Here is a 70357-nt window from a genome sequence, read left to right on the forward strand (position 1 = left end):
ATTGTTTTGCTTTCATAAAGCAGCAAGTTCTGTGTGCCAAAGAAACAAGCAAGAGGTTAAAGAAAAAAAAAAGCAGGAGGTGTTTTGTGGGGATGAAGGAGACTTGGTATAATAATACTTTACTTATGACACTCAGAGGAGCATGGAGTTTGAAATATTTGATGAACATCAGATTAATAGAGCTCTCACGACTCTATCACTGGTGTCTTTTGTGAGTTTAGAAATAATTTGAGCCTGACATCTTTTTTCTAGAAGTTTCCTTTTTGAGTAATTATTATTGCACCAAATAAAGACTCACCTAAAGACTAAGTGGTTTCTCTGATGGAAAAAATTGTGTTTAAACCGACACATTTTTCTATACACAAGTAAAAGTTGATGAACCCCAAAGTTTGCATGGGAACATTGTTCTGCACACATCAAGCAAACTTCTGTGTATGTGCATGGTTGATAAATAAATGAGGCTTGTTGTCACATACCTTTGCAAGCAGTTTAACACCGTTTCCCGCTAGCCTGGAGCACTTTACCTCGAGGTTCACCAAGTGCTTGTCCTGTAGGTTGCTTTTTGATTCGAGAGCATCTATCTTCTGTCCTCAGTGTTTACATTGTCCAGTTTGCTTTACAGAACATTTTGAAGTCTGCAGAGAGGGTCATCCAGCAGCATTATAGCAAGTAGTTTCCAGTGTCTTTAGCTGAGAATGCACATTTTGCAGTTTGTTCTCCCATTTTCTTGTTGTACCTGCTTTGTAAGGATTTGTTGAGATCCAATATCAGTGACACACCTTAAATGGAGGCCAATGGGAATCATGCATAGACTCTACCAACACACATTTCAGTCAGGTGTGTTGGTAGAGTCTATGCATGATTCCCATTGGAGCATGGAGACAACAAAAACCTGCAGGACGATGGCCCTCAAGGACTGGAGTTTGACACCTGTGGGCTGTGTGATAGTCTAAAGCAGGGGTCACCAACTCCAGTCCTCGAGGGCTACCATCCTGCAGGTTTTAGTGTTTTCCAGGTACAACACACCTCGAGGACTGGAGTTGGTGACCCCTGGTCTAAAGCAAGGGTGGACAATGGTCGCAATGACAGCGGGCCGGCTGCAACACACCTGACTCATATCAGATAGATAATTAGCAGACTTGTGCAGAGTTTAATGTCAAGCTTTGCACAAGTCTGCTAATTAAGTCTGATGTGTGTCAGGTATGTTGCAGCCGGAGTTGCCCACCCCTGGTCTAAAGACACAACAGGAAAAAGAAGTTGCGGGAGCCTGACTCAGTGTATGCTTATTCCAACTCTGAAAGGAAAATAATGATTGTAATTTTCATTTCAATAATTTTTTTCATCCATCTGTTCTTCTATATTATGAAGACACACTGTCAGGCCTTGTTGATGTTAGTGTGGTTTCATGGATATTTAAGAAGCACATTGGTATGAATGAATATTTAATTTACTTTGTGATCATCCATATTTGATAAGACATAATTTGGGACAGTTGAAATAAATAAGTGATCAGTAGGTTTTTGTCATTCATTCGTTAAACCTCTCAGCATACCAGATCACAGTGATGAGCTGTTTGCTCATTCCACAAAGATAAAAGACACAGTGGAAGCCGACTGAAAATCTATTAAGACTTTAATTTTTCTTGTGGCTTTTTAGATACATTTTGGACAAAAGTTGTGTTTTTTGCACAAATAAGTTACATAATAAATAAAAGTAAAAGCAAACATTTCATTTATGTCTCACAATGAGGCATTGATAGCAGCAAGTGGGCAGCTGAATCACAGTTACCGACAACGCTCCAGATACTACAGGTGATGTTTAACACTGATTTTCAAACCAGGTATTAGACCAGTTTAACTGTCTCTGGGGTGCAGCAGGAAACTGCTTCAGAGTTTGGAAATTAAAAAAGAAACAAGGAAAACACAAATGTTAACACCAAAAGCAGTAAAAGTCACAGGAGGTAGCATGTTACTCTCCTGTATAATAATTTGTGTTGTTTTTTTGTTTTTTGTCTTTTTTTTCTTGCAGAAGGCTGCATTGATTGATTGCTATGATTATCATAGCCATCCATAAATATTTACTTGTTTGTTTGTTTGTTTGTTTGTTTGTTTGTTTGTTTGTTTGTTTTTATTTGTTTGTTTATTTTGGTTTGGTTTGTTTTTTTGGAGGGGAAGTCTGTGTAAAAGCTTTACACTTTGTAAATTTGTTGAGCTGAACTGAAGATCTGGCAATACACAACAAATCTGATTCTGATAATTCACTGTCTTTTGTTAGTTTATCATCAGAGAAGGCAACATTAAAGGCAAAAACATGGTAACGTCTGGACAGGACCATGACATAAACACATCGAGGATTTTGTTAGATTCTGCAGTTATGTGTCCTTGACAGAAATTGTATTACAAGCAACACTTTACTTTGACTAATTAGGTGCCAAACAGGTTTTTGAGTGGTAGCACAGATGGGTTTTCCAGGTAGTTTTAAATGCTAAAAATCATACAAATGTTCAAAATATTAATGGATCAATAAAAGCTCTCCAAAATGATTGATGGTATAAGTAGCCGATTAAGGTCAGAGTATAATTTTCTGTAGATACAATCTTCTATCTGAATTACATTTATATGACACAGCAAAGGTTAATGGCAGCTAACCTCTGTCAGATTTTGATTCATTAATATCATTTAGTTCAGTGGGACTGAGAATAGACATAAGTCAGGGAAAGTGTATTATGCAAACAATAATGTATAAATATCTGCATGGCCGATAAATCATGTAGAGCATAAAAGCAATATTAGTGTCACCATTTTAATAAAAAAAATGCTGGTGCTATATCAGCTCTGACTGAAAGGCACCTGGTCACAAGTTTCATTCATTCCTATTATCCTCTGCTAATCCTACAATGTTTTTTACACTAGACAAAGTTGGTCTTTTTGTGTCATAAAATGTACACCAGCAATTTAATATGTCCAGTGACATATTTGTGGAATTAATTGACACCACAGGAACAGGTGTGGCCTTGGTGTTGAGTTATAAATTGTGCTAAACTGACTTTGGTTGTAAAAGGTTAAGCACCCAGCATGGGCTAGACACTGCTGGGGATGTTAATCAGGGAACAAAATGACCACCTGTTTATGCAAAGTGGAGAGGAAACTCTCACTCTGCTGATTGGTCTATTCATGTAGGAACTATTTTTGGTTGTGGCTGCCTGATTGCTCTCCTGGACAATAGTGACAAAGTAATGTGGTTGTTTTGATTACTACACTTGGTAACTGCCCCAGAGTTGCTGCCTGTTGGCAGTGAAACAACAGTTAAATGTCCACTACAAAATCTGGACACAGAAACTCAGTTGCTTTTTTATCTGTTTTCTCTCATGTGAAGATCAGCCATACCACTCACAAACAGGCACCCTTAACTGTCAGCAAACAAATAACTGCACGTTCATTTGGCTTAATGCTGACACATGCACATGGAAGCATTTGTATGTTGACATACAGATAAAAGCAGACTTGTGTGTACATTCACACATCAGATAGGCTGAATACACACATGCTTATAACACATACATGCGCACATTCACACTAACACGCAGACAATTCTTGTTTGTGGCTTCTGCCAGCTTTTTCCCTCTGCATGCCGACTGTGTGTCTGGCACGGAGGTTAAGGTTTGGAGCCACACACAAGCTGTGTGCTCTGTCTGGCTTTTACACACTCTGAATGGGCTTTATGAATGGCTTGGACTCAATGACTGAGTCAACACCAGGGGCCACACTCAATCCAATCCTACAACAGGTTTTGGAGATAAGTCAGAAACAACATTATCCCAGCACAGCCAGGAAACATGTTTAACTTCATACGCCACCAGGTTTTCTTTTGTTTTGCACTGCAAACATTGTGCTGTTGAGTGTGTCAGTTCAAAGATATGATGCTTGTTTACTGTTACTGCTGAGACCAGATGCCTTTAAAAAGCAGTCTGCAGTGTCTGTGTATACACAGGCTTCATTGCTTTTTTGTGTGTATTTGTACTCACATTGTCCCATATGTATGATAAGATGACTGCAGTGTATCAAGCTCTCCACATTGTGTGGGGCCAATGACCGACAGCCTGGACAATCGAGGCCACCTATCACAACTTTGTGCCCTCAGAAGAATGTCCACAACCTAACCCATTCATGGCCCACAGAAATACAGTGCACAGCTTATGTACATTCAAAATGGCTACAGACACAAAATGCACGCTTCCCCCAAGTCCTCACCATTTCTCTATCAACAGATCCAGCACTCGATTCACATTCAGATCTGAATCCAGGCTTAAATCGGGCTCAACAAAGGGAGCTTTTGGTGGGGTAAGAGGGTGGAGGCCACACGTCAGGGTTTCAAGCCAGTCTGCAGCATCAAATGGTGTCGGAGCCCGCCGTTTCCGTGACTTCCCAGTGTATGGCAGAGGGGAGGTGCAGATTGGGGGAGGTAGAGGAGCTGGGACAACCTGGTTTGGGTTTATTACAGCAGGAGATGGGGGAAGCTCCAGCAAAAGAGAGGAGCAAAGAGGTGAGGGCAGAAAGGTGTCATCCTTGTTGTGGTGCTGGTAAGGCTGGGACAGCTCAGTTTGAGTGAAAGGGTCAGGGGTTGATTGGGTGGGGGATTTGTGATCAGAGTCATTGATGGAGCCTAGAAGAACAGCAACAAAAAGGATGAGATGTGAAGAAATACAAGTCATATAAATATTTTAAGTAATTGTAGGATATGCACCATTAACAGTAATAGACTCATCCAGAATGTCATCGATGGACAGTCGAGGGTCCATCTGTTGCCAAGAGAGAAAAAGGGTGTTCAGTTTTACTGAACTAAAAAACCTCTTTGTGATCTCCTTTTATCTCCAAACGCTACCTGCGCTCTCTGTATGGCCTCCTGTAGTTCTTCCTCCAAGCTGCGAACGCCAGGTACGGTTTGAGCAGGACTTGCTGTAATCTGCACTGGCAGCTCAAAGTCATGGCCAATCACATCACACGGCTGGCAACAATACACCTGATTAGAGGCGGGGGGTAAAATTGTTGGCAGGTGGCAATTAAAGCATGCTCACATATTTGTAACAGAAGGCATGTTCGTGGGGCTCTGAAAAGAATGATTTATATCCATTTAAAGATGTGTGTAGATTGTTTACCTGAGAAAACAGCACCTCTGTTTGTGTGTTTGCTTCTGGCTTTCCTCTAGAGCATCCCGGATCCTGTTGCAGGAACGGATGAAGGGATCCCTCACAGGACTGGTTGATAAGAGGTTGGTAGAAGCTCATTAATGAAGGTAAATCTTTATAGGATTAAGGATTTTCCAGACCTTCACAGTCAAGTCTGCCTGTCCTCACCTCGTTGCTGGTGGGAATGGAGCGGTCCCTGGGCCTACTCCTTATTCTCTCCCTCATCTCCAGCTCCACACTCAGCTCTCGCTGCTGTTGCTGCTGCTGCTCGCTCTCAGTTCTCCAGGGAGTCCCACACTGCAGGGGTGAGGATGACGACATGGGTAGACTGGGACTTGGAGTTCCTGAGGCGGTGCCGGCAGGAGCCAAGAAGACCGGGCTGGTGAGACCACACTGTTCACCTGCCAAGCTGATTGAAGCAGCATTTGTAAATGCATTTGGGACAGCACTCAGAGTTCCAGTTGGAACTCTGTTTGGAGTGTCACTGAGAATCCCATTAGGAATTCCCTCATCTTGGATGTACAGCTGTTGGTTCGGGCTGTTGCCGGGGGAATCTAGTCCAGAGCTGGGGCTCGAGCCAGGGCTCTGGCTGGGTGGCAGTTGGGGGGGAGTGAGGGGCTCCAGGCTGGTACCCAGCTGAGAGACAGGAGAAGGGGAAAGGGAAGCATGAGGAAGCTGGAAGGGACGAAGACGTTGCAACAACGTGGGCTTGGTGCCAGAGACAGGGAGGCCCCGCTTACGCAGCTGATGCCGCAGTTCCGACACCTGAGGCAGGAAAAGCAGTGGAGGCACAAAGAGCGTTGTGAGTTGGATTTTTTTGTTGGTATCTTTGAGGGTTTTTTTTGTTGTTGTTGCTGTTTTTGGTGGTTGTTTTTAAGCAAATCATTACTTAAACAGACACTTCCAGCTTTACATAGTAGCTATTGATAAGCAGCTTTTTCTTACTGTTAAATCAACCAGGTTTGCAGGTAGAAGCTCAGGTTTTGATGCAGAGCTTGTGTCAGTGGGAGTGTGGTTTGATGTAGCAGGAACTGGTTGGAGATTCAATGGCATTGCTCCAGAAGGCTTTACAAGATCATTATGATCCCTACTGAAAGAAGGACAGAGTCAATCATTTTGCAAAAATATTAAATCTTTTAATTTTGATATTTATAAAGCAAAGTTCTGCATAGTTGGATCGCAGTGACTTAGCTGGCAGTAGGTCAGCGCAGCTCTTCTTGCATACCTGGGTACAACAGTAAGCTGTTTTTGTGGTTGTAATCCTTGTTTTTGCTGCTGCTGTTGCTGTTGTTGCTGCTGTTGTTGGTGGTGGTGGTTCTGCAGGATTTGAAGTTGGAGGAAGACCTGCTGCTGTTTAAGAAGCTGGGAATAGGCAGGGTCCACAGACTGTGTAGGGCTTTTCTGTTTGCCACCCCCCACTGGAAAAAAAAAAAAAAAAAAAAACTTAAGTGAAAGCCTGTACCATGAGGACAAATAAAAGCATTTTTCTTCAATAAATAGTAAATATTATGTGTACCTCCTGTCCCAGACCCTCCCCTCTGGTCTGGAGGAATGTATTGGTGATATTTGAGTTTCCTCATTTTTGGTTTGGTGTCCCGCGTTTTCCGTGAGCGGGGAAGGTGGTTGAAGTTTAGGGAAGGGGACAAAGATGAGCAGGTAGGGCTGGGAGGGCGAGGAGTCTGTAAGCACATATAATATCCACACTACTTTCAACTATATCCATGATTTGGTGCTGGTAAGTAATTTTAAAGAACAGCACAGGGACAATAGCGACAGAAATGTCAGCTCATTTTCTATTGTCTGACAGTATTTACCCCATGTTAAGGTTATATGTTTAAAGAAATGTGTAAATGCTTCACAACTCTCCTGATGACAGAGTGTACTGGTGTGTGAATATGTTAACCTACATGGCAAATACTGAGCTTGCCCCAGAAGTACAAATTGACAGTAATGAATGCAGAGCAGCTTACAACAGAGCCTTGTATTCAAAGTATAAAAAAGAAAACACAGGAATGACCGTGTTAGGTTAAAGACCTCTTCAGGGCTCTTTTTATACTGTGCATTGTACACCTTCTATGAATGCTATCGCAGGAAGAGGGGCGTCATATTCACACACATATATATATATATATATATACACACACACACACACACACACAGTCCAAAAATAAGAAGAAAGGTTAAACAATAAATGTACATTACAGCTGTTCTGGCTCCCTGAAAACATTCAGGGCTGATGCTGGGAGGGAAAATCAGAAACCATGAGTGTTGCAAAAAACGATTTAGCTTCTTCATGTGGCTGATACACACATTTAACTGCACATAGCTGATAACTGCACATTTAAATCTTGATCAGTACAGTGGACTGAAGGAAAATTATTTTATTTGGTGACCCAGAAAAAATCTTCTGTGACTCACCTATAGGTCAGGACCCTGTTGTATGGCATATTATAACAAAATACAAGCATTGCATGTTTCTGTGCCTTGGAGTTTTGGTGTCAGGGAGACGTCTGAAGAAATGGGTTTGGACTATTGAATTGTGTATTTTCAAAATGTAGTTTGCTCAAACCGTTTTTCTAGGATCTCCTACCATGGCTTTAAGGAGAGAAAAAAAACAAGCTCCTGTATGCAAAAGAAAAAAAAAAGTTACCTTTGGTAGAAGGGGAGTGGTCTGAGAGGTTAGATACATTCCATTTGCTCTCCCAGTTGTTGCCATGGAGTTTGATTCACCCACTGATGCATTTAAAGGTTGCCTTATGCCCACAGTTGCTGGGAGCAACATCAACCTTGACTGAAAGCAGAATATCAGCTTGATAAATCATCACTACCCACATTGGGTAAAAGTAAGTTGGACTTTTTCCTTTGAACTCACCTGTGCATGGCTGGGACTGCAGTTAAGGCTCAGGCCCACAGGGGAGCAGTCACTTAGTGATTGATCACCTGGGAGCCCTGGCAGGGAGCAAATGGTTGGTGATTGGTAAGTGCCATGCTGCTCAGTGGTTGAGGAGATGTCATCTTCGAAGACATCAGCAGAGAATGCAGCAAGTCCTGAGGAAATGAAATGTAAACGAAGACAAGGTGATGATGCTAGTAAAGAAGAAAATGGGAAGAAAATTGAGAGATTTCGAGTAACTCTGTAATTGTGTGCCAGTTGTGTGTTGGCTCACGGCTCTCCACAGGCAGCGGGCATTCATGCTGCTGGTCTGCAAGTGCAGGTGGGTGTTGGATCCTCTCAGTGAGGTCCTGCGACTGGTGAGCTTTCTTCTGCCTCTGGGTCCCATTCACAGTCCTCTCTGCAGGTGTAAGACAGAGGGAGGGATGAAAGGAGAAAACAGGACAGATGGGAGATCAGCAGAGAGAGAGGAGATTGGAGAAAGAGAAGCAACAGGATTTCCAAGCATATGTGATGTGAGCGTGCACAGCCGTCTTGCCACAGGCGATCAGTCCCAAATCAAACCAGCAGAGGCATCGGAAAATGATAAACATTTTTGCCCACAGGGAAATGAATTCCCTTGGATTCTCACACACACGCACTCACACACATCCTTTTGAAAATGTCAGAAAAGGACTATTAAGGAAACGAGACATTTTGAAAAGCCACAAAAAACATCACTTTAAAATTAGAAATCGGGTCAGAGAGTGCGGAGAGAAGGAAGATGAAAGATAAAAAGAGAAAGTCAGATGTCAGTATTGGCAAACGATAATGACTGATCCCTGGATTGGTGGGTTTATCATGCTGTCAGTCACTGATATGTTTGCTGTCTACTTATAATGCAGCATTGCAGTGTGCAGCAAGGGCTCATTCTGATTTTACTGACAGCTGATGAAACACAAGAGTCCTTGTTGCAAGATTAACACAGTTCATTTCCTTACACAGCTACTGTACAGTCGGGCAGTACAGGTATAATATGAAATAGACAGAAAGAATGTGAGGGGAGGGGAAGCTTGTTATTGTGCACTATGCCAGGGGCATATAGGAGAAAGCAAGAAGGAGACCGCAACGACACTGTCAGCGTGGTATCACCTTGTGCAGTTTCAGTGTTCAGACCAGCAGGGGGCAACTTCTGAGTGGCACCATCATCAGTTAGATGCTGCATCAGGAAACAGCAGGTTAAACCAATGCTCACGTCCTAACAATAACAATGCAGCTCATTTAACAATAAAGCTGTTCAAATCAGTTTTAATAAGGAGAAATTTAGTTTGTTTTTTTTTTCTTTAGAATAATTTCATTATGTCTGAATGGACTATCAGATCCTGCACTACAAAGATCCTGGATGGAAATGTAAATTCAAATGTTATTTGTATAGCGCATTTACCACATCCTCCGTTGACCAAAGTGTTAAACAAAATGAAAATAAAATTTAAAATACAAATGCTAAAACAATGCTAATAATATCTAGTAAATTACTAATAATATCAATGACTACAATCTTAAATGTAACGAGTTGAATTAATGTGGCACTCACCTGAGTGTCACTCTGGCCTTTCTCTGCTTTTGGATTTGGGCAGGTAGATTTTAACCCTGTTTAGACAGACAGATAGGTCTCAGCTAAAAATGCCAAGTATTTTAAAATAAACAATAGTTTTTTAAATCCAAACTCAAAATAAAATGTTTTTTTAAAAAACAAAAAAAAGAAACTAAATGAACACAAGAAGAAGACATAGCTAAAATCATGCATCAAATGTATTCTAGGAACTTTGAACTCATTCCTGCAAATTTACAGCATACAGTCTGACTGACTGTCCAAAAGTCCACTGGTTTTGTACAACCTGCTTCAGAGAAGTAGGGGACATCTGAAGCAAATTGCACAGTATACAGATTGGCATTCCTTTTTTTCTGAACGCCATGCAACAAATATCAGTTTTACACATTTAACAAAATAATTTACCTAGAAAATGATTTTTTCCTTGATTTTGAGTTTTTGGAACTTGGTATCCCTGAAATCAGGATTTCCTCCATTGCTTTTTCAAAATTGAGGATAATCTGTTGGATGTTGCTTCTTCATTATCATCCTTGTTTTTAAATGCAAATAAATTTAACAATTCATTTATTTTTTTACGATGCATATCTGCTAATCTAATCGCTGTTGCATGTTTTACATCAAACAAGCTCACTAAATTGAACATGGAGCACTATTTACTAAAATTCCCACCGCATTCTATGCATAAAAATAATTTCTAATATTTTTTTTTGGTGTTGTTGTTTTTGTTTGTCATTTATTCTGGAATTACTCAAGTAGATTAAGACATCATTGAAAATATCATGCTTCCCATTATTGTAATCCCATACAAAAAAAAAAACAATATAAAAGAAGAAAAAGCAGGACAATACAGTAAATCCTGCTAAAAACAGTCCTCAATCAATAATCCATCATCTTTCAGATAAAGGAGCTGGCTAGAGGATCATTAATATGAAACGCAACCAGCAGTCATACAGCGTAGATAGATCAATCGCAAGGTTAATGATACATACACACACACAGACTAACCTGGGTCTGCATTGATTTCACTCAGCCTTCGGTTCTGAATCCTCAACTGCAGGACTGAAAGACAAAAACAAGGAATAAGCCATGTTTTCCAGCAAACAAGAAAAAGAAAAAAAGCATCAAACGAGAATACACTCCAATCCGGCAATGAGTTAGATTGATTTCACTGTAGAACATCATTTATGTGGGGATTGACTGTACCGAGGCCCGGTAGAAAGGTAAGAGGTAGGTAATTCAAGACACACACTCACTGTTAAATGAGATGGCCTTGAAACTCATATTACCCATGACTTTGCATTGCATGAAGATTATATATCTCCTTGAATGTCTGTACACACACACCACATGAATTCACGTTCACATTAAGATTCAGTACATACACAAACAGGTGAAGGAGGTATGGCTCGGCATGTGATACATTTAGGCAATTATTGAGACCTGACAGACCTTGCAGGGGGGAGGGCAGGACTGCGTGGGGAGGGGGGTTAAAGGCAGTAACTATTTATCTCTCAGTATGTCTATTTCTGTTGGTCCCTTCCCCCCTTCAGCTGTCCCGCTCTCTCCACAAGCCTCTCATGCGTCCTCTCCTGCTCACGTCATGCTCCTTTATGCTGCTAACTACACTCTTCCTGCTTTCTTGCTTCTCTGACAACTCACATCAAAAGTTTACAAAACTGGATTTAAGGCAGATTTTCAAACTGAGCTCCAGGCTCATAAGATGCATAGCAGCGTGTGTCTAATAAATCTAAGTCATTTGTTCTTGATTTACTCTGGAATCTTCACATTAAAATTAAATTTCACTTTTAATCTCATTGGGTTCCACATTTTACAGAATATTACTGTTAAAACAAAGTCTCAAGCTTACGGTACTCTGGCACTTTCAGGTCTCTTAAAACCTTTACCATGTAATATTTCTGGGGTAATCTGGTTGAGCATCTTGCACCATGAAGACAGATGCAACTTTGGATGATAATTAATTAACATTTTCTTTTAAGGGATCATAAGCCGAAAAGCCTGCAGCTATAATTTTACCACTCATACAACACACTGATAGTTAATTTAGAGACATTTGCACTGTAAACAGTTTGTGCCAAAGGTCAACATGAGCTGTCAAACTGAATTATTGCTCCACCTCAGCGGCAGAATGTACATACGTTTTTTCAAACAGAATAGTTGCCTAAATCAAGTTTTCCGGCAGCTGCTTGTATACCTAAGGGACTGTCTGTGTGTCATTTTTTTTGGCTTTCTATTTCGCAACCATTTACGACAGCTGCCTGGGAATTCAGCTGCCACCACAACTTGCAGGGAAACTTGCATCACATTATGCAGTGATGGAAAGGTTGTTGGTTGTCACCGAGTTTTGACTGTGTTCACACTATTAATTCAATGCCGTGACATAAAGCTTTTTAGAATTTACTTCACACCTGTGAAAGGTTATTAGCAGAGCTGTTATTGATTATATTTGGGTGCAATTTTAGTTTTCAGACAGAAGCGTGACCCTTTAAAAGACCCATATTACATCTCTGTTTTCCCTTTAATGCAGCATGTTGTTCATATTGAGTTCATGCAAAATAATTGCAGAATTAAGAAACTCAGCATGCATACCAAATGCAGTTGGTTTACTTTTCCCAAAATGCATAATGCTACAGAATTTATAAAACAGAAAATGCTACTCAAACATCCAAAATGTAGATCTCTAGGCAAATTCGGTAATATCAAGAGAAGGTGGTTTTATAACGTGTGTCCCACAAACCAGTCTGACCAATGCTTGCAATTTTGACAAGATTTTTTTTTTTAAAAAAGAGTCTTTGACTAATAACCTGAGTAATATAACGACATTAATAAAGTAATTTATGTGTCCCAGTGACCATTAAAATCAAAGTAATTGTTCCTTCCTTTCTTTAATACCAGACAATAACAACACCAGACATAGGAGTCTGGTGCTGTTTATTGTCAGTGTTTTTCGTAGCAGCAGTTACGAGTCTATCCTAGAGTTTGGCTGTTTTTGTATAGTATGATAAAACTCAGACTCTACTTTGTTCTCCCTGCAGACAGTATTTCTTCGTTGTGGGTGAGATAGGCTTCTTATCATCGCAACGTCATGTGAAGACCCCAAATTTCCCTGTGTGGATGAGGGTTGTCAGAATATCGTGAGTTTGAGAAGTGTTTGACATTTTTCCAGAGTGAGCATGACAGTTATGAACTAGAGAGCTCACCCCAGTCAGAAGCAGGAAAAAAAGACACTTTACTGTACTGTTGGATTCACAGTTGATGCACATAGATATCTCATCCATATATACTTATCTTGTGTGTCTACGGTCCATGTAATCAGACTTTTAAACTAATGTCTGACTTTAGAAAACACAGAAACTACTGCTGCAAAGACTTTGCTGTTATGCCAACACATGAAGACCCTATTTGACCAATCAGTGGTCTTCAGTGTTTTCATGACACACTTCCAAGCATGCTGAGCCAAAACTCTTTAGTACTGGCTCAGCCTGGAATGCAAGTGAGATAGTGTTTAGTGCTCAGTCGAGTTGTGGAAAAAATTTCATTTGATAACGCCTGCAAGGTAGTTTGGCACGCCTCAAACAAAGATAAAGCTTTCATTTCTGACCAGTCAGGGACTGGCTGTTCTTGTAAGTGTAAGTTTATACGACAGACAAAGGCTCTAACAGTAATTGGGTTTTCATTGGTGCATATGTGACATTACAGAGATCTGAAGTTATGTTTGCAAAAGATGTATAACCCTTTTGTTAAAATTTCCACTTGCACAACTAAAGTCCAACAATGTCCTGGTTCAAGGAATCTCAAACTAGCATACATCTTAATTTTTAGACCCACTCATCTTTACATATTTTCCCCACATTTCTGTTGGACAAGATCCTTCCACTACTGATCACATAAGACAGAATGACCCTTCGGTAGATCATTTTCTCAAACAATTCACTTCCGTGCATTGTAGCCAATTTTGCAACCTGTGCCTGAGAGGTAAAGCCACAGTCACAGTAACATAATTCCTTCAGAGCTTTTACTGGCATGATTGATGCCTGCTTGATCCTCACCTGAGCGGAACTTGTTCCGGATGAGAAGCGACCTCTCGGAGGCCAGCAGAGTCATATTGGAGGGAGGCTGTGGAGGAGCAAGGAAGTGGAGCAGAGAGAAAGAGGAAATTCCTGGCGTTACCCCACCAGGCGGAACGGGCCTCTCTCCTTCTGTCTCGTATTGCTGTGAATGAATTAGAACGGCGGAAGCAAGTGAGACAGAGAGACAGATGCTTGTTAATCCACTGATAGACAAAAAACAATATTGATAAAGACACACACAGCACAGCAGAGATAGACTGGGAGGGAAATAGAGATGTCTTAGACCTACAGGCAGACCAAACTCCAAGGTGAAGAGCTCTGGCAACAGCATGTCTCCCTACAGACAGCCTGTCATAATCACACAGAGTCACAGAGGCCCACCCACAGTCAGACACAGAGCTAACGACACAGAATTAAACAGACAAGAGACCAAGCTAGGAGTCAGAGGAAGAAGAGGGAAGTCGAACTTGCATGAGTGGCGGAGACAGGACCCCCAGCAGATACCCAGGTGTCTGGGCTGGAGGACACTGATTGTGATGGACAAACATGAACTCACAACACCTACAGCATAGCACAACACATTTGCTCGGTGACAGCAAGACCGAAAATGTGTCAAGCACTAAAAGAAGAAGGGCTGGCTCGAAGAGAGAGAGCTGGGAATCTGCATAAACTGCATTAGTGTGCACACACAACCTATTTACAATATTGATTTGAAGTGGCCAGCACCAGAACACCCAGAGGAAGCCTGTTTGAGAGGAATGTACAAACACTCACTAACAAAACTACACATATATGCTTTACAGCAGCTTTGGTTATACATACTAATTCAGCACGGTGCTTTTCCTATTCCCAGTTCCAAAAACACACACTCATGTTACTTCTAATGCACAGATTACAAAGTGAGGCTACTCTCTTACTAGTGCAATCAAATAAGAAGAAGTTGACTGAGATTTCATGTGTGGCCCAGGCATTGTTTCACTGCAGGGCACTGAGGCACGAGAAGGCACAGAGAATAAAAGCAGCAGAATGAAAGAGAATACTTACAGAAAAAGACAGAATTGAGTCCCTCGGGGGAAATTGGAGTGGATTTAAGATTAAATTGAGAGAGGTGATAGACTGAGGAAGAGAGAGAAGGAGAAAATTTCGTAGTGCATTTAATGACGATTTCTTTCTTTCATGTTCTTATATCCCGTTTCTTCCTTTTGCCTTTTTTCCACACTTCTCAGTTTTTTTTTCTAGTTTCTTTTTCCTAAAGGTGCAAATGCATGGAGAAAAAGGATCTGTGGTTCTTTCGTCCCCTTCTGAAAGAAACCTCTCTGCCTCTGCCTCGCCCCCTCTGCCCCCTCTCCCCGTCCACCCCAAAGCATCCTGGATCCTTTGTGCCAACTGCGAGGGACTGTCAAACTTTACCCCTCCCCCATCATGACCTCATCTCCCCCCCCCCACAATTCTTTCCTTCCCCTCCCTCATAGCCAGTCACCCTCCCTGGCATCTGCTGGCTGGTTGACTGAGACAAGTCAGTGTGTGTTCCTGCATTTGTTTGCACTTGACTTTGACAAAAATGGAACCACAGATGAAGTCAGTGCAGTTCCTTGGAGTGACACACAATGTGACGGAAAGAAAAGTGAAAGCAGGATAAGGAGATGGTTTATTACCCAGTAATAAGAGAGGCCCAGGAGTGTTTTGGACTCACATATAATCATGAACTGCAGCTGGACTGCAGGCTCATATGCTGCTGTCAGGATACCTTTGGGTCACTCTCTAAAAGTGATTTAGTAGTGTGTGTGTACGTGTGTATGTGTGTGTGTGTGAGAGACACTGTAGAAAGTCACAGGTCAGTAAGTCGGTGTCCGTCAGCATACTGTACTGTATGTATTAGCTCCAGCACCAAGCGTAATCGACAGACTTTCACCTCCTTGTTCAGGCTGACTTGAAGGAACATGCACCAGGAGCATTGCTTCTGTGTGTGTGTTCACTCTTTTTGTGTGTATATGAGTGGCTTTTGGCTGCAGAGGGGGAAAAGTGGGGGAAGTAAGGTTGTAGCTGGAGCACCTGTTTGTCGGTTTGACAGACAGGCCGGCGTGTGCTGGTTCAGCAGGTCATGGAGACGAAAGGGGAGGCAGAGAGGGTGACACAGGGAAGATAGAGAAAAGTTACAGGGGGTGGTGGGTGGGGGGGGGGGGGGCTGATAGGGTTGCAGCCATTTTATCTGATGTGGAGAGAATGACTGATGTGGGGATCCACTAATCAGAGAACAGGGGGCAGAGATAGCACTGCATGAGCAAATTAAGGTTGCCTTGGAACAAAATGGAACAACTAATGGACCACAAAATGAATGGGAACCTAAATTTAATAGATGGTTATACACAGAAAGCTATTTCAGGATCGATCTACCCACTGTGTATGTAAGGTTATCAAATTTCCCCTTTGACAGCCTTTCCTCTCATTTACTGTTAGTGCATTTCCCACACAGTACGCACACATAAACACTGACATCTCTGACAACATGGCACATTATTGGTTTAAAGATGATGCAATTGCTTTTTCTCCAGTTACCCACCACAGTTACACTATCTCCTCTGCTGCCAGGACTCCCGTTCTGATCAACACCTGTGTCTCCCCTTCTTTCTAACCTACCCTTCTACCATATCACACACAACCACACTCACATGCACACAGAAGCTAGTTAGTGTTAATCTCGCATTGTGTCGGCTGAGACAGAAAGCTTGCAAACGGTTAGCATTTTACATCTGGAATATCACATTTGTTTCATTCATGAGTAGGTCATCTTTTTACAGAGTGTATTTTATCACAGTGGACGTTCAGACCATTGTGTAAAAGAAAGCACTAGGGCTGTGACGACATGCTTTTTTCCTGATTGATTAGATTTTTGTTTGGGTGCCGATTCGATTTAAATTGCAATTCTCGCAATTCTTCAATATTGCTGATTTTTGTAGATTGAAATGAAAAAAAATGTAAAAAATGTATAATGCCCAAGAAGAAAAGTAAAAAGATCAATAAAAACAATAAAATGACAAAAAGTTTTATAAAAATTTAAATTGTGATGCAAAAAATCACGATTTTCAATTTTTTTATTTGATTTTCCCACGCCTAGAAAGTACACACTCTAAGGCTAAGCTTTTTTTTTTTTTTTAATTGCTTGCTTTGTTCTTACTATAATCTTCAAATTAGATAAGCAAAACCTCAGATAAACAATATTTAACGTATAGTTCTGTATTAATGTTCATATGTTCAATGTGCAAATCAGTTCCTGTCAATCCATCACCCTGTGTTTTTGTTGTCGTTGCTTCCCAACACTTTTTTGTGCAATTATGTGGTTTTTTAAATATAAGTAACAATAGAATAAGTACATAGCTACTGTTGTTATTGCTCCCTTTTTTGTGTGTGTGTGTGTGTGTGTGTGTGTGTGTGTGTGTGTGTGTGTGTGTGTGTGTGTGTGTGTGTGTGTGTGTGTCCTATCCTTATTTCTCATGGACTGTCCTTTACATTCTTGCTCCTGTAGCATGTAAATTTCCCCACTGAGGGATAAATAAAGTCTTATCTTAAAAAAAAAGAAAATCTCAACCAAATTGGTGAGAGTAAACATATCCATAAAAGTGAAATGTTTAAAGCTTGCTTCGTTGGCACATTCACCTGTGAGTTGATTACTGTCAACGAGAGAGGAAAAAAATCTGCATTGATCCTGGAGAAGCAATTATTGCTGCGAAACAATCTGGGAAGAGTTAAAAGAACATTTCCAAACGGCAAAAGACATTGAGAAAGATCATTCACAAGTGGAAAACATTTAAAACAGTTTCCAATCTCCCTGGGAGTGGATATCCCTGTAAGATCATCCATTGGTTTGACATCACTGGGTCAGGCTGTGCAATGAACAAAGAAACTTGTCAGGCTCTATGGTTTTAAGTTAGCGTGTTGATTGTTAAAAATGCATGAGTATAATTACAAAAAGACTGAACGGGTTACCAGAAAGAAAAATCAATCTCTCTCAAAGGAACATGGCAGCACACTGTAGTTTTGCAAAATTGCATTTGAGTAAACAACAAAACCTCTGGAACAAGGTCCTTTAAAAACATAAGACCAAAGTGAAGATGCAGCAAAAGAATCTGTGCAGAGGCCATCTATCCAACAGCTAAAGTTTAGCTGAAATGAACGTCATGCAACTGAACAGTGGTCACAAACACAGCACAAAATCTACAGCCGAGACTGAAAAAGGTCCAAGGAACCAGTCAAAGTTCAGACCCAAACAGAAGTTCACAATTTTCCATGAACAGAAGCAACATTGTAAGTTAGAATCTCTCCACAATGATATGAAAGTCTTATAACATCATACAGAAAATGTTTACTTCAAGCTATTCTACAACAAGCTTTTCAATATTGTTTCTAAATTTGACTTTGCTAAATAAATAATGACAGCATAATATGTCAACTGTTATAACTCTGAGATTCTGTCTTTAATTTAAGATCTCTTAAACCAGATTACTCCTTTTTTCTATCATATCTTGAAACAAAGCCTTAGAACTGAAAGAGAGTATAGTTCTCCTTTCATTTCTTTGTATTTGACCATGAAGAGAGATGATTTCATATTTATATAAAAGCCTCCTTCTTTTTTCAGTGTATCTGCAGAGTTGGAGTGTCGACCCAGCTCTTCAAAGCCTCGCTGTCTCCTGCCTTTCACCCTGATGCAAGTATCCCTCCACCTTTTGGGAGAGTTGAGGCAACAGCAAGAAGAGGCCAAACATTTGCAGCTCATCACGAGTATGAGTGCGCCCTCACATGGTTGAACAGTGCAATAACAGGTGTGCACGTTAGAATAAAAAAATGTTTATGGTTTGTTTAGCTTTTCATCATTTTGGCTCTCAATAGACATAATGGGACTTCTGTGATGTAACAGAGCAGATACACAACAAACATATCAAAGGCCCAAATGTATCAAGGGGGGGGGGGGGCTGAAATATACCAGGCTAACACACTTCATTACATCTGTTGCTTCTGCCTGGTCATTCATCACTGGATCTATTCTCGTCCCCCCCTCTCCACTCCTCCTCTACCTTTATCACTTCAATCACTTGGCAGTGTGCCTTGTGCCACTCAGAGGGCCCACTGCCCGTTCCACTTCACGCAACACAGTCACACACACACACACACACACACATGCACACAGAGGCTAATTTCAAACACACACTCTCTGCAGACTTCTGTTCTCACTCTGTCCATCATCCATCTGTCTGTCAGTCACTGCACTTTGAAGCTTTGTGCAGTCTGGATAGCTACCAACTTGTACAGACACGGAGGCATACGTACTGTACAATACACACACAGTCCAGCTGGACTTTTGATTTCACACACTCAGCCTTCTGAATATTCATCATCATGATCATGCGGTGAGGGCCTTGTAGGGTGAGCGATAAAGCAGCCCAGCGGTGTTAATGAAGGGGGGCAGAATCTGTTTTGTGTTGGTTTTTTTCTGTCTTACAGAAAAGGACTGATGTAACAGCGAGACACACACAGTGACCCAAACTATACAGACACAGCACTTCAAAAGGCATCTCCAACAAGGGTCTGTCTTTTACAGTATAAAATAATGAGACTCATTTCTCCCATGAAGTCAAAATCCACAGAGAATATGGGCAAGAAATTATTGGACTTTATGTTAAAAGTAATTGTTCAAGAAATCTTTTTTTTTTAATCATTTTTTACACATCTTATTTTGAAAATATCAATAAAGACACAGTAAGTCTCAAGAACTCTCAATCATCATGGAAGAATGGTTAAGTATCTGTTATTTCTCCCGCAGCACTGTCATGAACATACAAGTGTGTAGTGAAATTTAGTACACTGGTCAGGGTGTCCAAAAACCACTGTTAGTGAACACACTCCATCATCTGCAAAAGCAAGTTAAACTTCCCATGCAAACAAGAGCGTACAAGGATGATTGATATTTGAAGCTCATTATGATGGACTCCGCAGAAATGGAAAACCAACTTCCAGGCTAAAGAAAAAAGGGAATATTCATACTTTTAGGGAATACTTTTATCAGTGAAGAGTTCATTAGTCAGCATCCACAACAATACACATCACTGGACATGGCATGTTGAATGAGACCAGCAAATCTTTCTTTTTTCTGTTAAACAAAGGATCGAATAAAACAATCCTTTCTGGACAGCAGCTTGTTTCTGGAAGGCTTTGCTGATTTTAGCAAAACAATGCTGAACCACAATCTGCATGTGCTGTTTAGCATCTGCAAGGTGCTAAATAGCACAACCTGCTGTCCAGAAACAGAATATATTACAGTCAGCCACCAGCCTCTGTCATGATTTGTCGTTTCTGTTGCCGGACTGGAAACAGAGAAGACCAAATTAAAACATGTTACTTCACAGACCAAAGGATTATAAGATGAGATACTAACATGAGCCTGTCCCAGTTGTTTTGACCTTGTTACTGCATCAAATTTGAAACTAGGATTTAGTTTGAAATAATTATTTTTATACCATCAAACATAAAAAAAAACAATATAAACTTTACTTTAGTAAATATTCCTTTTAGTTGCTTTTGATGCTGTGTTCAGTTAATTAATTTACAGCTTTTACCTTGTCATCTGTTGATGATATGAATGATCACGTTGTTTAGTTCATTTTAGTCATTTTTTGCAAAAATTCATTTCATCATTTTATTTTTGTGAGCCATTTTTAGGGCCAAGAGAAACCCCGTCTTAGTCATCTGCACCACTTCTATACATATTGTATAAGTGACAGTAAATTATACTTTGGTGTTTTCTTATATACATATATCAATATGTATATATATATATATATATATATATATATATATATATATATATATATATAATTTGGAGAATTTTCTTCAACCAAACTTTCACGGAAATATGTTTGTTAGTAAAGGGGAGGCAGATTTGCATCCTGTGATATGTATAGTTTCATTTTATCTCATGATGTAATAGCTATTTCACAAAAACATGAAGAAGTGTTGAACTAAGAAAGAAAAAGATTGAAGTTGGGAAAGATCTTTTTGTACATATGAATAAAATATAGAAGAGTTGTTGTTGTTTTATTTTATTATTTTTTTTATTTTTTTTAAAGAAGAAAAGACAAAACACACCCTGGAAATGAAAGAAGGACATTGTACACACTGATGAAAAAGGACAAATAAAATTGAAAAGATATAAATCAGTCAAGCTGAACCAGAACTCATTATATTAATTTACCAGATGCTTTTGTCCAAGGTGACACACACGTGAGAAACATATTGGGGACAGTGTAGTGTGAGTGAGTCTTGTACAAGGACATTTTGTCTTGTGGAATCGGTAAAGTTAGAATTAAACCAGCTTCTGACTGAAGTATGATCACTCTTACTGATGTGAAAACCCTGATCTGAAATCAGCTGTTTCTAAAAACTGGTTCATCTCCTGAAATCTTATTCATATAATCATTACTCTTGTCCAGGCTCACCTTTAAAACATTCCTTCTTTACACTTGGAGAAATAGCAGACCGAATGTGTTTGTTTAAAACTTATTACTCAAGTTAAGTTTCAATGAGGCCAGTAAGTCTTTGCTGAATGGATTCAATTTACTACTGCATTGTTTAGCCGTATCTAGTGTACATGCCAAAAGGGAATGTTTGCTTTAACAGTTGCACTGGAGCAAACAGCCGTTCTCTCCAGTGACACACTCTCCATTCTCGGAAAAACTGCTTAGTTAACCTTTAGTCCTCACACTCTCCACACCTGTCTCTTTTCACTGACCCCCTGTGAAATCGAGTCTTCTAAACACGGGGCCACGCAGTGAACTGAAGCTTCCCTATTTGTGCACTGGCCAGTAGAGAAATAGGGAAATGGATTGTGATAATGATCCACTCAGGTTATTTGAGCAATACAGTATTTAAAAACTTCTCCTGAGCTCAGCTCTGTTAGGCTCCATGGCTTAAATGGAGCAGAAAATTGAAAGAGTGCAAAAAACAGAGGTCTGCATCACTAACTCAATTACTCCCTGGAGGCAGTCCAAGTGGCCAGCTTGCAGACCCTATCACTTTCACAACTCTTTAATCTTTTTTTATCACAAAGATCCATATAAAGTCTCTTCTTTGTGGATTAATGTGGAGGAGAAAAATAAAGTCGGAGGATTATCTTGAATTAAATGACAGATACGGACCCTTGCTGTGGTGTTCATTACCAAAAAGAGTTTGTGATTACCATCTTTTTAAAGAAAAAGTCATGTTAAATAAATACTTAAATCTTCAAAGTAGCTTAATGAAAAGCACATCAAAGCGGAAAGAATCTAATACAGGAAAGAGGGCAAAGACTGAATAATAGTTGTGAAAATTTTATTCCAATAAGTTAACATGAAATAACATTTTTTTTAAAAATTCTTTATATCTTGCTTAGGTTAGAATAACTCAAAAACATTTGGTCACACTCTTACAGGATGTGAATTAAATACATATAATGAACAGCTTCAATTAAAATAAGGGGGAAAAAGTTGTTTACACTCACAATGTAAACAAAAATATTTTGGAATTCAAACGAAACAAGTGCAAATGCCTCACAGTGTCTCTGACAGTAGGAAAGATTATATCTTCCATATGAGATAGTGCAGAAGTGCAGCTCTTACAAACAGTACTCTTTACATATACAAGAGCTTGATTTAGACTAACTAAGCTTCTTTTTCATGAGCACTTTAGGGTTTCATCACAGATTGCATGTGAACGCAGCTTCACAACAACATTTAGCATTTTTATGAACAATTTGAACTCGCATAAGCTTTCCCTTCAATAATATCCATCTTTTTTAAGATAAGAGATCTAATTCAAAATTAAGTCCAACTTTACAGGCTTACGTTTGGCCCATTAAATGGGATAATAATCATACATTCATATAAATAATTTGCCGTTATAAAACCGGAATAAATATTGCAAGTGCTCTCTTCTTTGAATGCTAACTAAAGTTGTAGCGTAGCTATAGTTAGATATGATCAGCCTCTTAGGCCCTCTTCAGTTGGTTCAAAGAGTTAAGTTTCCATTTCAGAGTCGGAGTTATCTAAAGTTGACACGGTGGAGCTGTACCATTCGGCGCTCTCCTCTTCTTCCTGGTGTCCTGCTGCACCGGCACCTCCCCCGTCTCTTCGTCCGCCTCCTCTGTCTCTCCTCTCATTCAGCATTTCCATGGCCACCTGGTGATACGGGTGTTTGCGTTTGGTGTGTCGACGTAGGGTGTTGCGTTCGGCAAATCGCGTGTGGCAAAGTTGGCACTGGTATGGTTTCTCTCCGGTGTGCACCCTTTGATGGCGCTGGAGCTCCCCCGCCTCCCTGAAGCGCTTGGCACAGATGGGACACACAAAGTTCCTCTGGCCTGTGTGGATGTGCTTGTGTCTCTGTTAAAAATAAATGATAAGCATTAGTAAACTGGCAACCTTTAATGGAATCTTTCGTAAACATGCAAAGATCGTCGTCACTGTCTTTCTAAATATCACTTGATTTAACAGGGTTTCTTTTAGCCAATCTAGGGAGTTTTGTTTTGTGTATCAGCTCAGCATTTGCAGTCTTTTGGCAAAAATGTTCCAACAACCCACTGTGAAGCACCTGTACAGCACTGGGGAGGATGAAGGATTACCTTGTGTATTAAGTGAGTGGGAAATAACGCCTATAAATGTGTAAACAGGGGATTATTAAGTGGTTCTTTTCATGAAAATGTGTAACACCACAGGTTACTTCTGGCTGACAACACAGTTAAAGGTAAATAAAAGTTAAAAACATGGAGCCAGGGCAAGGCGGGTAATAATCCAAGAAAAAGCACAGATCATAGTAAATTTACAAGGAAAAATAAATAATTTATGAGGAAAATAACAGGAAACCACAACACTTCATTTTGCAAAATGAGATGAACCTTCTCGCACTACAAAGGCTACTCCTTGCTGTGTGTTACACCTGCAATAGATGACCTAATTAAACTATAATTTGTAATCAGATCTAGTAATGAGGCCATATTTGTGATTGTGGCACAGAATCATGACATCATACGCATCTGGCCATGAAGACACACTGCTGTAAATTGGGAAGAAAATAACTCGATTTGGAGGAGGTGAAGCCTTTTCTAGATCAATAACAATAACTTACTGTACAGATGTAAGGCTGTATGGTACATCTAATTAAAACAGGATTTGTGGTGCAGCAGTAGCAAGACACACTGCAGTAAATCACACTGTTGGGCTTTCTCAGTATTGTGTGCAGGAGGCGTCCTCCGTTTACCACTGACGTCTGGGCTGCAATGAGGTGATGTGGTGCCGCAGAGTGAACTTTGGTTATTTTCTATAAATTTATTACTTTAATCTCCAAATTTCTGGGGGGTTTTTTCAGTGAGAAATTATGGCTATAAAATCTAAGAAAATGTTTAGGGTTTTTTTTTTTAATTAATATTTGTTGTTAGTTTTGTTTTGTTGTGTTGTTGTTGTTGTTGCATTTTTATGCTTAATTTAAAAGAATTTTCATTGTTTTTGTTTTTTTTATTTATTTAGTCAAGTCAATTAAATCAAATGTCTGTTTTGTAGTCAAAGATGTGTCATCTTGACAGGTTTTTAAAGTCCAGTCTAACAGAAATATGGGAAGCAAGAATGAAGAAATGACTTTGTATTTCTGTATATTTTGTGAATATATATTTTACCAGAAACTCTGCCTCATGATTCCTGCATATTATGTTCTTGCTAGACAGAATTTAGCCATCAGTATTAAGAAATAAAAAAAGTATATAATAATGAGCTGTGTTGTCAAACTGCTTTAATCTTTTTTATTGGTATTATTACTTAAATTAAATAAAAACATACATTTTTACTTTTTACTGATCAATGTTAAGAACGTTCTCAAGATCAGTCCCTAAGGCCTGGTGTAAAAACCACATGTAACATTAAGCAAACTGATCTTGTCCATGTAGTTTTCAGCATAAATAAAACTGAAAAAATAACAAATCAATACTCAAAATGGCATTTCTCTGTTTCTTTAAACTGAATCTGCAGTCCTAGACAGAATCAGCTTCTTTCATTACTTTTTCCCAGTGTGTATCAAGGAGAATGACAAGTAAATTGTAAGCAAGCTTTTCAATTAAAATGGAATTATTAACAACAAACAGAAATTAAATATTGGCTCTCGTCAAATGGAGATAATGAGGACACATATTGTTTGTTACTAGGACCAAAGCAGCTGACAGATAGGGGTGGGAAAATCGAACTGAAAAAATCGGGATTTTTTTGCTTCACAATTTTAAAATTGATTTTTTTTTTTTCAAATGAAAGATCTACTATAAAATTCATGTAATTTTTATTGTTTTTATTGATCTTTTAACTTGTCTTCTAGGGCATGATAGCAGCAGAATGATGGTCTGGCTACTGTGTTGTTTTTTTCCTAATAGAACTCAAGAAAAATAAAGAGCAAAACTAAGTGTTTTTACTTTTTTTTTGGTTTTTGTTTTTAATCTACAAAAATCAGCAAAATCAAAGAATTGTGAGAATCGCAATTTAAATCGAATCGGCACCCAAAAAATCTGAATCGAATCGAATCGGGACAAAAGCATATCGTCACAGCTCTATTGACAGATCTGTTAATGAGTCACTTTTGGTACTCAGTTCTTGAATTTGATCACTTTTTAGGTAAAGAAAGACCATTTTAATCATTTCCAAGTTTTTAAAGAATCTGATTTTTCTTTTTAGAATTTTTTTTTCTCTTTTTGGTTCTTTAGTTAAAACGTTCCTTATCTCCAAGCATTGTCATTGCTTCAACAGTTTGTGCCATCTTTTTTAGGTGACTCCTGTTAATAGCGCTACACGAGCTCACCTGCAGATGACTGGAGCGTTTGAAAGCTTTGCCGCACTGCTGGCAAACATGAGGCTTCTTCTGAGAATGAGTGATGGCATGGCGCTCAAGATCAGAGAGGTAAAAGAAGATCCGAGGGCACAGCTGGCAGCACAGTACCCTGCGAGAGCCCAGAGTGCTAGGAGACTCCGCAGGAGAGAGGGGGTCCAGGGGGTCCAGGGAGTCAAGTTTGCCTGAGGGGAGGATGGGTCCAATGGGAGGGGAAGGAGGAGCAGCCATGTTAGAGAAGTAAAGATGGTCATCCAGAGGTAAATGTTCAGAGTGGAGGTGTGAGGAGTCAAATTTAGTGTCTGAGGATGGCGACTGGGCCTCTGCTTCAGAAATGGGCTGTTCTAAGGGGTCATATGCAGCTGATTGTGGTTGCGGAGGGGACGCTGCGAAAGCGGATGGCTTGTTGTTTTCACTTGAGGCTTCCTCAGCAGGTATGGCTTCACTTCCAGGGTTTGATCCAGAGTAGCTGATCTGAGTTTGAATAAGGGGAGCTGTGCTGGGGTAGTCATCCTGCAGCCCAAGAGTGGATGAAGGGACTGCGAGAGAGGTGAGAACCGAGCCAGAGGTTACATTATTCACACCAGACAAGATGACAGAGGAGTTGTTGGGACTCAGTTGAACGACAGGGTGAGACAGCAGAGGCAGCGGTGATCCTAACGTGCTGACATGACCAGAAGACAGAGGAAGGCTGACGGGAGCTGAGGCTGTGGTAATCTGGGACAACTGACCCGTCGAGGGGTCAAGGACAGCGATAGGGGTGGAAGCAGAGGTGGAATCACCAGGTGAAGCAGGTACAGAAGAGAGGAGGAAAAACATGGGGGTGGAAGAACCAGGCGAGGTCTGAGTTACAGAGAGAGGAAGAGATAAGCCAACCGGAGCTGAGGAGAGTTGAGAAGACGAAGAGGAAGACAGGAGGAGAAGGGGGGTATTGGCTGAAGGGTTTGTGAGGATGTGAATGGGCTGGGTGGGGAGGGACATCCCAGAAGAAGTGGATAAAACTGGATTAGCCTCCTGAGCAGATTTAGTGTTTGACTTTGTAGCTGCGGAAGGAGATGAGTTTGTCATCAAACTCATAAAGACTTCTGGAGCTTTCGTCTCATTGATACCTTGTGATGATGAATCGCTGGCAGGGGCTGTTGGGGAGGGGGCATCATCAGAAGGTGCAGTTAGTGCATTATCTAAACTTTGGCTGAGGCTAAGATCCGCCGGTGTGCGCACATATGATGACCCCTTGTCCTCTTCATCTACTGTATTAGCTGGATCTGATTGCGGACCCTCTGCTGTGGAAGCATTAACTTGTGGCACTTTGAGTCCATCTGGGCTGAGAGTGTACGGGATTCCCTGGTCATCAATGAGAAGAAGGTTTTCAGTGTTGCAGTCTTCTGCGGAAAGAGGGGAAAGGACAGAGGTAGAAAAGAAAGAGGAAGACAAGAGCGATTCCCCAGGCACATCTGTGCCACTCAGACGCAGCTCGGAGGCCTCATCGTCCTCTTCTACCATGTCTCTGTCCCCATCGCCCTCATATTCATCCACCTCCATGATCAGCGAGCTCTCACAGGCAGGTTCGTCCAAAAAACATCCACATCTCCTCTCTCGACTTTCTCTTTTCTTAGGTAAACTCAGGTCCAGTGGTTCAGTCTGTTCCTCCATTTTCACTTCATTAAATGTTCTGAAAGACTTCAAGTTTATTTCTTGTAAAATAAGAGGAATATCTCGCTCTCCGTCTCTGACTGTATATTCTTCCCTAATCTCCTGATGGCTCAGTACTTGGACTGCATTAGTGCTGGAGATAAAACCAGTTTCTAACCCATCCATGTGAACAATTTTAACCTCTCCGATCTCTACCTCTGTCTCCTGGAATGATTCTGCTTCAGCTTCCTCCTCAGTCTTTTGACAAGTATATTCTATGTTTTGTTCATCTTTAACAGCTGATAAATGGATTTTATTTCTGTTTTTTTCTTTGATAACTGCTCCAGTAGAGACCAAAACAGGTCCCCTGAAATGTGAGTTAGCACAGTCTTTGGTCAGGCTGATGGCAGAGTTTGTGATTGGCCTCTTGCACCCTGGGGGAACAACAATTTTTATTCTTATTGGTTGCCTGCGCAGAACAGGCACTCCAGTCTTCACTGTAATTGGCTGTTTGAGCCCACCAATCCTGCTTGTTTCCTGAGAGGCTGGCTTAGAAGTCCCGCCCACCTCTGGCTTTTCCCCATTGATTGATTGAGCATCTCGCCTGATAGTCCCTGCTGCTTTGACAGGGCAGGACTTGAGGCTACCTGGTTTGGTGCTGGGTGAGGTTTTATCCTTTCGGTCCAAAAGAATCTCTGTATCTGGCTTTGATCCTTCTCCACACTGGCTGCCATTTTGGACTTCCTGGCTGCCACTGGTCAGGGCTGAGGCCAACTGAGAATCCATTTTGGGGCATACCGGTTTCTATTCCACAGATAAACAAAATAAACAATAATTAGTTTTAAAAACTCAGAAAGCAAAATTAGAATGAAAGAAAAGAAAATCAAACATTTATAATGGTTGATGATAGAGAAAGGTAATGAAACAGATACAGTTTTGATTGGGGGAAAAAAACTAAGTGTCTGGGCATTATTGGGGTCAAACCAATTCCCATCATAGCTTTTGAGGTCTAACAGTCTGTGCAATAAGCAGACATGCTCCATAAATCCTCAGGCCGAATGATGAGCGGGACATATCGTATTCAGACCACCTTTTTCTTTCAGCTGCTTAACCTGCATTATTCTAAATTATAACTCAGCTTGTTTCAAACCCAGCAGATCCTTCAAAAAAAAAAAAAAAAAAAAAAAAAAGCGCTACATCATACAGGGGTCCGACTGATGCGCGAGAAATAACATTTCCCATCTTCTACTTCCCCCATCCGCATGCAGCCCAGTAGGCAGAAGGATGGGATTTCCAGTTCGCATCGTAATATTCATCACATCCCAGTTGAACTGCATGAACGAGCTCGTTTTTTGTTTTTTTTAATATTTCAGAGAATAAACGGAGGAGAGCTGTCCGTGGAGGACGCCATTACGCACAGTCCTAGGTCCGAAATGCCAGAATTAGAAATGGTGCGTGTGCGCCGTGACAGCTCTCGGACCTGGGACAACGCCATCCCTAACGCGTCAGTCGGAGCAGAGAAATCTGGATATTTACACACAGTTGTGGCGTGGATCGGATCCATCCCCACGGCACCGGATCTTCCTCGGACCTACAGCCAGCCATTTTAAGAGCCGAAGGTCCGAGACGCCGAGGGCGCAGCTTCAGGACAAACTTTCCGATGCGCGCTGCTGTTTCATTCCACCCCCCGCTTTCGATACATTTAAAACTGCATTTTTAAACTATACTCCACCCATACAGTCGCTGCATTGGGACTGGCTTACCCGAGCTGAGGATATTTCCGGAGGACCAAATATGACTGTGCAGTGTAAAGGGTGATGCTGCGAATGCTGAGGGAGGGAGGGGTCAAAGGGAGTTGCTATGGTATCGCAGCCTACCGGGTCCGACCAGTAGCCATGTTCAGCCTATGAGTACTGTTGAACCTGCAGCCTGCTAAGGACGGTTGTGGAGTTACACAGGAGGACTTCTTCTGTCATTAAAGAGCCAGAGATCCAACCATCTTCACATGATTTTATTTCAAATCACTCACACTGTAAAACTTACAAGCCCCAAGACTTGATGCGTCAGTCCAAACAGTTAAAAAAAAAAAAAAAAAAAAAAAAAAAAAAAAAGGAAAGATCACACAGTGGAACATCACAGAGTGAAGTCAAGAAATAGGGCCCATGACTACACCATGGGTATAACATGTATAGCATGTATTAATACGCCATACATACATCATCATGAAGGCTTACAGTGTGGATTGCTTCTGCAGCATGCAGTGGCTCAAGCTGGTCAAGGATCAAAGTAATACTTGTTATAATAATGTGCCTGCAGGGTGATAGCGTGCAGGAAAAATAGACAAAAGCAGCATTGAATTCCACAAGGCCTTAAGCAGAAGGCAGCTTAAGACACTGAGTCACAGGAGCTGTGGAAAATACTTCTGCATCTAGCAGATCGTAATTGCAGCAAAGAGGGATATGACTGCCGAGGGGTGTGTTGGAAAAGGTTCATAGTGTTCATATTGAGTGGTGTGAAGGTTAAAGGTCATTCCTGCAGGTCTTCAGTCCACATCACCAGGCTCGCAAGCTTCAATTTCTGAGACCAGCCGATGAGGGAAAAGTTTATATTGCAGCCATGTGGGTTCTGGAAAACAAGATGATGCATTCATATTCAACAGATTTGGATCAGAGATAAATAGCCTGGGTGTAGGTCAGCTGATCAGGTTTACCAAGGTAGCAGGCAGGTGGCTGCAGTTTTCCATCAAAGCAGGTCTGGGATGCAGTGAAGCTGCATTGCTTGCGAGGATGCTTGCAGAAGAATGTCACATTTTCCCCGTGGAGGACCGTGGCATCTGTAACGTCAAAGGGCCATCGCTTCACTCCACCAATCACCACACGGCTTCGCTCAGCAGGGATGACACAGCGAGCTGCGGGAATGTTCAACAACATGTAAAAGTATTGGAAAAACTTCGTAAAGAAGTGTTTGTAAGGATTCTTGCAATAAACAAACACGTCTGCATTTTCGTTTGAATTTAAATGACCAATTTTATTTGCAATCATCCAGTAGCAGCCTGTTCCTGTGCGGCCATGTGAGTCACTCCTCACCTCTGCAGTGTGGCGGTGATGCGCTCCAGTTGCCATTGGACAGACATGTGATCTTCTGAGGTCCATCCAGCAGGAAGTTCTTTTTGCACAGGTAGTGGATGTCAAAGCCAACCTGATACTCAGTTTTCTGAACTGCCACCACATAACCCTGTTCCACCTCTTTGGGAGGCACGCAAAACATCACTGATGGAGCGAGAAGAGCAGATTATCAGTCAGTTTACCTTTACTTTACCACTGATATTTAAAATTTAAAAGTACATTTAATACCAGAAAGGTCCCTCAGTTAATCACTGCTTCAAATAAGTTCAGTTTGTGGTTTTAAAGTTTGTAACAGGCAAGGGAAGTTTATTTGTATAACACCTTTCATATACAAGACAATTCAAAGTGCTTTTCATGAAATGTTAAAAGCATTACATAAAAAAGCATAAAAGAAAATACAAATAGCAAGATCACAATAAAATCATAAATTCTATTAAAATAATTAAAAGCAGAATTAATTAAAAGTTACTGTGCAGATGTCATGCATAGGCTGATGAGAAAAGAAATGTTTTTAACCTGGATTTAAAAGTTTCTACGTTTGGTGAGAGTTTAACCAGGGCCTGCCTACTTTTCTTCATTTTAATATTCTTTAATAAAACCCTGTCCTGCATATATTTCTAAAGGAAAGATGCTAAAAGCATCCAAACCGACTTTCTCAATCTTGTGTCAAACAGGCCATGAAATCCCTGCTTTAGCCACAAGAAGGCAGAAAAGTACTGCAGAACAGAGCAGCAGCTCCTGACGCTCCACCTGAAGGGGTTTGTGTGTTTCTGTCTTATCTGCTCACACACGCACACATGCTGATGGGAAAACAAACCAAACCAACACTTATTTGCAGTCTCTCACCTCACTTTACTCACACATGATTCAATCTTTTTCCTGCTAACCTTCAGAAATGTGTAAAGTCTTGCTGAGAGTTCAGAGGATGTAACACATGCTTGTTCACACACTTTGTTTTCAGTGCAAGAAACCAGAGCACACTTACTTTTACAGATGGGGTGAGGATACTGCCAGGTCTGATTGTCCTGACAGAAATTTTCGCTGCTCCCAACAATATCCGCCCTGCAGGAAAAAAAAAAAAAAAAAAAAAAAGGAAAGTGATGGAGACAGATGGTGGAGTGGTGTCTACAGAACTGGCAGCTCAGAAGCTTCATGGAAATGAAAGCAACTTATGAAGAAAAAAAAGGTGTAAATTATTCCTTTTCCCACTGTGTCTCTTTCAGAGTGTTTATGTGCACAATCCTGGCTGACACATCCACTCAGGCTCATCTTTTCCTGTGAGATGAGTCAGTGTGTAAAGGGGAGTCAATACAAGATTAGACTGTAATGACCTAGTTAGCTCAATGGAGGAATCGTCAGCTGGGAGATCAAAATGAATTCCCTGCCATTCATCACTCATCGCACCAGCCTTCCCTTCACTCCCTCTCTCGTCTTTGCACTCCAACACTCACATCCTCAATTTCTTTCTCTGTATGTAGCATTTCAGCTTCTCTAAGCCCTACTCACCCAGACAGGCAGCTGTAGCGGATTGAAGTCCCTGTGGATGCGTCACTGTGGATGCTGAAGGTGTTGATCACATCCTCAGGCAGAGGGCAAGTTTGGGCAGCAGTGTGTTCAGCTGCCTGAATCTCTGGGGGTCAAAAAGTGCAGAAGTCGTTAAAAGATGTAAAAAAAAATTTCAAACGGTCACAAATATTCTGTCTTTTTGCAAGCAAAAGAAAAAAATCGGCAGCGGATGATAAAAGAAAAGGATGGTGGAATAAAAACTACTCTACTGCAGTCTCAGCAGTGAATTTACCATTTACCATGAAATTAAACTTCTTGAATAATTTCCCTTAAATGCAGAGGAACCCAGTTCTGTTTAGGAGATATGCATCACATCATTATAATCTTAATAACAGAAAAAAAAATTGTCGATATTTTAGAATTTGCGAAATCATTTACTGTTTGAAAAGTATTATCATGAAAGTATAGCTACTTTTAGTCAAGTAAGCTAATCAAGTATTCAACTGCAAGTTTAAATATTAAGATTACACATGCAAAACTTGCAAAGTATGCTTATTAAAACATGCAAAAGTGAGTATAATCCTTGTGAGGAGCATGCTACTCACATGCAAATCACCATTAGTGCGTATTGCATTGTTTAGCATGCAAAAGTATAAAAAACATTAAATCTGCACAGTTTTAATTTAGTGGAGTTACTTTAAAATTTTGACCTTTTTGCTTAACTTTTGAAAAGGATATTATTGCACCGAACCCAACAACTATGTGTTAAAGCCATTATGAGACAAGTAGAGCTTTTCTTGAAGCTCTTCATATCACCAAAACAGTCAGTTAATGTGTGATGGGCATGGTGATTTACAAACTTGTAATTACATAAATAATGCGTAATTATGCAGAGGACAGAAACCATGTTCAGCTCAGCTCACTTTGATGTGATTACAGTTCATCTGGAAACGAAAGGAAATAAAATAAAATAAAGCAACTAGTCAGAGAACACAAACATAATGAAACAGAAGGATAAACAGAATACATGACTACCATAACCTTGTTTGAATTTGTTAAAAGGAAGGTTTCTGTGACCTACAGAGGCGTTTCACCTGATGTCTTGTTCTATTTCAGTACAAATAACCCTTCTTAGGTAATAAAACAAAGTTTGACAAGCAGGTGAAACACCGCCTCACACCTCCCCGAGCTCCCAGCTATAAGCGCGATTGTATAACTCCTGGCACTGTTCATTCCTGGGAGTTTGAGTGCCTCACGCTTGTTGAAATATAAATACCAAGAGTGGTGCTTGGAGAGAGGCTGAAATGACCTGAGCTGCATCAAGCGGGGGGTTTCGAAGCTGAACGCCACTTTGAAAGGTAGAGGCAGCTTTTGCCTGAGGACTATCTTAGGAAACTAAAACAGAGAAATGTTGGTATAAGAATGTAAAGACACCTATGGGAGAGGGAGAATTCCAAGTCTGGCTGCAGATGAGAGCCTGATGCAGAGTTCTTTTTTCACAAACCGCCCCTCTTCTGCCTCATACTGCTGCCACCCACACACACGTTGTCATCAAACTGCACTAAAGCAGGTACATCAAATTCATCTTTTTAAAAACTACAGAATGATTTTTAAATGAACCACCACTTTGAAAACAAACCAGTCGAGATGAGGTGAAAGTTGCAAAGGTCTACCTGGATCCATGAAGGATTCTGTGTGGTTTTTTTTTCTCTGCTTTTCTTCCACACAACTCAAACTGAACCCCCTAAAGCTGCATCCTTGTCCTTGGCTCTCATTGTTGAGAGAGACCTTATCAGAGGCCTCAGATGGAGAAGGATGAGAGGAAAAGAGGATGAGAAGAGAGAGCAGAGGAGAGGAGAGCAGGGAACAGAAAGGCCTGAAGCAGCATGAGCAAGAGAGCTCTCTGACTCTCCTGACTGTGATCTGTCGCCCACACACACACACACACACACACACACACACGCACAAACTGTGTGACACATGTGCAATCCACAGTCCAACACACACACACATCAAATCTATCCTGAAAAAATCCTTCTCTGCACAACCACACACACACACACACACACACACACACACACACACACACACGGCACGCATGCTGCTTAGTGCCACTTTGACGGGGATCTGCTACCCACTGCCTCTCAACAGGCATGAACGAGCTCACACACTAACACACATGAAAAAGACACACAATGCAAACACTCTCACATATTCAAAACCCACCTACCTTCTGCCTGTCTCTCAGAGGAAGGATACTCATAAGAGAGGGCTGAGAATTGTATCCTTATTTCACATCTTTGAATAGATAAGAAAAAAAAACATTCTGAGAGTGAGACCAGCTGGGTTGAAGGGCTCTAAGGGAGTATTTTAAGGTGTACCAAACTGCTGCAGGCCGCAGATGTTAAAAGCTGAATCAAGCAACATTTAGACCATATTTTCAGATTATGTTTGTCAATAATAGCAGTCTGGTAACTGAAAGGCGCTACTGGTAAAGTCAAAATTGTGATATTATAAAAGCCAGAACACCCTTCTTAAAGATTTGAAAGGTGGATTGTAATGCTTTCCATGTCAACAAATTCAAGAAACAGCTAAATCGTAGAAATAATATCACGGTAACAGTGGCAAAAATCCTCTAGTTTACAGGCAGATGTATGTGAACGAAGAGGTGATCTATGAGCACGGACTCGTTTACAGAGGCTTACATTGCCTGTTTAAACTTATCAACAGTTCAGCAGAAAAATCTTCAGAAGGCCACTGAACACTGGTTGCCATGGCGACGGGGAGAATAGGTCGCAGTTGTGCAATGTCTAAGTCGGCACAATCACAGAGGGGTTTCATTCCTGTGTATATCTCTGTGTAGTATAAACACACAAGCATAAAGAGCAAATGCTCATTCCTCACACATTGTACTTTTACAGCATTTACTGGTTCGAAATAAGACAAAGAGCTCTGAATTACAGGAAGTTGTTTTCTACTCTTGGATGTTCCCTACCTGTGGTATGAATTCTTATATCATATACCAACTTGACATTAAAAGAGAGAGAGAGAGAGCACTTCAAACCCACCTGTGCAGATGGGCTCTGCTCCACTCCACTGTCGGTCACCCTGACAACGACGGACAGTGGCATCCAAGCCATTCGGCAATTTGAAGCCTGGCTTGCAGCGCACTTCAAGCAGGGCAGAAAAGGAGTGAGTGGGAGAGAGGAGGCGAGCTTCTGAGTTTTCACCGAGGGGCAGAGGCCAGGGACAAGTACGACCTGAAGAGAAAATGTATTATCCAGAGGGAGCAGGCAAGAGGTGGGAAACAAAACAGTTTGCAGAATGTGCTGGATTGTTTCCTGTGCAAAGGAAAGGTTAAATTACTTTAAGGTGCTGATGAGGTTGTATAACTTGGCTGGTTGCGATCACTGTGCCTCATTATATAGCAAACAAACACAATAAAAGGCATGTGTTCAGCTCTGGAATTGCACAGGAATGGCCAGATTTTCTGCATGCTTTGTTTATTTTCCAGGAAGAGACACTCATGCACCCATGTATGTTGGCACAGCTGCAAAATACACACACATGCACAAACACACACACACTTTTAATGGCAGAGCCCACAACACGTTTCACTGTGACAACTGAGGACACACACATATAATAGTTACCTGGAGCCACACAGCTGAGACCACACTGGCCATCACACAGACACTGGCGTTTGTTGCCGCAGTCGCTGTCAGATTTGCAAGGCCGAGGACACGTCCTCCTTCTCTCCTCTCCCAAAAGTCTGTCCGTACATGAATCTGTAGTGATACCCACACACTATCACACTACTGCAGTAATTGTCCAGTTGTTCACTTCTTTTCTATTCATGACCCCTTGTAAAAACAAAAAAACAAAAAAGAAAGAAAGACAAAGCCCAGTCTAAGGGTCATAAAGAGATTCTGTTTGCCAGTTCTGTTTTGTTTTCTGTTTTAGAGAGAGCAAATTCAGAGTGGGTGGCCGAGCAAACATTTGCCACCCAGGTTGCCAAATGAGCGAGTATTTGTAAGGCAGGCTTTGTTACGCTTTGCTATTCATCTATCAATCTTGTTTTTCTGTTTCTTTGTTTTTTTTAATGGAAAAAGTGGGACTTCTTATTACCCTTTTTTTCAGTAGAAAAATTTTTTTATCTTGACAGAATCAGTCAGCAGGAGCGCTCCAAGGCTTCCAGCTGATCCATATTTCCCTGTTTTTGCCATGTATGTTCCATCACATGTCCGACAATCAAATCATCCACTTACTGTGGGGTGCACACTGACACTGGCACACCCTCAATGTCCTGAACATTTCAGAAGAAGAAGGGAGGAAATGGGAGATCGGTCAGGCTACCCTTTCTATCAACTACTCTAAGCAGAGCACATGCGACTATAAACACACGCACTGCACTTAAACAGACATGATTATCCTGGAAAAAGTCATACATGCCACACCTGTATGAAATTATTATTCATAATTATAAAACATGAACTCATGTTACTGAACACCTCAAATTAAAGGTAAATAGTACCCAATTGCATTTGCTAAGTAAATAAAGGTAAAGATCAATAACTTAAGATTATAACTGAAAAAAAAAACTGTAGTCACTGGAGAAGTAAACTTACGAAGAAGTTAATGACTTGACAGAGATTCACGCATCTGAATAATACTGAATATTAAGCAGTTCTTTCTATTTATTTACATTAACATTTCTGACTTAAATCGCCAATCCAAAACATGCACAGACAGTCTGAGTAGTATAAATAATTAAGTTTAACTAAATGCAGAAATGCAAATCCTGTCTGACTGATCAGCTTAACATCCAAATACTCTATTCTACTCTGCTCTACAGTCATTTAGCAGACGCTTTTATCCAAAGCAACTCACAAACACACTCATATCCCGATGGGCACATCGGAAGGCAACTTGGGGTTTTAGTGTCTTGCCCAGGGACACTCTGGCACATAGTCAGCGGAAGCCTGTAATTGATCTCCTAACTTTCCAGTTGGAAGATGACTGCTCTTCCTGGTGAGATACAGGCACCCCAAAATAAAATAGAGCATGTGAAAAAACAAGTCTACCCAGTCTGGCAAAGTATTGTTTCAGGGCACTTTATTGTTCTGCATTCATTTCTACTGTTTAGTGATAGTCAAATAGTGCTTGCTGTGCGTGCAGATATAAATTGCATCCTTGATGTGAGTGATGGAGGGCTTACCCAAAGCCTGCATGGACACTGTTCCAGTCAGAACCCACAGGGACAGCAGCAGCAACGCAGCATCCATCCTTCAAGCCAGGCCTCAGAGGCTATGAGTGAGGGACACGCGGACGCAGCACATTTAAGGAACAGGGAACAAAGGGTGGGAGAGGGGTGGAGGGTAATCCAGGGAGGGGGAGACATTCAGAGAGGGTACAGCCCAGGAGTACACATCTGGTTTGTGTTGAGAAGGAAAAAAGTGAGTAAAATTCCACTCAGAAAGACCTTTCACCCATTTCTGTTGAGAGAAAGCGTAAAAGGGATGACATGAACATTACTGCTGAAGCATGTCAAAATAAACACGCAGGAAATGATATGTAAAGAGGAAATTGATGCATTTTTTTACCTGATGTGCTCTGTGCGATTTTCTTCTGAACCGGTCTGGTTCGTTGCTTTATCAGAGGCATTTTGAAATCATCTCACAGCTATGTTGTGCCTCTTGTTTTTGTCATATACATGAACACATCAGCCCCTCAAATATAGTTTATAATAAACTGAAGGTATGAAATACTTCAGCATTGAGCAACAATGAGTTTGTTGGGCAATAATGCGTGTTTGAACTGTGTGGAATGCACACAATGTGAACAAACATGGAGAAACTCAAAACAAGGGGTCCCAAAACATCCCAAGGCATGTCCTCGTGTCATTATCAAGCTGAAATTTGACCCCTGTGGCCCATTCTTCCCCTCAATACTGGCTTTTATTCAGGCTCAGGATTAAGTGAAGCATGCAAGAACAAACTTGTGATGAAACGCTTAAGGAAAACAGTGCAGCAGTAAATGAGAACAATCTTTTATTGGTGTTTTTGGGAAATTTCAACTACATCCAAAAAAACCAGCAGTGACTGGCGGGCTGGGCACCATGGACACTACTGATGCAGCAGGGCAGTTGATCAGTTAGAGTTACTACAAGATTTATCAACCACATCTGTGAAGTTATAAGAGACTAATTCCTCTTGGGAGAGCAAACAATCACTGTATGAGGTGATAAAAAGCTTAAAGAAACCAACAAGGAGCATTTCAGCAGCGTGCATAGTCCACACACAGCTGGGGAGCAGAAGAGGTCGTCGTGAAAGGTAAAATAAGTCTGCATGAAAATCATGTTCAAGTTACCGAGCAACGTTAGTGAACTCCATGGGTAAAAGATGGTGAAAGTAGTTTCCAGAGTGATGCCGAATGTCTGAGGTTGAGGGTTTTTTGTTTTTTTTTCCTTCCATTTGAATAGTCTTTCTGAGGAACACTGAAGATCAAAGATGTTTCAAGGTGCAACAGATCGTGTTCATCCAAAGAAAGAAAACATTCAATAATATAAAACATCAACAATAACAGGGATAATCATCATAATCATAACAAGAACAATAGCTGTAATGATAACTATTCATCATGGTCATTAAAGGGATTAAAATCACACTATCACTAGGCATCCCTCGCTTAGGAACATCATAGTGTACCATGCTCCTGTGTAGGTGTTGTGGGAACACAGAGAAGTTAATAGATACCATAAAAAAATAGGTAAACCTTGAGGAAGGAGCAGTATGGAAAAAAAGCACTAAATAGCAACAAGCTCTGTGGATAAACATAGCAAATTTTGGCTTTTATTTCTCCCAGACATCTGAGAAATTAATACCATTCCACTCAATGGGGGTACTCAACCCATCTCCTGAAATACATTAAATACATAAAACAGTATAGGCCTGTCCTTTATACACAACAGAAATCTGCACAATCATAATGCTAATTAAACTGTGTTCATTTAATACAGTCAAGTAAGGATGTGCGTCTTACTGGGAGGATTGATTACCATTTCTGAGTACGTTACAACACGAAGATTTAAATGCTCTGTGTACTGTTGAGGTACATGAGACGACAAAATGCAATGGGAAGAGTGTGCACATAACTGTGAGAGCAGTTGGAGATGACAGAAATAGAGACATGGATATAGAAACACAGGAGCAATTCAAAGAGGATGCAGAGGAGCAGAACTACCTAGGGCTCCACAACCAGCACAAAACACCAAAGTAGACTGAAAGCATTCCACTGGGATAGAAGAAAGAGATCCAAGTATGGAGAAAGACTTTCCAATCAACTGAAGTTACCCAAAAAAGGAGCAAAGAGTAAATATAGTTGGGGAAACTAAAGATAATTAAAAACAATAAAGCTGTTTCTTTAGAAAATGACCTGAGGTGGTCAGAAAGTGTTGGACAGAGCTGTATATACGGTGTCCCCTCATGTCTCTAATTCTGTCTCTCTCGATCATGCCCAGTGACAGATAAGTGACAGGAAAAAGTAAGTGCTTGAGTAAAATCCAAAAGATGTTGTACTATACGATTTTAAGAAGATCATTTTGCTCTCTATATTACAGTTGTTACATGCGTCCTCGACCCTGCTGCTGCATCGCGACTATCATCAAGTCAGAAAAATGCCCATCAAACTGCTGATAACTTCTTAGACATCTCCCGACTTATCTAAATTAAAGTATTTAACATAGCATTTCCCATCTCTGTGTCCCGAAAACATGTAGAAAATATACAAAATTATTCTCCAGATTTGCTCTCCCTCTAAATTTTTTTTGAAGTATTATAAAAATATACAATTCTCCAATAACAAAACTCTCAAAAGTCACATCTTTCCTCTTAAATTATTCTCTCCATCGATCACTTTTAAGAGCCGACTCCTTGACAAAACTAGACACCTGAGCTTCAAAACGCAAACCTGCTCCTTGCCTTATACATTCATCATCATAATCACCACCGTCATCATCACCCTGACTCCATTTTGTCCATCATGCCACCCCAGAAAATCCAAGTCTTAAATTCAATCCAGCTTATATTCCTCCTCTTCTTGATTTTCCTCGGCGCCACCATCACTGGTCAGCGACATGGTTCTCGTATTTGCTAAGGATGTTGCGACACCGGCCCAGTTCCTTCCGCATCTCAGCCACTTCCTGTCGGAGCGCGGCATTCTCCCTCTCCAAGTAGGCGGCACGCACAGATATTTGGTTCTCCTTGAGACGGCGAGCATCTCGGGAACGCTTTGCTGCCTCGTTATTTTTATGCCTCCTGGTCCAGTACTTCTCATCCTAAAAGAGGACAAACAGAAGCAAAACACTGTGATTAGCTCTGGGTCTGCTAGTGGGCCGCGCATCTTTTATCGCATAACTTACACAGAAAGAATACTTGAAGAGAGGAATCAATGAATGCTCAGAAGTGTGTGGTGTCCTTATGCAGTCAAACTCCCACCTTGTTATTGGGAATGTGGGAGTTTGGCTGTGAATGAGTGTGGGACATGGTTCTTTCTTCTTTTTAAGGAAAAGTGTTTGGTGAGGACTAAGTCTCTGTCTGGAGAATAGAAAGTTTGCAAACATCCACTGCTCTTTTTACTTTTTATTTACAGTGAAATATTTCATATTCTTTTTTTAAAATTACCAATCCAGAACATGGACACTTTATTCTAGTAAAAAAATATATTCAGCTGAAATAAACTCTTAAAACTCCCTAATAATTTTACAAAGTATTATGTTGATTTTTCTATATATTTTTGGTCTTCCAGAGTGATTGCAAAAGGTCATCAAGTTAGTTATTTATGCATTTTGTTACTCTTTTAATTTGCTTTAAAGCTATTTTGCCTTTTGATTAATTATACACCAATAATTCAATAGTTATATTAGCTCTTTGGTCTGTTTGTTGGCCAATAATTTGGCATTTTGTTTTGGACGAGACTAATCATTCAGTTAATTGTGCTGATTTTGTCAACAAATGAATCATATGGGATTAAGACAGACATTAAATTATTTAACTCTCAAATCATGAAGCACAAACCAACCAGCGGTCTATAAATTTTCTTTGTTGCCCTCACCTTCAAGTCCTCAGGCACCAGGATCTTGCGGGCCTTCTTGATCATTGGCTGCGGCTTCAACTCCTCTTCACTGAACGAGTGTCTTCTGGGATCAAAGTTTGGGTGGTTTTGGACACCAGAAGCACTCATGTCTGAAGAATCCATATCAAACATTCCAATCACATCTGGGCCGCTGCCTGTCGGCGTCAGAAGAGGTGGACAGGAGGACGAAGAGGAGGAAGAGGGCGACTCACAGGAGTCATTCATACTGGTCTGACTCCCTGGAATTGAAGGGAAGAGACATCTGCATTAAATGCTGTTATCTGGTGTGCATAAATGCAAAATAAACTCAGAGTCAAATGTAAAGAGATGACGGCACTAACTCTGACTCAAACTCAAAAGGTTTCTGCAGTACCTACAACTGACCACCAGATGGAAGCAGCGGGTTTCCCTCTCTCTCTCTCAGTGTTAGAAATAAAGATTATTTTGCCAGCAGCTGATTTAAAGCAATAAGAGACCTTTTTTCAATCCGTTTCATACACATCAGCAAGTTTTCACAGTGAACTTGATGATTAAAGCCTATTTCCAAAGAAATAACATAATTGTGTTATGCCACTTAATAGATATAATCAAAGAATTGGTTGGATAATTAATTATGCACCTGCTAAGTCTTGTGTAATTATGGCATATGTTTCTGCATGCAAACCAGCTAAATAAAACCATAAATATAAACTTCATAATCCCTCTCAATAAGGGACACTGCACTAGCTATAACAGGAACAATAACTACAAATATTGGATTAATTAGTAAATGATTTTGGCAACTTTTTAATCAAAGAATTTACTCAAAAAATACATTTTTTTTGCATGGATTTAAGCCAATATCGTGAACTAATGTGAAAATCTAACTTTGGAAACGTTATGTAACTTTTCACCGCTCCCCTTTAAAACCAGTTTCTTTACTTGGGGCCACCATAGGGCTATACATCACCCCACCCCCTTTAAGGCCCAATGCACCTTACTCCCTCTGAAAGCACCATCAAACTTAACCCTTGGTTTCAGGATCAGGATAGAAAATTTAACTGTAAAAGATTTAATTGTATATCTACAAAACAATGTCAAGCTGAGTGAAAATCACAAATTCCACTGACAGAGACTTAAGTTGCATTACAGTGGTACTTTATGTAAGTTTATTGTGTGAAAAGTATGTCCATGAATTATACTGTAAGAATATCAATTGCATTGCATGCATATAATGTGATATAAAGAACAGAAAAAATAGGTTTTATATATATGTATAATAATATGCTAACCCTGTTGTCAATTGATCTTGATATCATGCTGTTTAAATCCCAGAAGCAGAAGCTAGTTCATGCCAGCACTAGTTCAGAGTTTTGTTGGAACAGAAACCAGAACTCCCTTTTCCAGCTTTTTGGGCAGCTCTGGAATGCAGACGGGCAAAGTAGATTTGGTGTATTTTTGTTCACGTGTCCTACCATCTTAATAACATGAGGCTTTCATTTTGGGAAAAAAAAAAAAAGCTCCGATAAGTGACCACACACTTTTCAAGACTTGTACAGCAGCATTCCAGCGAGGCCTGAGGCTGCTGAAAAGGCCTGTTCAAAATTTATGAAGCAGTGTTTTGGTAGTCTGCATTTTAGGCTACAGCTCCTCCAGTTTCAAGCTTTGGCAGGGATGAGGTGAAATATTCATTTATTTTCCAACGGTAAACTCAGGAAGAGTGAAATGTAACTTTTACTATTTCTTATGTTCTTTTTTTTTTAGTTCTTGTGACAATAATATCTAATTTTTTTCAGGTAATTCTATGTTATTATATAAAGTTTTAACATTTTTATCAAACAGTATTGATGTTTTAAAATTTGGATCTACTTGCGGAAAGGTCGAAGCTCTTGAGTCAAACCTCCCATGATAACATTGATAATTCTATTCACGATATCAGTTTAGTGACTGTTATTCATTGCTGATCATATGTTCAGTTTGAAGTCCAGTAGCACAGGGAGGGAAACGCTTCCTGTTGTTGGCCGTCCCTCCTCCTGTGGGCTCCTCCCACATGTCTACTGGCCCTGCCCCTAGTTCTCTCACTCCAGTACTCCCAGCCTCCACACGTGTACCGACGCGTGCACATGGCTGTGGCGTATGAAGTGAGGAGAGATTTAAAGACACGCAACCGCAAACACTCCACACACTGCTCTCCCTGTGTCTTTTTCTCTCATAGTAGTGTTTTGACCCTGCTGCCCACTAATCATTGGCTGGGAGAGAATGCTGATTGTACTGTACACTGCAGTACATAGATCACATGCCAACCTACACTGAACCTCCTTGTCATTGCTATGAAGTTGACTCATCAAAAAAGCTCAGGACTTTTTTGCTTGTTTGTTTGTTTACAGCTCCTCAACCTTTAAGCAACTCCACAGCTCTTATTTTCCCTCAAACCCACTAATGTTTAGCATGCTCCGGAGCAAAAGATTAAAGAAAACAGCAGTGTTTTAAGCTGAATTTCATTTAAAGCCATGCGACGCATTTAAAGCTATGCCTTCAGTTTGACACCAGATCCCAGATTTGTTCTTTGTCACAGTAGTACTTATTTAAAACTAATATGAGAGATGAAGTGCTGAATCAGATGCCCATGGGAACACTACAGCCTCATCACATAACCTTGTTTGCATCTCAGCTTATATTGAACAGTCTCATATCAGTGGCAGGGGACACTGTGTCTCTTTCAGTTTGTCAACTCTGCAAAGCTTGCAGAATCCTCTCCCACAATTGCTGCTGTGAAATGATAAGGATAAACCTTAACAGTGAACTGTGGTTGTTCATTTTCACGCTGTGGCACAGCTGACCCCATCTTCCCTCAATAACATCTCTGCCAACTCACCATGCAGACAGTCAGTTCCCCCTGCAAGACCCTGTGGCTGAGCCACCTCCAGACCGATGAGTGATGGGGACGAAGAGGAAGTGGGTGACGAGGATGTAGATCCAGGTGGAGATGATGGGGGTAGGCACTGGGAGCTCTGGTTGGGCACAGCTGACTGGGAGCTCTGTGAAGGGATCTGGGCGGAACTGGAGCTGTTGTTGCTGTGCATGCTGCCCATTCCATTTTCTGTCAGAAACTCCTCCAAGTCCATGTACTGCAGCTGGAAGAGCCCTCCATCTGCAGGCACGCTGCGATCCCACAAGAGAGGCCCCAGGAATTGGTTGTAGCTTCCTCCTCCATTTCCTCCACAGCCATTGCTGCTATTATTGCTGACTATTCCATTTCCATTTCTCATGGGGCACACTCCCAACGAGTCCTCATCAAGGTCCAGTCTGACTTTGTCTGCCACAGAGAAGAAAGTTCAGGATGAAGGGAAAGAACTCTTTTGGTGTGACTTTAACAGTTTATAACACATATGTCAGTTCTAACAAAGTCATGTAGTAGCAGTAATATATGTAAATATATGTATATATATATATATATATATATATATATATATATATATATATATATATATATATACAGAAACTACATTGTAACAGGTGAATTTATAACATGCACTTCTGCAACATCACCCTTTCTTTCTCTTTCTCATAAGAATCACAAACACACACTCACAAATGGACCAGATGGTAGCTGAGTTGCAGCATTAAGCAAGCGCCAAAACCAATTTGTTGTCATAACATATACATAAGCTCCTGAACAAATCTCACAATTGTGTTTGCCATGTTTGGCAGAGAGAGCAGAAATGCATGCCTGCATTCAGCAGTACAGTTAAACCAAAACGTGTTCACACCTATTGTAATCTGCATCCTAATTTTAAATTGCAGCAGGGATTATAATCCCAGTGAATACCCATCCAGGTCACTGAGGAGTCATCTTAAGCATGTGCGATGGTGCATGACACTTTGGTGCAAAATTTGGTGGTTTTACAAGCGGTAAATGACAGATTTAAGGTTGATTGCAATGGTGAAAGTTGGTTGAATAAAGGTGTAATTTATTTAATCTTATTCTACTTTTTCTCATTTTCACATATAAATAAACAAGACTGTCAACATATGAAACAAATCAGTAAGTTTCTCACCTTTTGTGTCACATGGGTTTTTCAAGCGGTGGTCTCCCTTCATGGGGTGCTGCAGGAGGGATTTCAGACCAGCCATAGAGTTGACATGCCCCCCTGTGAGAGAGCCTGCAGGCTGAGTGCAACTTCCAAACTGAGGGCTTGCCCCGGCTGGGAGGTCTGGGGTTGGAAGCTGGGAGAGCTGCCTGGACATCCTGGAGCAGATGGGGTCGTGCGCACACACCTGGGGCACTTGAAGAGTGATGAACCAATCTAACCAAAGTACCTACCAATAGGACAAGTATGTTGGATGGCTGTGTGTGTGCAGGAGAGGTGGGGGTGAGGAGCAGAGAGAGAGATAGGCTGTTTTGAGATGCATCCATGCAGAATAAAGCAACTTTTGCATTGAAATTATACACAGAATTAATTATGCAGCTGTAAAATATTAACAACATCTTGGAAAACACGTGCAAGGCTTACCTTTCAGTCGTTCTTAAGTCGATATCCCTATTCCTTAGCAGATATATTTTTCTCGAAGTACTCCATTACTACTGGACGCTGTTAAAACTGTTTGTTAGATCAAGCTGTTATTCACGGTGGACCACTGTTAGGTGGTAAAAATCAGACCGTATAAGCAAGAATATTGTCCATAATTTGAAGAAAAAAATGCAAAAGGCGTGAAAACGACAATAAAGTCGCACTATGCACGCGCAGGAAAATGTCACGACTGAAACTTGTCGAAAAGTATCCCGAGTTAGTTGTCCGGGTTCAGAAAAAAAAATCCCAAAGAATATACTTCCTCCGTGGAAAACAAAACCGTGGAGAAACTGTGTGTACTGAAAAACAACGCGAGCTAACTGTATTGGTCAGATGACAAGTTGTATTGCTGCTTGTCTCCTCTGCTGTGGCGCTCTGCTGTCCGTCAGGAGGAGGAGGAGGGGTCGTTTCCTCTTTCTGTCTGTACTTTTCTTTGCATCCGGTGGATGCAGTCACGGGCGCACGGGCTTGGATCTGTGTTTGGGCCGCGCGACGTCCACGTCCGACCGTTCTCTCTCCCTCTCGCTCTCAGCTGGAACAGACACGGGCACTTCACGTGACGTCACACCCCGCGGAACAAGTGAGAGAGGCGGGGCCGGCTTTGGCAGATCTCTCAATTCTACCTCATTATTTATAAGGCAAACCTACCCTCGTGCGCACCTCGAGGAGAGCAGGCTGTTTGTTTTGTCTGACAGGTACAGTCACTGTGACTTTATCTGTCCATACGTGAAGAACATGGGGAAAAACTCAAGTTGGTTTCAGTGCGATGACAAAAACAAATTCATTTCGGCCCACTATTAAACTTTGCCGTTAGAAATAAACAATTTGTTTTGTTTTTTTCTGTAACTTAATAACTGGAAATTTTAGTGATATATAATCAATCAAATTCAACAGATTTTTTTCTGTCTGTAATGATCAGGCAATGCTTAACGATTTTTCCAGTTTCCTTGTAATCCATGGAAAACGTGAGTCGACCTTTTTTTCAGGCGAGGAACGCTCCAGCACGTTGCCTCCCGGCATACAATAGCTGCTCCTACTCACGTGTAAGAGGCACGCGGAGACCATGCCTGCCCGCTCGCGGCTCTGGCTCTGATTGGCTCTGGAAAGTAGTTGCTCCGCCCTCCTCGAGCAGGCATTGGGCAGAAATAGGTCGAACAAACCCGCCCGCTCGGATTCCCCCCGTGCATGCCAATGCCGCGTGAGGCGAGTTCGAATGCAAAAAAGCGCGAGGGCTGTCCTGTCTACTGTACACTTGCAAAGCACGAGCAAAACAATGCGCGCCGCAGGAATTCACCTGTTTTCCTCCTGAGTAAGACAGGCAGAAGCTGACGTAAATACATTAAACATAAGTCATCACACAAAAACAATATGACCCGAGAGCAAACTGGAGGATGACAATGCTGTCAGCTGCAAGTTTCACTCGTTTTATGAGGCATTCCTTTCAAACAAAAAAATTACCAAAAATACAACCAACTGTGCTGAAACATTTTCCGCAGTTAACTTTAATACCTCACACACCCATGCCACTGCTTTCATCTTATTGCAACAGATCACGTCGCATATTATAAAAATTAATACAAGTTTACCAAGACAACTTTAAGATCTCTTTAGATATAGCTTCATTCAACTCCCACAATTACCATGTGATGCTTAATGATTGTTTACTTTGTGACTTTAATCCTGTAGTAAACACCAGTCGCACAGTTCACACAGTCCTCCAGCACTCCGCCTCTCCAGTCCACACCATATCACAGTTTAATCCATGTGACTGGCACACACATCCCCACCAGGCCAAGAGCATTTTAATGAGATGCTTACTGCCATCTTGTGGAGCTACAGCTGAGAACTTTTAAACAGTCATTTATTGTTAGTGAGGTGGCAATTTTAGGTAAACATTTATTCATTATCCTGGAGTTTTTTGGCTGAAAACCTTAGCAGCCAAGTGCTGTTTTGGAATTTATTGGTATATCAGCTGATTATATAAATGGCCTGTGCATTTGGAGGGGCAATAATAACTTGCTCATGTCCATTGACAACCAATTTTGTACCATTTTTTCAAATAATGCTGTAGATCAACGGCATCAAGAAACGAAAGGAAAACAAATTATTACACTTAAGGTTTATTCATTACTGAAATATAATCAACTACTGACTTCTCAGTAAATAATGTGATAGAAATCTACTAAAACTATTTTCTTTATAAGGAAAAAAAACAAGGCTTGACAGGGGTATGAACATTTCTTGTGAGAATAAAGTGACAGAATGTACTTAAAACTTATTTTTCTTTATAAGAAAAAAAAGGCTCGACATTAATTATATGATTGCAACTCAGCAAAAATTAAAATATAGAAGGGGTAAGTATAAGATTGGCATGAAGACTGATTGGGTTACATACATAAATACATGGAATATAACATTTGTTTCTATAATGGTAGGTCCTTGTCTTAAACACACCGTGAAGTACTGTAGAAATAATCACTGCTAAAAAGAGCATACAAATAACATGAGATAACATGTTACAGTACAGTCAACTCGTTTAACCTGTTTTCAATCTCTTGGTATAAAAGCTAGGAATATCTCAAATAACTGAAGTAAAGTGAACATAATAAGCAAGGCTTCTTGTAAGATTCTTCATTTTGGCAGGAGAGGGATCCTTGTTATGCTAATTACCAGCAACCTTGACATTTAATCTATGTGATTAAATCATTAGGGAGTATAGCGCAATTTTCAAATCAAGTTTACACTACAAATGTCTGGGGATATACTGAATAAACCATCACATACTGTAGGAGTGATTTCACAACCTCAGCAAAAAACTTGACCAGAGAACAAACATGCACTGACAACAGAAGATCTTTGTCCCCATGTCCCTACTCCTAATAAATGCACTTTACATTAAAAAAAAAAAATCCTCAGTCTAAGTGAACAACAACAAGACAAAATACACAGCAGAGACAGTTATCATACAGCAAGAGGAGTAGCAGGGATTTTAGTTATGGGGAAGAGAGATACATTAGCAGGTCATTTCACCTAAACTTGTCTAGTTAACTGCACAGTGTCAGCCAAGCATAGTGTCAATGCACTTAAGGGGTTATTTAACGATCCTATGGAAACAGTCACGTCTTTGAAAACATCTTCCAGTATAATCTGGAAGAATCTCAGGTAATATTTTATGGGTTGTTCTACAGTAGTTGTTAACACACTCATTCTAATAGTCAGCAGAGTAGATGCAACAGAGACAAGTCAAATTCTCCAACAGGCAGATGCCTTTTCAAGTCCCTTTTTTTCTCTTATTTTCCCATTTTAAAGTTGGAAAAAAAAAATCCTTCATGTATGCCGCTCCTTTTAGACACCAAGATGTTCAGTGTCTGTATGGTCCCTGTAGGAATGACATCTCCTCGTGACTTTCATGGGTCTGTCTTTCTCCTGGTCTATTGGAAAGCTTCAGCCTCACTGCATCTCCTCTCTGCAGTCCTTGAGCCCTGCGGCAGCAGGACACCTTGTGCCTGTGAAGAAGTGTAGCATTCCAAAAGCGAGCAGAGCAGTGCCGGCAGGAGAAAGTCCCTCTGGCGCGATGGGAGGCCCGATGGATGAAGGCTGCCAAAGGCCTGTGAGACTGCTTCCCACACACACTGCACCTTAAACGCTCCTGAGTGGTCAAGGCTTTTTGTGGGTGTTTCACCACCATGTGGATCAGCAATCCCGCTTTACGGGAAAACACAGAATTGGGGCATATGGGACATCCAAAACGTTTCACAGGAACTTTGAGGGACGACAGGATCTGGACCTTTACTCCACCAGTGTTGACAAGCTTATAGCCTCCACCACCTGATCCTCCTCGCCTAATCGTCAAACGAAGAGAGCCTTGTTTCTTATTCAACTGCCCTCTTATTGTACAACTTATCCTTTTCTTCCTTTTGACTCCATCGAAACTTACTATATCTTGGGACTCCCACTTATTTTCCCTCCAATTTCTCCTATGGGACTTTTTTTTTTTCTTCTTGTGTCGTCTCATGTCATCGTGGGACAACTGGATGTTGCAGTCAAGGTGTTGGTGGGACTGGGTGTCTGACTGATGATGAGGATGATGGTGGGAGTGATGGTGATGGTGATGCAGATGGTGATGTTCAGTGGAGGGCAGTTCCGTGAGGGGCTGGAACGGAGCTGTGGTGTGAAGCGTGCGGCTACGGGATCCTGCTGGATAAATGTGCTCTCCTTTCACCCCAGCTGGGGAATGCGGGTGCTGTGGGGGCATGATTGTAGAGTTGGGAGGCAGAGGCTGAGAGTAAGATGGAGCATTGGAGGCAGAAGTCTGGGCTGCTGCAGCATCATAAAAGAGGGGGGAGTAACCAGCTGGTGGTTGTGGAGGTGCCTGTTGGTGGCTATGGGTGACAACGGTGAGGCCCTGCCCACCATGGCTTTCAGTGGAGGGGGCCATCTGTAGCAAAGCATTGGTGGCCGCCTCGCTCTCAGATGCCGACTGATTAACATCAGTCCCGCCTCTGTTGTCTCCAGACCCACTGCTGCCCTCTTGCGGGTTAGATGGTTCAGCGCGTGTAATCCCATGCTGGGACTGCCTGTGTCGAGTGAGGCTATTAGAATAAGCAAATGCTTTCCCACACACCTCACAGGAGAGCTTTTCGCCGCCGCTTTCATGAGCAGTTTGGTGATGGGCAGTCAGATGGAAGTGATGACGGAAAGACTTCCAACATATAGCACAGGTGTAGAGTCGTGGAGGTGGTGGGGGTTGTGGTTGGGGTGGAGGCTGCTGAGGGTTGGTGTCTTGCGGCTTGACATCTTGAGTGTAGGGGTAATAAGAGGAGGTGCTTGGTGCTTGGTTCTGGTTTCTGTCTTGCGCCACGCTACATTGAGGATTTGGGTTAAAGCTGTTAAGGTTCTCTGGAGCTGGTGTTGTGGGCACCTCTTCAAGCTCCCCTTTCTGGTGGAGTTTGCTGTGCCTCCTGAGACTCTGGGAGTAACCAAACTCTTTCCCACAGATGGTGCATTTGTAATTCTTGGCCCCAGAGTGGACTGTTTGATGCTTGCTGAGGTGAAAAGCCTCTCTGAAATACTTTCCGCAGATAGTGCAGTGATGGGGCTTTTCTCCAGTATGTATGCGGTCGTGCCTGCGAAGCGTCTCGCGACGTGCAAATCCCTTGCCACAGACGCTGCAAAGGTGAGTGCGTGGTAGCCCACTAGGCCCCATTCTGGGGGTGTATTGCCTACGTTTTGGAGGCTGTCCACCAGATGCAGGATCTTTCTTAGCTCTTGGTTTGCGTGGACGTTTTGGTTTGGCAGTTGGATTCTGTGGGTTGTTGCTCATAGCCTCCTGGCTCCCACCACCTCTGAAATTCTTATCCAAACCAGATGTGGAAGAAGGTGAGCCTAGAGGTCCTAAACCAAGACCACCTAGCAGGCCTCCTATGATGTCTCCCCTATCATCCCCTCTATTTCCACTGTTACTAGCTGCTGTTATTGCAGAGATTGCATTATTGACAGAGCTAGTGACATCATCCTCTGAGTCATCCAGTAGAGATGAGAGGGGCAGGTGGGGCTGTTGCTGTGGATGGTGGTGCTGGTTGTGGCTCTGTGAGTGTGGATGCAGTGTTGGGGCCAAGGGTGCCTTTCTCAGAGCTGGACCCGCCATCCCACTTCCACAGGGGGAGGCACCAGAGTAGCATGGAGATGGGTTACCTTGAGAACGGTGGTCATCATGGTAGCCTGTGTAACGATTCCGAGAGTAGTCAGTGGGGTATTTACCATCTGTTCTGTCCCTGTCATTTGAATTCCCTCCCCTTCCAGACTGATACAGACCATCACATCCTAAACCAGATTTTGGTTCTCCTTCCCCCACAATGATTACACCATCCTCTTCCTCAGTTTTCCCATAAATAACTCCTCTATTGCTCTGATAAGTTCCCCCTCCTCCATTACCTCCTCCTCCACCCCCTCCCCCGACTCTGTCCTCACCATCAGTTCCTGTTTTGCTGCCCCGTTGTTTAGGTCCCCTACCTGGCTTGCCGCAGGTGCCTGAGGCAGCATGGTTGAGAAGAGAGGTGCTCTCACGGAAGGCACGTCCACAGGCGGGACATCGAAATGGCTTTTCCTCATGTATCTTCTCATGGCGTGTCAGTGACTCTCTACGATTAAAAGCCCGAGAGCAGGTGGAGCAGCCATATGGGCGGGCTGAAGAGTGTATAACACCATGTTGCAGGAGGTGCCCTTTTTTCTTAAAGCCTTTGCCACAATCAGGGCAATGAAATATTTTGTCTGGGCTAGGACAAGAATTGGATGAGGGTTGGCAAGTTTCTTGGGTCGAATGGGGAAGGCTTGGGTCGGTCTGTGTTTTAATGTGAATAGGGTTTGGGCCTGTAGTGGCAGAATTGCTAGTACCTGCTGTGGTTGGCTCATGCATGCGTAAATGCCTACGAAGGCTTGAAAGTTGAGAGAAGCTTTTGCCACACTCGCCACAGCTATAAACGGGCTCTGTATCAGATTCTGCAGAGTTTGGCTGCATTGAGCTCTGGTTATCAGATTTAGAAAGCTGAGAATCATTAGTAACCAGTACTGAGGCAGCAGTGGAAGAGGGAGCAGAGGAGGAGGAAGAAGAAACTACTGATGACGATGAAGATGATGAAGCAAGAAGGGACGATGGGTCTCCGCCCATATTCGTCATACCAACCCCACTGCCAATTAAAGCCGGGGGCTGACTGTGACTTAGTCCTCCATTAGTACTAGTGCTAGGATTACCACTGTGACTACTGTGACCATGGCTGTTACTATTATTACTACTGCTATCAGATTTTCTTTGTGGCAAATAACCAGCCATGGCTTTCTTCCTCCTACTGCTACTGCTACTACTACTACTTCCACCTCCGCTGCTTTCGCCTTTACCATCTTCTTTAGATAAAGATAAATGAAGTGGTAAAGGGAGGGGCAAACCTGCTTCTTGCTGCATTAGAGATGCTATCTGATTTGATGAGAGTACAGGAATGCCCTGGAAGTCAAAGCCACCCAGTGATGAGGGCTGGGAGCCTGGGTGGAGTGGGTGGTGAGGATGAGAATGAGAGTGAGGATGAGAAAGGGTGTGAGGTGGGAGCTGTTGCTGCTGGGGAGGCTGCTGTGAAGCCTGCTGTGGTTGGGAAGTGGAGTGGCCATGTGAGTGAGAAGAATGCAAAGCAGGAGGCGGAGCAAGGCTAGGACTAGGCTCCCCACCTGTTTGACTTAAACCAATTCCTAAGTGATTATGGGTTCCCTGTTGAACAAGGAATTGTTCTAAACTTGCATTAGCAGGCACCCCAGAAAGAAAATACTGATTAGCAGCTAACATGCAACTAAACTGTTGGTGAAGGCTCCGTGCATCAGACTGGGCCCCAACCAACTGGTGTCCCAATGAACTGACTGCACTGCTGCTAGAGGGATTGTTAGAGGTGGCCACAGAGGTTGAAGGGGAAGGAGAGGAAGAGGAAGGACCAGGTGATGCCTGAGGGACAGAGAGGCCAGGATGCAGAGGAGGAGGGGGTGGAGGTGCTGATGTTACTAATCCTCCTAATCCCCCAGCACTCCCACTACTGCTACTTCCCCCAGCAAAGTGCTCAAAGCGACCTACACCTGGATGTAACTGCTCCTGTGCTAGTGCTGCCTCAGACGGGTGGAAAGAGCGCAGGAACTGTGGGTAGCCTGAAGAATGGCTTGAGCTGCTGCTGCTCATCTTGCTTGACTTTGAACGAGAGCTCTGAGATGAGGAAGGCTGTTGTTGTAAAGGTGGGGGAGGAGGGGCACTCATCTTGGCAAAAATGGAGGCAGAATCAGAAAAGGCGTTACCTCTAGACCCCTGCAGGGGGCCCAAGCCAAGTCCAGACAGAAGAGCTCCAGAAGACTCAGCCTGCTGCTGCTGCTGCTGGAGTTGATGCTGGTGAAGCTGCACTTGCTGCTGATGTTGTAGCTGTCGATCTAAACCGAGGCCTTTGAACTGGTGGGCCTGGTGCCCACTTAACATCTCTATAATGTCCAGATTGTATTTTCCAAATTGGAACATTTCCCACTCACTGGCACATGGGGTGCAGGTGCCAAACCTCCAGCGCTAGGAGCGGCTACAATGATCCCACCACTCACTGGTGAAAGACAAACTTTACCCTAAGGGTGAGACTATGCTACTACTTTCTTACTGAAAAGACAGTTTAAAGTTCATGTCTCCAGATTGTTTATCTCTGACGCTGCCACTCCCTGTTGACCATCCACTGCCCACACTCTACATCCAAAATGAGTGGGGTAGCTGAGACGATAAACTGATGATCAAAGGGTAAAACTGTCTTTTTGGTGGTAGATGAGTTCCACCTAATTTCAAAATTGCTTAAAATACTTTTCAGCGAGAAGCATTTCAACTGATGACTTCTTGTCTCCTTTGAGAATTACTGCGTTGATATTTTCCAACACCTAAGCAAGATTCCTCATCCGTGTTCAGTCAAGAAGTTCCTACAGCTGAAAACACAATTCAGAAAGGGACAAAAGTCATAGGGGTTGTTTAGTGATTAAAAACAAATCACTTGCTTAACTAACTAATCAGCCTTTAGTTTATGATAAAAAATGCCGCCCAACTCAGCTGAATCTTTAAAATAAATAAATAAAGCAAAAAAGAAAAACCAATGTGTTGTCTATTGACTTATATTTGGACTAAACCACAATAATGTACGTTATTCAACAGACATTCATCTTTGGCATAACAGAGTTATATATGACAAGAATGAGATTGTTATATTTAGCACAGTGTTCATGGCTGTCTCCAAGCTGTATTTCCCGCAACAGGATATTTAGATACAAAATTTTATTCACGCTATACCAAATTTCTGTTACCGCATGTATTGTAATCCGACGAGTCAAGTTGCTGCACAAAAGCAGTTAAAAACTTTATCAAATGTGAATGATTTTTTTTTTCACCCTGGTAAATATACATTTTATGTTGGATAAAGATAAATTAAACATAAACTCCTCCCTTCCTTTAATTATACACTTTCAAATATTATACCTACAACAAAAAAGCCTCAACATTTTAACTTTTATAACAACTTCCCATGATGGAGCTGTGCTTGAGTGCAGCACAACTAGAATTGCTACATAAATGCAAATTAATTTAATTATTATTCTCCTATTTACTATAAAAGATACATTTTTACCTGATTTTCTTTATGTGGATTTAAATGCTCAATATTTATTCATTATAAGATCACTTATGGATCTTTTAAATAATATTTTAACAACTTTAAAATAAAATCTATGTGCAGTTTATACACCTTAATAAAAATGTTCTTTTTAAAACTAAACTATTTAGAAGTCCTTATGAATTAACCCATCAGGAGTTATAAATGCTGTCAAATACAGGTTAAAGAGTATCAAAGCTTGTTCAGTTCTGTCCCATTTTAACCACCAAACATTATACACTTACATTTTATTCTGATCTAAGAACAGCATGTTCTTCAACAGTTACTTTTATTTAATAGTTTTACATGTGCATTGAAAAGTTTAAAGAAAGTCAAATTGAGTTCTAACTTTTTCTGAGTAAAATGTACATCCAAAGTAAAAAATTATTGGTAATTACCAGAGCAGGGATTAATGGATGTAATTACAATGTCATAATTTAAGTATGACTGGCTTGTACACCAAGTCATGTTGCTGGTACTCTACTGGTTATAATTCGTTCTGTTGTTTCTATATATTTTTTCCTCCTCCTGTTTGTAATATTTTATTAAATTAATCAAAGACAGTCAACTTTAAGAATATCTCATCAATTCAAACTACCAAAACGACAGATTTTCCTCCTTTTAATATTCATTTGCAAACAAAAACAAAAAATAAGTAGTATTCAAAAGATTAATTTTGTGTTTAACTTGACGATTCATTGTATGATGCCACTTCAGAAGAGGTTAAGATTTCTCCACATTCAATATAATTACTTACCTTTTAAAATCTTACCAGTTCCTCTAAATGATGCGATGATGAACCTTCAGGGGAATGAGCACCCCTGGTAAACGAGGAAGATAATGTATCGCACATTAGACTGCTTCTCATTTTAATGTAAATCTGCAAACCTGCAAAGAAAAGCAGAAATGCTACAAATCACCACCAGTATACTTGCTGCACAGTGTAAACATTAGCAATACGTTTCTAACGTTAGTAATAACCAATACAGTTGAGGTAACAGTCCTGTAAAAGTATTGGCTAACATTTGAATGGGGGAGAGAAAGGAAAAACATTGCACGCGCTTGCATACAAAACTTCGCGTTTCTCTTTAGCATCAAATTTTACACGAGCTCATCGTGTTTGGCTATTTGGTGCCACACGCAATTGAGAAATGCCACACGGCTGCTAACGTTAGCCATTATCCCAAACCACAATGTTAAACGCACGCCGACTAACGTTAACATTATTATGCTAGCGCTAGCATATAGATCTGCGTAACCTATATTCGGCAAATGTTTACCTACGCATCCAGTTGCAGAGCACAGTTGCAGATGGATGAGGCCTGTCACGCCTTCTTATAACTAGCTAGCTATCTATCGCCCGCTTCCATTTCTGCGTGCTGTTTTCCAGTCGTTAGCCAGAGCCATTTTCACTGATGCTGAGCTGGGTGGACGCTTACACCGATGCCTGCTAAAAGAAGAACTGACGGACACTGCAGCAGCCTCCTCGCCTTTTGATTAGGGCCGCTTGCGCCGACAAGGATCTTTAGTTAAATATTTCGACAGGCGAGAAAAAAATTAGACGCTCGGTGGTAATATTTTTTGGGTAAAAGTGAGTGACGTGTGCTCCCCTAACATTGGTCCTTTCCGGCCCTTGTAATATTTCCGGGTAGCAGCAGCAGTGGGGCTCATGGACGGTGGTTTAGGGTTCACAGCGCGGATTCGCCATGACTCTAGTCCGCGTAGACATGTTCATACAAGTGTAAATATTCATTTTATCTGTTGATGCCACTTTCACACCCAGACTTGAGCAGTACATTACGCTTATCTGATAGGATAACAGGTTATCTGTCTTGGTTAAATTCTTACCCTAAGGCTCTATACTCCGATGTCTCGCGGCCCAGTAGAAAAACATGATATTTTAACTTTTTTTCTTAAAATGCATAAAATGAATTTGGGAGAGTTTTCATGGTAGTAATAACACAAACAAACTATGTAATTTGTGGCTAAATGGGTTATATCATCATTGTAGACTATACATCTGTGCATGTTTAACATTTGGAGAGACGATATTGTGTCAGGACATTAAAAAGTTAATGATTCATTAGTAAACATATGCCATAGAAGCAAAAATAATAATTCAGTAAAGCAAGCAGAAAATATAAGACAAAAAGCAAAACACACCTTTATCATGTTTCTGGTCCAATTTTTTCCTCTCTTTTTTGTCTGTTTTAGCTTTTTTTTATATAGATTATGTAACCTAATTTCCAACAGGTTTCTGTAAGATGATTATAGTAATGCAATAGTAGCAAGTAGTGCAAAGTCAAAGGTTGGGATTTTTAAATATAGGCTTACTTTAAATTTGGCAGTAACACATTTACACATGTTAACTTTCTTCAACAACAATGTTACAGAAACCATATGCACACACCGCCCTAAAAAGCAGATGTGTTTCCATTTATGGAGTAACTTTATGGAATGGACTAAGTGATGATTTAAAATTATGTAATAATATTATTCAGTTTTAAAGAATGTACAAGAAATTCTTATTGGATAAATATAAAAAAGAAGAGAACTCATGATTTATTTTGCTGCTTTAAATTTTGCCATCTGGCTGATGACTTTCAGTATGTAAACTGTGTATAGAGCCATAGAACTGTGTAAATTAATAATTGAAAATAAGGAGTAGTATTTAAATAAGCCTTGGGCTTCCTTCTGCTCCTTCTCAAAGAAGGTATAATGCTACACAAATGTGCATATTTGTTTTGTATTGTATATGTGTTTGAGATCAATTAAAAAAAACAATGCAAACATGGCAAATGAAGACTGAAAAGTTTCCCCTTCTTGCTTCAGATAGAAGTTCAGTTGCTGAATAGTTTGAGCGTCTTTTGTCTTTATTTTTAATTCCAGACTATGTTCAATGTTTGCAGTGGATAGATCTTGGGTGCAGGGGCTGAAGTTTAACAACTAGTATGTAGAGAAGTGTGTAGTATCAGCTTGCTGCAATAAGCATGACCTTCATTAAAAACATTGGAAGGTTAACAACATATGTTCCAGTCCATGTATAAATAAGTGCTGCAATGACACGTGCATTTCCACAATGTGATCTAATCTTTATCATAGATACTGGCTTAGAAACTGAATGGTAAGCCTAATTGTGCTTCTGGAGACCGCAGGATGCATTTTCCTTGAGTTCCAAAAACAGTTTCAGTATATCATTTGTCACAGGATTGCACAACAACTCAATCTGTCAGAGTTTGGCCTGAAAGCTGTTGCAGTCATTTTAACGACATAATTATGACAACATTTTAAAGTCCCTCAGGCTTTGAATATAGGCCGCACAGTGGTGATCAGTTGCTTTGGATTGTTGTCTTCTTACACAACCCAATTTCAGCCAAGCTTTAACAACTGGACAGACGTTCTCTTATTTGACTCTCAAATACTTTGGTATGCAGAGTAGTTCAGTTGATTCAGCTACTGCAATCTGTCCAGTTCCGGTGACTGCCAAACAAGCTCAAGCCATCACCCCAACACCACTCTGCTTGAAAGTTGGTATTAGGTGTTTATTTTTTTCTCTGAATTTGTTACTGGGCATTATGGACAAATGTCCCCACCTTGGTCATTTCTGTGTAAAGTACATGTGTGGTTTGTTAAGATGTAACTTTGGAACCTAAATCTTTCCAAGTTCATTTTGGTGATAACAAGCTTTCTCCTTCCCCTTAAAAAGAAGCCATACTTGTCCAGTCTGTGACTATTTGAACTTTAATGTTTAATATGTGAACTAGAGTCTGAGATGTAGCTCTAAGGTGTTTTGCAGTTTGTTTGACCTATAGATGGTCTAACTTGGGAGTCAAAGCTGAGACGTCCTCTATCAGGATGTTTGACAACCATATCAAATGCTTTCTACTTGTGAATTATCTTTGTTCTACAAATGGTTGGAAATGGCTTTAACACTCTTATCAGATTGGCGGGCAGCAACATTTGCTTCTCTAGGATGCATGCTGATGACATCTCTCTTTTGCATTGTCTTAACACAAGTGAAAGTTTCAGACCAGCAAACTGCTGTTTTGATAAGCAGCACCTGCTTAATATTTAGGCTTTTATTTTTGTGCAAAATAAACCTCTTTTTGATCTCCTTCTCTCTATCCAAATAACAAACACACACAAAGAAATAGTTTAGCATTTTAATACCACTACTGGAATAATTGGATTAAAGTCTTAAAAGTGTTCAGTAGCTGTTAGTTATTATGTAAGTTGTGTTGTGCAAAAGTAGAGAGACTCAGAAGCTCAGGCTACATAATCAAGATGTGTTTTCAAAGATAAGCCCCTGCTTTTTTAGTATATACTGAAAAATGTTGAAAATATAACCGTTTTGTTAAAAAAAAAAAAAAAGAAAGAAAAACTATTGACCACCAATAGTCTTTGCATTTCAAAACCAAATTTCTAAAAACTGTATCTATATATGTCATTTCAAAATAATCATCAAATGATTAGTAAATGATCATTTTAGAAAAAAGGACAGTACTTGCTATGTTTGTGTATTTTGAAGTCGTCATTAGGTAGTGACTAACCTGAAACAAAAGACAGTCCATTGTTCAGGTGAGCTTTTAGTTCTATAATTAAAAACAAAAATCTGAGCAAAGCTTTCATTCTCAGTTCATCTTTGAGGCACTGAACCTCCTGGTGGTGAAATGTTCCAACTGCAACATGCACATTAGAAGCAGCTAGAGAGGAAGTCAAACATAATATTTTCTGTGTCCTTTGAGTACCGCCTCTAAAAATTGTTTCTGCAACAGCACAATGGCTGGTGCCTCTTGCTCTTTCATTTCAAATGTCTCGCTGCAATAAATGTAATCACAGGAGGCTTTAAATATGAGCTACGAAGCTCAACTCTCACTATAAGGATCCAGCAGGTGCACCATGATATAACTCTGCGTTCAGATGATCGAGAGTGGATTTCATTTCAGTGTACAGTTGTCCGCTCCCAGGAGCACTCTACAGCCTTACTGTGGCTTATACAATATATATATCGGCCCAGTGAAATGGGATTTTACTGCAGATCCACTCTGAGTGTTTACTAACCTACTCAAGCATAACAGGCTTTTTGTTCATATAGCTGCAGCTTCTGTTTTGACCCCTTATACAACATTCATTTGCCTCATGATTACCATATTTAGAATACCTATTTCATGACATATTGTTTCTGACTGAACCTTTTGTCTCAGAGCTGTCCGTGTTTCCACATGCATTTGTCAGTCTGGTCTGCATATGTCAAACATATGTCACATTCAGTGTGAGTCTTGGCCGAGACATAGAATAAAATCCCCCTGCCTCGGGCTATGTGCAGTGTTATTGAGTTTAACATGTATTTTTTCACACAGTCGTTTCTAATTTATATTTGCAACCTGCAGGACTTATCTGCACAATATGCTATGTTACATTTAAAACCTTTACATATGAAAACACAAGTTTTTGAAATATGGTTCAATGCTCTCGGTGAAACTGTTCAACATTGTTTAAAAAAAACCCAGCACCAACCAGCTTCACTGGTAAAATGATGAATGCAATAAGCAGTAATATTTTTGATTAATTTATCTAAAGTACAACATCATACAGTAATATATAAAATCTAAGATACAATGGCACTTTCACAAGAGTCTATAACATGTTTAATGGAGAATGCCAGGCATGGCCACACGCTGGGAAAAATGTTTATTTTTTTGTATTTCTTTCTTAGTTTGCTACATTTGAATCTTTTTAATTAAACTCAAGATATGACAGTACTTGCTTGTGCATTTAATGTGCATTACAATAAGACAGATATTACAAATATACTTCAACATATTGCTTATTTAAATTTACATAGGTTTTAACCTGCCAGGGAACTAAGATGATTTACTGGTGTTGCTGCTCGAACAGAAGAGCAGTGTTTCACCCATAAGGCATTCATTGAAACACAACTGTAAGGTAAATCAGTATAGAGTGTATAACAACGTATAATGTATATAATAGTAATTGCCTGTTGCAGCTCTTCAAGTCCCATTGTGCAAACCCAAATGAGAATTTGGGGCTCAAGAAAATACTAATTTAATTAAATTTAGAAATAAAAAGTAGATTTTGTTTTAATTTATCGTAAGATAAGTTTAAGATATATCATTTTTTGTCTCAACTGCAAAATTGAACAAAAAAGTTGGAATAATAATTTTTATTTACCACTATGTAATGTTGCTCGTCCTTATCTAAAGACTTAAAATTTTTTCTGGTATTGCGGATATCAAATGATGAAGTTTCAGGTTTTATTTTTGTCACTTTCTTTCTGTAAACACATCATATGGTGTACACCACCATGTCATATGTTTCTTAAAACATTCTACCATATTTTTTTTATTTACTTAGTTTGTCTAAGCAAATACACACTCATACACACATATCTGCTAAACTTATTGGTCTTACCACAATACATGCTGCCAGTGAGGGCTGGTCCATGCCAGATGCCTACTATGCCAAAGAAGGTGATGCTGCCTTTAAATTGGACTAATACGGGGTTTCCTTTTGGAGGAAATTATAAAGCAGTATTTGTGAGTATACAGCAAATGTATTTTAAAGCTTAACAAAAGATTGTCTAAGTAATCCATATGGAACATGATTATCAGGTATTGATGAATGACAGTTCTTAATGCAGTTCTATCAGAGTAAGCAAAGATCACATCTGCTCGGTGTAGCCTTGCTCCCTTGCCCGTAATGCACCAGAATTTCACCAGATTTCTTGGAATGTTTAGTTATTATTCTTTCTAAATCAAGATTTCCTTTCCAATCTTTTCAGACAACAGCGCTTTTAACAGTCCAATGTTTTTTGTTAGCAAACGTCTCCATATCTTTGCTACTGAATCTTTCTGTCTTGAGTCACACTGCTATGTAAAAAATCACAATTGTAATTGTTTGAAATACATTTCTAAGCCTAATTATTCAGTTAGTATCTCTTATCTCAACTTCTTTTGGATATTTTGTGGGTCAGAAATGTGAACATAGTTGAATATTAACTATATAACAAATAAAAGATGCAAAACTTGAAAAAATAAAAAGTGTTTTATGGGTCTTATTGGACTGACTTTTTTTAGATTTGGTTTTGCAATTTCATAAGTTTTGAACTTTTTCTGAAATGGGGTTTCAAAATAAATGGCACACCCAGATGAAAACTTGACAAAAAAGTAAAGTAAATGGAAGTAAATGGGGGTAAATCTGTAGACTGAAGAGATTGCAGAAAACAAATCAGAACACTGGAGTCTGAAAGAAGAGACTCAAACTGTTCATAGATTCAGACTTGATTTTTACCTTGATTTACAATGCATATCAGAGATTCTCTAATGCTCTAAAACTCACACACTCCACAACAAACAGGACATTTTTCCCACAAACTTTATTATACAAATTCTTTATAAGTCACTGTCGTATCCAAGGGGATCAATGCATTAAACAATAAGAGAAAGGTTTTATTGAAATTAATAATCATGAAAATAAATCCTTGACTTTTCATTAATGGACACTATTCCTGTCCATTTAAAGATGGCCATTAAGCATTATCCCTTTAAATGAATTCATAATGGTGAAATCACACACCATATTCATTCATTTCTCTCTGAAAACAAGCTTTTAAGCATACCCGTCTTTGTATTAGTTCCTCATTGTGAAAATAAGTAGATAAATAAATATATAACCCCTAATCGCCACCTAGGAGGCTTTGACGATAAAAAGACAACAAAAACTTTATGAATTTGGCACTGTACAATTCATTAGTTACTAACACATATTTTTCTTGAATGTTCAAATTAATGTCGAAGAGATCACTCAAAGTATTCTGATTGTACTAGCTATACAAAATACAATACTTGCACAAATTAGATTAACCATTTATAAAATTGTGATGAAGTGTTTTGATGGATATGGCTTGTGAGTTATTACAGACTTTGCTACAGACCTTTTGTGGCTATATTAAAAAAAAATCAATTATAACTGTATGTTGTCTGTCCTATTTCCCTGAAAAAGACACTGCACTCAAAGCTTTCAGGTTTCCGTGAGACCTCTGTTTTGTTTTGTTGCCTTTGTTTGTTTGATTGATTTGTTTTTGTTTTCTTCCCATCTGTGCAATAAACATTCATCTGAACATACATACATTATGAAATCACAGGCTTAGCATGTACAACCCATGATGAGTTAGTGGGTCAGGCTGCTGCAGAAGAGACAACAGACTGTCTGTAGCCCATCTATCAAACTCATCTATCCCCGCTAAGTTGTCTACACACAATAAGAAGGCTGATGTATTTTTCCCCAATAAATGTTTTTGTACCAGAGTGGAAACCTAAGTAATCACTTGAGACCATCAAGTCATAAGGCTGATGTCTAGGCACAGTACATACAGCTGGAAAATTGGCCATACAAGCATGGATGACCTTGAAATCCAGGCATGCTGTCAATGCCTCTCAATGAAATGGAGCTGGCATGCATCAAGATTTGGAATATCTTAAAAACTTTATGACCAGATGTATGAAAAAACAACTAGTCATGAGAATGCTAGTTATCTAAAAACAATAAACACTTAAATCCCACCAAGTAAAGGAACATCACATCATAAGATAATTGTTAATAATAATCCATAACAGTTATAATAATTATTAATAATAACACTCCATCATATTTATAACAACTACATTTAGCACTGTGTATAGGAAGATTGTCCAAATGTAATCTGTGTTTCTGCTCTTCAGCATTTTGTCTCTGCATCCTCTCAAATGACTGAACAAAAACCAAACCGTTCCTTCACTGATCCGTGTAAATACCTCTGATTTCACTTGACAGAAAAAGAAAACAAAAGAACAAATCCTCTCAATGCAGTACCCTCCATTGATCAGTCACACTTTCAGCTGTGCTCGTACAGAATGTAAACCTCGAGGACACTATATGTCCATTTCTGGTGCAAATATCAGGGGATTGATTTGTGCAAAGCTTTGTCTATGTTTCTCTTTGAACTGTGCTTAAATTGCTCTTGTTTTTTTGTTTTTTTGTACACATTAATACTTAATACATCATGACAATATCAACACAAAATCAATAGAAAGAGATAGAATTTTATATGGACCACAGATATCACATACTACAGTATATAGGATAGGATAGCCCTTAGTATTGATAAGCGTTGTTATTGTTGAAGTTTGTTTTTTGTTGTTTTTTTTTTTGTAATTATATTTAACTCATACTGGCTGAAGAGCATTATGATACAGCAAGGTCTTTGTCTTGAAGATGGCAAGGTCTTCCTCACCATCCGAGTCTCTTGCGGCACATGGAGCCGCGTAGGAGAAGGCTTCATGTCGCTCTTGCTCCTGGCTCTGAGGTTTTTGGCCTGCTTGAAAGCTGATCCTTCGACTGTACAAAACATCACTGACTTGTATAATTTGTCACCTGGTAATAATAATTAAGTGGCGATTGTCTGACTTCCTCTGTGGTATATTCTTTGTGTTTCCATAAATGGCTTTGAAGCACAGTTGTGTAAGTGCAACCTCAATGCTCTATTCGTTTGTGCTCTGTAGAAAAACCTTCATTTCAACCCCTTTTTTACACACGACTTATTTTTAGGTAAACTGAACACACACTGTTCTTTTATATCTTGATTTTATAAGTCTATTTAAACATCTCTGTTTAATGCCGTGACTGATGGCTCTGTATTATTTGGCAGCCCACAATTTACACATGTAGGCCCTGATTGGTAAAATGGGAGCATTAGAGAAATCTCCCCCCTAAAGAGGTCTTTATCAGATATCAGTTTACACTCCTGTAATGTAACAGTGATCAGAGTGTGAGCTCCTCGGGCGATTTTATCTAAGGTCACATGGAAAACTAGGCAACCCAGGTATCAGATTGTTAACGTGGGTACAACCGCAGTTTAAATGAGGCGAGGAGTCCTCCCAAGAGTCAGGTCAGACAGAAACAGGCCCCACCTTGTCCACTCAGTTACAAAGAAAGCAACCAGTGCAGTTCAGCCTTCCTGTGTCAGGATGACGTTTGTTGAGCACAGAGCAAGATCTCAGAAATCCTTTATCCGGCACACAGGTCCTTGAGACTCGTCTGGTCCACGGGGGTTTTTTTACCCACAAGCTGTAGTCACGGTCAGTCAGGGCCGAGCACATCAACAGTCCAGGTAGTTGGCTCATTTTTTCTGAAATTCTGTGATGAGAAGTTTCACACAGCATTCCACTTCATTAAGCCTGTTTTATTTAGTCTGATTCCCTATCTAATATGGCTCCTGAGTACTTTTTGAAAAACATATATAAAACTAAATCATGAACAACTCCTGTTGGTTTTGTTTCACCCGTCCGTTCAGTCTTTTGAGTAATGGCACTGCTGTATATGGCAATATGGCAAATTATGTTACAAAATATGGCTAATGTACGCTATCACAAAAGTGGAAGAGTTGCTCCCGTCCCAGATTTTTAATCTTATAAGCTGATATACTAACTAATTTAATTACAAGAGAACCCCAATCTGAATAGTTTAAACACATTACAGTTACTGTTACTATACTTCATACTTCTAGTTTTATGTTTCATAATTGTATCTAATAGTTAAATGCAGATAAGCGATCTACTCCCCATCAGTCTGATGACTCTACACTAGGCACAAACCTCACACCGTCACCTCATTTTTACTCCCTGTCCTGATCCCCTGACTGCCTCCTCCACTTCCTGCTGACCCCCCACCACCCCCTCCTGGTATGAAATGTAGCTGCTCAATGGTGTTCTGCCTTTTTGCTGCAAAAGCCATCCTCCTGGCGCTATGGCCCCCTAGTGTTCCCGTTCCCATGACAACCCCCGCCCCAGGCGCCTCCCCCGCCCATCCCATGCCCCCGCTCATGTGCCCTGTCATGTTCGGGTTCCTCTCCTGCTCTCGGCCGGATGTTGGATGAGAGTTCATCTTGATCATGTGGTGCCGGTCGAGGGAGGGCGTGGCGCAGACGTTCTGCTGGGACTGGGCCTTCTGCTGGCGAGGCAGCGTGGGGACGATCCCGCTTTTGTGGGCGTATGGATCTATGACACCCATCCCACCGACCCCCATCCTGTCCTCCAAATGGTCTGGGGACATGAGCAGCCTCTCCTGTCTCTCCTGCCTGTCCTGCGGCTTCCTAGTGAGGGTTTGTGTGTTGGAATTCTTGTTGGAGGCAGCCATGGCTTTGTAATACTGGTGTTGCTGGTTCTTGGACAGTCGGGACAGGGTCCCAGTGTTAGCTGGCATGTCACCCGTGTTGAGCAGCTGGTCAGTGGACTTCACTTTTCTTGGTTTGGAGAGAGTGTCATAGTTGGGATTGAACTGGGGCTCTGGAGGATCCAAAGGATAAGGATTGGGAGTGGGAGAGGCAGGCATGCCAGAGGGTGGCGGTGGGATCCAGGGACGCATTGCATGCCTGGGTAGGGTTCCTCTCCCACTGAGAGTGTAGTCTCCCCCCCAGTGGAGATGGTGCTGTGAGGACTGGAGGGCCGGCTGGGCTGTGTGAGGCCGGCGCTTGGTGGTGCAGTAACCAGATGAGTACTCATCTAGACCTTTCTCTGGAAGCCAAATAATAATTTTCTGCTTATCATCACAGATAAAAAAAAAAAGTACACAACAAAATAATGCATTTTACGGCAAGGAGTGTCTCTGTGTTTCAATGCTCATGAAAAAGCTGCAGCGCTGTAAAAGAAATGGAAAGGTGGCACTTACCGAGGCGTTTGAGTGAGGAGTATCTGTTGAGCTCAGGCTTGGTGGCGCTCTCATAGGAGGGTGGCAGCTGGGCCAGATTGTGCAAGGAGTGGTGGAAGGAAGGTTGGGATTTGGTGTTGTTGTGCTTACTGGAAAGCAGGGTGCCTCCAGCTGCCAGCTGAGCATTGTTCATCCGAGGGGTGCGCTCTGCAGAGACCACAGGGAGAAAACGACTGTGTTAAATGAGATTTGTTCCTCTGGATATAGCACACGGCACGTAGCAGGGAGTGAAGCTAACGACGTTCTGTATCAAAGAGGCAGAATGCAGAATTCAACTCGCTTTTCAACAGTAACACTAAAGCAACCGGAGCTATGATAATCATTATCATTGTTAACATGAATGAGCACATTTTAGCTCAAAATGTAAATGAATGAAGTCAATGAAGAATCACAGTGATTACGTGTAATTTACAGGGAAGCTGTGATTTCAACAGCTGCCTTACCGATGGTTGCGGTGTGTTTTGGGCTGGAGCCTGATGAGTGGATAAAATTGTGCTGCAGATTGCCCACTGTAAGTCAGAGGAAAATAAAGTAATCAGCTCACAAAATGGATGTCAGGCAGTTTGAAGATGAATGATTTTTTAGCACAAAAAGACTGACGCATGCGCATCTATCAGCCATGATAAATTTATAAAAATGTGATGATCTGCAGATTTGCATGCATTTATCTTCTGGCAGGCAAATTAATATTAGTACACAGGAAAGTCAGAAGTTTTTGTTTTTTTTACTGATCAGAGCCTATAAAGAAGAATAAGAGATTTTTTTTCCACACCACCACCGTGGATTCTTATCTTATTCTGCCTCCCATGCAATCTCAGGAAAATCTCAGCAGTTGGACATGAAAAGTTATTAAGAAAAACAAATGCAAAAAAAAACCCATCTTCCGTACATATACAGACATCACAAGGACAATGTGCATCTGCATACAGATGACGTCATTTGATTGTGTTGTTCACAAATACTACATAAGCCATAGACTCTCACATCTGTTGTCCTTGCTAGGCAGTCCTGGGGCGTAGAGATTTTTAGGAGCTCTCCCTAGTGTCCCCTGCCCATCTCCTACAGTCAGAGCCACACTGTTGTTTCTCTCATCCTGCTGGACTGGGCTTGACTGATGCCGCAGCATGTCGACCAGGGCTCTAACGGTGCCATATTGGCAAGAAAAAAAGGAAGCACAGGATGAAATTGACAATGAACCACAGGCTAACTACAATGAACTCTATTCTACTAAGAAGAATAATATATCAAATTTCTCCTGAGGAAATATGTCACTATAATTAAAAAATGTTTGGAGAGCACATTTTACTATTTTTTACAGCATTAGCATGACATTTAAATATATAATCTTTTTTTTTTATTGATAAACCAGGTTTTGTTTTCTTTCTTGATCCCCTTTCAATGCAGTTATTTTTATACATACAACAGTACATACAAGGGACTAAGAAATACTTGTAAAGGATGTACAGGTAACATTTTCCACTAAAGCCACCAAAGATAAAGTAAAACTTGTATAATCAAAGCACATATATTGCAAAGACTGTGGGCCATAAGAGATAAGAAGGCACAAAGGGAATTAAGCCAATCGTTAATTCTGCAGCAGCTACTTAATGAAGATCAAACATGTTTCAGCTGATGACGAATAACATCATTCTAAGCCCAGAATGAAATACAGAAATCTTTTCTCAAATGCACTGTTATTACACAGCATTAAGCAGCAAAACCAAGAAACGACAAAAGAACAAAATGTTTAAATCTCACCTGGGCATATTCAGATCCCTTTGATTTGCTTCCTGCTGCACTTTGTTGAAGACCACCTTGATGCCCACAGCAACAGCCACCATGAACACGACCACGCCACCGATAACAAAGCCTGTATTATGGCTCTGCTGCCTCAGTGGATCAAAGCTTGGGTCAGGCCCTAAATCCTCTGGTATGATCATAGCTTCTGTCTGGGGTTTGGCCCAGTCCGGAGAGTCATAGTTTTTACAGTTATCCTGCTCCAGCTGCCGTCTACGCTCTGGGCAACAGAAGCGGTAGTGGCAGGTTCCACAGCAGTAGATGAAGGTGTCTTTGGAGCAGTTGAAAGCACTGTCAAATTGTCCCATTACGTCATAGTAACCCCGACATACGTCCATCCATACGTCCATCATGCGTGGCGCAATAGGCTCTACATTGGCCGCACCTAAAGGTGGTGCAAGAGCCTCTGATGAGGTTACATTCTTGGGGAACATTACCTGCGGCAGAGGTCTCTGAGGCGTCTCCAGAACTCCCTCTGAGGTTTCTGGAAGTTTCTCGAGGGGTTTGGGCCGGCCTTGGAGAGCAGCAGGCCGGACACTATCCTGGATGGCAAGGAGCAGGAGTGAGGGACTGGAGTCAGTCTTGGGCTGTTCTGTAAATGATCTCCCTGAGTGGTCAGTTTGCTGAGGAGTGGGGGCCAGAGTGGTCTCCACAGCAGTAGCAAGTGGGGCCGTGAGAAGGGAGATCAGGGAGACAGCGAGAACTCTGAGATTGGTAGTGAGCATCATTTTTACACTAAGACTTAGAGTAAGACATCTAATTTCTGTTGCTGAGTCAATGCAGTTCCAACATTTAACTCACTAATATCCCATATGAAATATTCATACAGCATGTACTGCCAACTGGATATTAATGATGTATCAGTAGTTTCATTCTGACAAATGTAAGTCTAATTTTTGTCAGTATTTATAGACTGTAATATTGGTAGAAAACGTGAGGAACAATTAAAAAAAACAAAAAAACAAACTAAATTATCAAAATCTTTCTGGATGTGACAATAATTTGTTATATTGGTATTACACTTATTTTAATTGCCTTCGGAAAAGGAACCCAGAAAGCACTGTGATATCATCTCATGCCTTTGAAATAAATTAGGAGTAACACTAAAAAAGACAAGCAGACAGCAACTAACCTCATGCATTTAAGCCACAATATTTCTTCCTACACATTTCACTCAAGAGAGATTAACAAGTATAACATGCAATACTGGATTAAATTACTTTCTGTGCCCACAAAGAACAGTAAAAATTAGTATAAAGTTTGTTCAGTAAAATATGGCATTCCTGTACATTCCTGTGCTGAGAGTGGCACTTAAAAAATAGATTCTAGCAGATATTTTGTCTGCTTTTTTCTTCAGTTGCTATTTCAGTCTGGCTCCACGTACATTCAGAATGGCACTTATTTATCCTGAAAGCAACTATTCTCTAAAAAGAAAAAACAGCTATGAATCAATATTATTTTGTAAAAGATTTGGTGCTTTTCTCCCTTTTAGACAATCATCTGGATTTAGGTGACTACACCACTGATCCGCACTGTTCATTACTGCTGCCGAATTTCCTTTGAGTAGGCCATAAGCTCTATTATAAGTTGCTCTAGGCACTCATCAAACATATCGATACATTATTATCTAAATATTATCCATGGCTAGATTAATCTGAATCAGCACTTGCCAGGTTTGGGCTGTTACTGTGACTGGGCAGTGGGAGGTAATGAGGATGGCTTTGCTTATGTGTGAAAAGACTGTTACAACAGAAAATTAGGAGTAAGCAAAAACCAGAAAAATCCCTTCTGGCTTGTAAAATATGCTAAAAACTGAGGCAAATGCCATGGTTTCAGTCAGCTTTTAGGCACAGATTGTTACTCATGTCACTCATCTGCATCTCTAATTAGGTATGAGATGAATGGCACATTGCTTCTGCATGTGACATGTCGCTTTTTTGTCAAATTATTCCTGATCTGTCTCCAAGGTTCAAAAAATATCAGTTTTGTTGAGAAATATGTAAATGTGTGAAGTTATT

The 70357-nt window shown here is 40.8% G+C and overlaps 6 protein-coding genes across 8 annotated transcripts; all 6 read right to left on the reverse strand.

The window, feature by feature from the left end:
- Positions 1–1614: 1614 nt before the first annotated feature.
- LOC306755796 (uncharacterized protein) lies at positions 1615–15095 on the reverse strand. Of its 2 annotated transcripts, none has more exons than XM_079240323.1 (16): positions 14802–15095; positions 13737–13899; positions 10675–10728; positions 9652–9707; positions 9210–9276; positions 8353–8478; positions 8058–8233; positions 7836–7976; positions 6702–6864; positions 6411–6603; positions 6131–6272; positions 5354–5950; positions 5156–5254; positions 4882–5019; positions 4744–4798; positions 1615–4662 (listed from the first exon to the last, which is right to left on the reverse strand). In XM_079240323.1, the coding sequence occupies exons 2-16, from the start codon at positions 13789–13791 to the stop codon at positions 4247–4249; spliced, it is 2478 nt and encodes an 825-aa protein (XP_079096449.1). In that variant the 5' UTR covers positions 13792–13899; positions 14802–15095; the 3' UTR covers positions 1615–4246. The 2 variants fall into 2 exon arrangements, with proteins under 2 accessions (XP_079096449.1, XP_079096448.1); XM_079240322.1 differs by having other exon boundaries at positions 6131–6275.
- Positions 15096–22613: 7518 nt separating this feature from the next.
- On the reverse strand, positions 22614–26502 carry LOC306755850 (uncharacterized protein). The gene is made up of 2 exons (XM_079240406.1): positions 25611–26502; positions 22614–23161 (listed from the first exon to the last, which is right to left on the reverse strand). Exons 1-2 carry the CDS (start codon positions 26454–26456, stop codon positions 22799–22801), a joined length of 1209 nt encoding a protein of 402 aa, XP_079096532.1. The 5' UTR covers positions 26457–26502; the 3' UTR covers positions 22614–22798.
- A 2997-nt stretch (positions 26503–29499) lies between these two features.
- Positions 29500–37198, reverse strand: ntd5 (ntl-dependent gene 5). The gene is made up of 8 exons (XM_079240837.1): positions 37119–37198; positions 35554–35688; positions 34969–35160; positions 31901–32024; positions 31380–31456; positions 30356–30538; positions 29980–30177; positions 29500–29894 (listed from the first exon to the last, which is right to left on the reverse strand). The coding sequence occupies exons 1-8, from the start codon at positions 37183–37185 to the stop codon at positions 29812–29814; spliced, it is 1059 nt and encodes a 352-aa protein (XP_079096963.1). The 5' UTR covers positions 37186–37198; the 3' UTR covers positions 29500–29811.
- Positions 37199–38046: 848 nt separating this feature from the next.
- dbpb (D site albumin promoter binding protein b) lies at positions 38047–45897 on the reverse strand. The gene is made up of 5 exons (XM_079240200.1): positions 45526–45897; positions 45070–45359; positions 43887–44327; positions 41012–41271; positions 38047–40235 (listed from the first exon to the last, which is right to left on the reverse strand). Exons 2-5 carry the CDS (start codon positions 45257–45259, stop codon positions 40020–40022), a joined length of 1107 nt encoding a protein of 368 aa, XP_079096326.1. The 5' UTR covers positions 45260–45359; positions 45526–45897; the 3' UTR covers positions 38047–40019.
- A 1904-nt stretch (positions 45898–47801) lies between these two features.
- LOC306755755 (uncharacterized protein) lies at positions 47802–56412 on the reverse strand. Of its 2 annotated transcripts, none has more exons than XM_079240264.1 (4): positions 56219–56412; positions 55537–55667; positions 53407–54063; positions 47802–51303 (listed from the first exon to the last, which is right to left on the reverse strand). In XM_079240264.1, exons 3-4 carry the CDS (start codon positions 53618–53620, stop codon positions 48944–48946), a joined length of 2574 nt encoding a protein of 857 aa, XP_079096390.1. In that variant the 5' UTR covers positions 53621–54063; positions 55537–55667; positions 56219–56412; the 3' UTR covers positions 47802–48943. The 2 variants fall into 2 exon arrangements, with proteins under 2 accessions (XP_079096390.1, XP_079096389.1); XM_079240263.1 differs by having other exon boundaries at positions 56060–56412.
- Positions 56413–65432: 9020 nt separating this feature from the next.
- shisa7a (shisa family member 7a) lies at positions 65433–69067 on the reverse strand (the record flags this gene model as incomplete). The annotated part of the gene is made up of 5 exons (XM_079239957.1): positions 65433–66349; positions 66504–66689; positions 66986–67051; positions 67527–67681; positions 68301–69067. 5 exons carry the CDS (start codon positions 69065–69067, stop codon positions 65433–65435), a joined length of 2091 nt encoding a protein of 696 aa, XP_079096083.1.
- Positions 69068–70357: the final 1290 nt, after the last annotated feature.

Source organism: Telmatherina bonti, assembly GCF_933228915.1.
Source record: "Telmatherina bonti genome assembly, chromosome: 5".
In the NCBI taxonomy this organism is placed as follows: domain Eukaryota; kingdom Metazoa; phylum Chordata; class Actinopteri; order Atheriniformes; family Telmatherinidae; genus Telmatherina; species Telmatherina bonti.

Bases quoted from the DNA above. Each gene is read 5' to 3' on its own strand.
- LOC306755796 (XM_079240322.1), bottom strand. From the start codon at position 13,791: ATGACTCTGCTGGCCTCCGAGAGGTCGCTTCTCATCCGGAACAAGTTC. The intron at 8,479-9,209 runs GTGATACCACGC...TTACACCTGCAG, and splicing joins GAACACTGAAACTGCACAAG to AGAGGACTGTGAATGGGACC. The intron at 5,020-5,155 runs GTAAACAATCTA...GCCTCTAATCAG, and splicing joins CAGAGGTGCTGTTTTCTCAG to GTGTATTGTTGCCAGCCGTG.
- LOC306755850 (XM_079240406.1), bottom strand. From the start codon at position 26,456: ATGTTTTTCCTCCTCTCTTCTGTACCTGCTTCACCTGGTGATTCCACC. The intron at 23,162-25,610 runs GTGAGCTCGTGT...TATTTTTAACAG, and splicing joins AACGCTCCAGTCATCTGCAG to AGACACAAGCACATCCACAC.
- ntd5 (XM_079240837.1), bottom strand. From the start codon at position 37,185: ATGGATGCTGCGTTGCTGCTGCTGTCCCTGTGGGTTCTGACTGGAACA. The intron at 35,161-35,553 runs GTAACTATTATA...TTTTCTCTTCAG, and splicing joins TCTCAGCTGTGTGGCTCCAG to GTCGTACTTGTCCCTGGCCT. The intron at 30,539-31,379 runs GTAAGTGTGCTC...TCGCTCCATCAG, and splicing joins TCCTCACCCCATCTGTAAAA to TGATGTTTTGCGTGCCTCCC.
- dbpb (XM_079240200.1), bottom strand. From the start codon at position 45,259: ATGTCCAGGCAGCTCTCCCAGCTTCCAACCCCAGACCTCCCAGCCGGG. The intron at 44,328-45,069 runs GTGAGAAACTTA...TCTCTGTGGCAG, and splicing joins AAACCCATGTGACACAAAAG to ACAAAGTCAGACTGGACCTT. The intron at 41,272-43,886 runs GTGAGTTGGCAG...CTTCAATTCCAG, and splicing joins GGGAACTGACTGTCTGCATG to GGAGTCAGACCAGTATGAAT.
- LOC306755755 (XM_079240264.1), bottom strand. From the start codon at position 53,620: ATGTTCCAATTTGGAAAATACAATCTGGACATTATAGAGATGTTAAGT. The intron at 51,304-53,406 runs GTAACGCCTTTT...ATCGTTACACAG, and splicing joins CCCCCTGCAGGGGTCTAGAG to GCTACCATGATGACCACCGT.